The sequence below is a fragment of the Galeopterus variegatus genome, unplaced genomic scaffold (assembly GCF_000696425.1).
Source record: "Galeopterus variegatus unplaced genomic scaffold, G_variegatus-3.0.2 Scaffold387, whole genome shotgun sequence".
In the NCBI taxonomy this organism is placed as follows: domain Eukaryota; kingdom Metazoa; phylum Chordata; class Mammalia; order Dermoptera; family Cynocephalidae; genus Galeopterus; species Galeopterus variegatus.
The window spans coordinates 102482-174570 of NW_007726498.1; the positions used below are offsets into that span (position 1 = coordinate 102482).

At 46.7% G+C, this 72089-nt stretch overlaps 1 protein-coding gene and 1 pseudogene across 1 annotated transcript; both read right to left on the reverse strand.

The window, feature by feature from the left end:
- Positions 1–21428: 21428 nt before the first annotated feature.
- On the reverse strand, positions 21429–55295 carry TRABD2B (TraB domain containing 2B). Its single transcript, XM_008568208.1, has 3 exons — positions 55194–55295; positions 52499–53059; positions 21429–21490 (listed from the first exon to the last, which is right to left on the reverse strand). Exons 1-3 carry the CDS (start codon positions 55293–55295, stop codon positions 21458–21460), a joined length of 696 nt encoding a protein of 231 aa, XP_008566430.1. The 3' UTR covers positions 21429–21457.
- Positions 27868–42796, reverse strand: LOC103586865 (annotated as a pseudogene).
- Positions 55296–72089: the final 16794 nt, after the last annotated feature.

The window sequence follows — 72089 nt, forward strand, 5'->3', positions numbered from 1 at the left end:
CCCAGGATTTTTAATAAGAAGCTTCCTGTCATGAGTGGGAGCCAGCCAAGATCACCAATAAAGGAGCAAGAGTCATGGAGATTGCGCCACCCAGTGTTTACACAAGGGTACCTTCTGTCAAGGTCAATCTTTCTGCCTCCTGCCCTGTTGGTGCCAAGTGTCCTTCAGCAGGGCTCTCACCCTATGCAGGTGATGACAGAAGGCAACATTCCAAACCCAGACACCCCGGGAGAGGAATTAAATGCCCCACACTCAGTGAAGGGTTGGGGGAAGCACGTCTATCATGACTTCCTTGTTCCAAGAGGAAACAGAAACCCCCCAGCTCCCCACCCCAATCCCACAGTGGTCTCCAACAATATTGCCGTTCTCCAGTTCTACTACTCATTATATATTTTGCCAGCCGCAAATGCGACCTAAATTACATATTGTAGCCACCAAACCTCAGACACAGGCCCACAGAACAAGTCTTGAGGGAAATTAGGTAAGGCCAAAGGGAACCCAGGCCTGGAGGAAGCTAGAAAACAAACAGAAAGGAATGTCCAGTCCACTCGCAGGACCCTTCTCTCTTTAGGGTGTTGTATATGTTAGTGGGGTTCAAGGCTGAAGGTACAGAGAGGGCAGGGCAGGTGGCAAAAAGAGCATAGGGCCAAGAAAGAGAGAACTCAGGATTAGAGTCAAACACCTTTGGTTATTTTAGCTCCAGCTCTATCCTTCTATGGATTATGGTCTTCCACAACCTTTTCACCTGCCCGTCTGTTTAGCTGAAAACTATAGTCCCTTCTGTCGCAAACCCTGGTAGATGGGGTGTAGGGGGAGTGGTGGAAGGTACATGTTTCAATCCATCTTCCTTTTGGAACCACTGGGCACTGGGAAAAGACATTTCTCTCTCCTGCTTCAAGAAATAGTGGGTATTCAGTGACTTTAGCTTACCAACAGCTGGGGGATGCCATAGGAATTCCGCTCTCTGGGGTTATGAGGTTGGTTAATGGAACAGAGGGATTTGCATTCAGATCAGCTCAAGCATGGGGCATACAGCATTGGAGACCCGAGGGGTGAGAGGATGCACACAACCTGACAGAGGGGCCTGGCTGAATGCCGAGGGGATGCGTTTCTTCTGGAAGCAGGGATCTGAGATGGCTTCTTGGAAGAAGTGGGGTAAGAGGTTTGCTTTAAAGGGCTCAGAATCCCACAGATAGAAAAGTAAGTGTGTGCACATGAGAGAGAGAGAGACAGGCAGACAGATGCAGCATGTCAGGAGGCAGAAACAGCTTAGGGAAAAATCTGGGACAAAACAGGCCTTTCCAGCCTTAGTTGCCTGTGGTAACAGGGTTGAGGAAGAGAGCAAGGACCACTGAGATCACACTGTGAGGGGCTTGAATTCCCAATGCCCTCAGGATTCTCTAATTACTGTTAATTAATCAGTTCCACTTTGGATAGGGCGTGATGGCAGAAAATGGGATTGGAAGAGCAGGTAGAGATTTTTAAAAGTTTCTGGAGTTGAAGTCCAATAAAAACCAACGTAACAATGAAGAGAAGATACTCAGTGAGTACCCCAGTGCGCACAGACAGGGAGGCAAGGATGGCTGTTGTGGCATAATTTAGAGAAGTTCTATTTTAAAGTTTTGTTATCATGGAATGATAAGAAAAGATTATAAATGATAGTAGCAACAATAAAAATAAAATAAGATAGCAATAAGCAACAATAATGAGAGCTTACAGGTGCGTCCAAGTGCTGTTTGCCAGACACTATGCTCTGTGTTCTGTCTGGATTCTCTCGTTTAATCCTCGCAACAGCCCTATGAAGCAGGGACTACTGTAATCCCCTTTACGGATAAAAGTCACAATGACTCTGAGCAGTTAAGTTACTCCCCCAGTCACCCAGCTGGTGAGAAGCTGGGCTGGGAGTCCAACTCTGATGTTAACCCTGAGACTATTTCAGTGTTATTGTTACAGATAGCAAAACTGATGCTCAGAGAGGACAAGGGACTTACTCAAAGTCACACAGCGAGTCTGTCCCCTCCTTTCCAAGTCATTCATTCAAACATCTACTCACAGCGTCTGAGGCCCCAGGCCCTACCCCAGCACAGGGCTTCGGTAACTGCGTTCTGCACAATGCCACAGCCTCCTCACCAGCATTCCCACCTCCCCCTCTCCTCTCTGCTCCCACACCGCACCTCCATTGGTTCTTCTGACATCTAAGCAAGGTTAAAAACCTTGCAGGGCTTCTGATGCCTGAGGAAAAACTCTGTCATTGAAGGTCCCTCACATTCTGTACCCAACCTAATTTCCAGCCTTTGTCCCACACCATCCCTGATGTGCCCTTTATTCTAGAAACAGCAGGCTTCTCCCTACCCCGATCACCAAACAGTCTCCCCTGGGGAATCTGCTCGCACTGTCTGCTCCTCTGTGTACAACGCTGCCTTTCTTCTTCTCTTCTTCTCTTCTGTGCCCTATCAACTCTGACTCCAAGATGCAACCTTGTCAAACCTTCCCTGACTCCCAAGTCAAGTGATGCTTGCCAGCACCCAGCACCACGCAGGACTCTAGCACAGCAGGATCTCTCTCCTTGTCTCCCTGGCATCTGGGAAATCACCTGTCGACACCATTGGATTGTGAGCATCTCGAAAACAAGCAACTGTGTCTGATGATGGTGATGATAAAAAGGATGATGGCATTTGTTGGGCAGATACTATGGACACTATAAACAGGAACTATTATTACCTCATGTTATGCTTGAGAAAACTGAGGCACAGAAAGGTAGAGGAACCTGCCCAGGTTGGCACACCTTGGAAATGACCAAGCTGGGGCTGGTGCACGGGCCATGTGCCTAACAGCTGTGTCACTGCTGTCTGCCAGAGTTCTTTGTGTGTGGTAGACAGTCACAACACATCTCCTCTAGTGACCTGAAGAGCAGCTTCCTGAGTCCTGTTTTAGTGCTCTGTCCCCATCTGCCAGGCTGGCCTCCAGGGCAGGATGTTGCTGCCCAGTCGTGAAGCATCTCACAAGGTCCAACACAGACAGCAAGACCGGAGCCCAGCTCTTCTGTGCACAGTCAAGGGACAGAGGTGGGATGTGGGAATAAAAATAGACAGGCTTCAGTCAGAGAGAAAATAAAGTGCGCAGTGTAAGAGGGGATCTTGGGGAGCATGGCAGTTCAGGAATTTGGAGGAGGAAAATGCCCATAATGGCATATTTTCCAGCAGTGAAAAACATTAAGACCAACTCTGAAAATGTAGTTCTCACCACAGCTATTCCTGGACTCCAGCCCAGGAGAGCAGTCAGGGCATATGAATGACACTCTCCACCCACACTCACCCACTCCCAGCTGGCTGCTGTCTCTGTCCCAAAACATCTAGTGCTCAGTGCACCTCACCTGTGTAGTCTTCCCAGACCCACCTTTCCTCCCTGCTCACCATGGCCCCTCGGCAGCAGAGAACACTAGGGAAGGTCAGGGCCTCTGAGACTCTCACCTGGCCCACTCCTCATCCTAACTCATAGAGGAGACGGGGCTTATTGAAGGTCCCAGGACCTTGGCAGCAGAGCCAGGATGAAGGCCTAGACCTTCAGGTTAGAAGTCCCCCAGTGCTTCCACCAGGCACACTGTGTCTCCTTACCTTCCCCAACCTACCCAATCCTATCCTAATAAACACACACACATATGTGCACACATGCATGCAAGCACACACAGACACATACAAACATGGAGACACCTGTGTACTCATGCACACATACCCATGTGCATACTGACACACACAAATGCAGCCTGGTGCAGGAAAAACTGAACTACATTAAGAGCAGGAGACCTGAGTTCCAATTCTATGTTGCCATTGACTTGCTTTGTGAACCTGGCCAAATCGTCTCACAGCTCTAGTTCTCCCATTGATAAAGCAGGTTAAGAACCCTCGCCCACCTCCGGGCTGTGTGAGGCTGAAAGGAGAGCAGGCAGGAGCAGATGCTGATGAGCTGTGCTGCCCATCTCCTGAGAGGCCGATGGCCAGGGAGCTCTGAAGTCCAGCTGCTTGGACTTGAGTCCCTTTTCTGCCACATACCATCTGTGTGACCCAGGGTGGGTAACTTTGCCTCCCTGTGCTTCCGTTTCCTCATCTGAGAAGTAGGAATAATTCTAGAACTTACCCACCAGGTTTTAGTGTGAAGATTAAATGAAGTAACAATTGTGAAGTTCTCAGAATAATGTCTGGAATATTATGTGTCCAACAGATGTGAGTCAATAGAACGCCACTGTCAGATTAATACTTATTAACTTTGTTTTGCCTGGTGTAACACAGGAGCTCAATAAATGTTTGCTCAATGAATGAACAAACACTATCGGGGGACAAGGATGGTGCAATCAAATTTACTCCTTCCTAGTACTGGAGAAATGACTTCTGCCCACTTTTGTTCTCAGTTTCCCTGATTCACCAGGGATACTAAGAGCTCATTGTGGTAACCATTTCATAATGTATGCATATATCAAAACACCACACTGTACACATTAAATATATGTCATTTTTATTTATCAATTAGACCTCAATAAGTTGGGGGGGGGAAGAACTCCTGAGATCCCATTCAGGTTGTTACATTCTCCACCTACGGGTGAGCAAAAGCCTCTTGCTCTCTTTGAGAATAACCAGGGCAGTTCCTCGACTCATCAGCCCAGAGCACTTAAGCACTTAAGAGCAGAGCCAGGGCCAGGGCTGGGCGGGGAGGGGTGGGGTGAAGAGGCCGAGCAGGGGGAGGCAGTGTCTCCATAAGCTGTGGTGTTTATACATTTTCAGTGTCCTGCTCCAGAATTTAGCAAGCACCGCTCCAGGAAACTATGTCTTCCTGGCCAAGCAGGGCTCAGGCGCTATGTTGTTCCTCTGCATGAGTCAAATGAGCTGAGGCTGCAGCTATGATGACACTCCCCAGGACAGCTGGGGCCACCCACTTAGTTCCCTCCAGAACAGAAGAAAACCTTCAAGTCCCATGCTTGGATCAGAGTTATGATGACAACAACAACGTTAGTGATAATGATCACCAATACTTACTGCATATGTACTAGGTGCAGGCAGGAGCTACTTTAAGCTCTCTATGCATATTAACTTAGTTGATGCTTACAACAACCTAGGGGGCAGATCCTATCTATTCTACTCATTGTACAGATGAAGGAATAAAAGCAGAGGAGAAGCCATTGGAGACCAAAGGCTAGCAGCGGGCAGAGCTGGGATTTGAAAGAGGCTGGCTACTTGAGAGATTGTGCTTCTTACTTTCCATACTCAAGCAGTCACTGACTCATCATTTCTAAATATTTTAGAGTTATTATTGGATTTTGTTTTCTTTTTTTGAAAGCCTAAATCCAAAGACACTTAGCCCCCAAAAGAGAGTATAGGCTTTAGAGCCAGGAAGAAATGGATTCAAAATCTAATCATTTGGTTGTTCTGAGCCTTTAGGAAAGTTTCTTTCTCTGAGACTTGATTTCTTAATCAAAAAAGCAGGGATAACGTTGGTTACTCCAGAATGGGGTTCTGAAGACTTAATGAGGACATGCACACCCCATCCCCACACAAGGACATGGCACACAGCTAATGTTTAATAAATGTTCGTCTTCCCCCACTTTTGGCAAGAAATTTCACATGTGGGTGAAAGATACCTGCTTCCCCACAGGTAAATTGTAAAATGTAATTAATATCAAGTTATAAAGGCTTTACTGAGCTTCTACTTTCTGTTATTACAAGTCAGTATGATGAACTCTTAGCTTTCATAGAGAAAGGAGGTTAAAAAAAGGCACAAATAATCGCAAACAAAAAGCAAGTGCAAGTTTATTTCCATTGGTCCTAGACCATATTGCAAGATCTTAGTTCTATAAGTCTAAGAACTAAATTGAGTTCTTTATTATAGATGGGGAAACTCAGACCTAGAGAAGGACAGGGTCACATATGAAGCTTCTGGCAGAAACCCCCAGTCTCCTGACTCCAGCCTGGTGTGCTGCCACCATATGAGCCATGCCCATTTGCGCCCTCTGTCTCAGGAAAGAAATAACACAATGTAGAAGATTTCACTGTCTCTCTCTTTTTCAACTACACTTGAGATGCATCAAGGGAAAAAACAAAAAACAAAAACCACAGTATACAACAGAAGGAAACATCTGCTCCAATTGATGAGATAGGCCATCAAATGGAATTTACTGGAAATCAACCATAAACATTTATCATGCACCTACTTCCTGCCAGCCCCTTGCCTGTTGCGTTATACACATTATTCCTTCTAATTCATCCTGACAATAGTCATGTAAGATTTAGTTGCTCAACTAATAATTTCTGCAACCTCATATATGTTATGCATTGTGGTGAGCAATAGATAACGGGGGCCAGGTGCCATTGAGGCAAGCTTTCCAGATCTGAGGCTTGGGGAGGCCTTAGAGGCGGAGGCTACCTAGGGAATAAGAGATGGCACTGCAGGACACAGGAATGCTTGAGCCCAGGAACGGAGGGGCCACAGGACATAGAATTCCTGGAGTGTGTGAGGGGGTGTGGGAGTGAGGGATGGCAGGTAAGTTAGCTCCAGCTGGGTGCTGTGGGAAGAGAGCAACCTTGGCACTCTGTGAGTGTTGGGCACTCTGGGTGGTGGGTCTCAAGAAATACTTGTTGAATGAAGGAATAAATGCATAAACTAAGAGCAATTGGAGGAGGAAGTAAACACCAGTGGGAGACAAGGGATAACCAATGGGAAATCCTTCAGGAAGCAGAAGCCAAGACAGACAGGCACAAGTGATTTACTAGGGGCAACCCTCGTGAAAGGCAAAGAGGAGAAGCAGCCCAAGTAGACAGGGGAAGCATTCAGACTCTGATGCAGGCCCAACATGCTGAAGAGAGAGGGTGAAGAACGGAAGGAGGACAGAGGAGGACAGAGGAGGACAGAGGAGGGAAAGCCACAGACTGAGCCACAGACTGAAGCTCCTCCAAGAAAGTCACAGCTGGCCCAATGAGAAGTTTCAGTGTCAAGACTGCCCATAGCAGAGTTTGGGCAGAAATAGCCAGGCCCTACAAATGCTGTACTTTTTGTCTGGCTGGGGGGCCACCGATTCTCTGCACACTCTGGCAGCAGGTTCTCCATGAAGGGACATGTGAACGGTGCACAGGCAGGGCTACCACCATAGGAGATGGGACAAGCAGGCTGATTCGGGAACACAGAGGGGGGAGTATCCGGCTCTGTCCTGGGAGGACTTCCCAGGAGGGAACATCTCAGGAGAACCTTGGAATAGGGAACTGCCCTCTACCCCACAAGGGCAGTGATGTGGGGACAAGTCTGACTTGCATAGCAATACAAAGTAGTTCAGTGTTTATGCAGCTTAGGGAGAGCTGGGGAAGTGGGGGTTGGGTGGGGAACAGATTGTGGAGGGCTGTGTGGACTATGGGATGGACTGAGACTTCATAGCACAGGCAATGGGGGGGCCTCCGAAAGGAGGGACAGAGTGTGCATTTCTGCTTTGGGTCTCTGTAGCAGCACATGGAGGTGGGTGGAGGGCAGGAATGCAGGGAAGCAACCAGAATGATGAGTCTCCAGAGTAAATCTTGCAGTGGACAGGAATGTAACAGCAGCTCTGAAACTAGTGTCAGAGAAAGAGGCTTCAGGAAGGGTTTTCCCAGATCCAACAAACATTTGAACACCCTTTGCCTATGCCATAGATCTTAAAGCTTCACTAACCTGCTGTCAGAGCTTTTTTTTTAATGAAGACATAACTTACATACAGTAAATGCACTTTTAGTGTATAGTTCTGCGTGTTTTGACTAACACATACAGTCACATAACCACCCAAATTGAGACATTAAAGTTCCAACACCCCAAAGAATCCCCCTGTGTCCCTTTGTAGTAAATCCTATCCCCGTCCCACCCCCTGGCAACCACTAATGTTTTCTGTCTCTGTGCATAGTTTTGCCTTTCCCAGAATGTCATATGAGTCGCACAGAAGGCAGGCTTTTGAGTCTGGCTTCTCACTTAACATAATGCATTTGAAATTCATCAATGTTGTTCCTGCATCAACAGTTCTTTCCTTTTCATTGCTGAGCAGTATTCCATTACATGGATATACCACAGTTTATTTATCAGTTCCCCAGTTTAGGGACATTTGGGTTGATTCCAATTGGGGTGATTACAACTAAAGCCACTACCAACATTTGTGTACATGTTCTTGTGTGAATGTAGGTTTTTATATCCTTTGGGTAAATGCATAAGAGTGAAATTTCTGGGTGTGGCAGTGTATGTTTAACTTTATAAGAAACAGCAAAACTGTCTTCCAGCGTGGTTGCACCTTTTTGCATTCCCCGCAGCAATGAATGAGATCTGTACCTGCTCCATACTCTTGATACTACTTGGTAATATCAGTTTTAAATGCAGCCATCCTAATAAGTATTTAGTAGTATCCCACTGTAATATTAAGTTGCATTTTCATAATGACTAAAGATATTTCTCATCTTTTATGTGCTTATTTACCATCTGTATAGCTTCCTTTGAGAAGCATTCAAATCTTTTGCTCATTTTAAAATTGTATTAATTTTCTTATTATTCAGTTTTGAGCATTGTTTATACATTCTGGAGTTTATCAGATATGTAACTTGCCTCATTCCTGATCTTAGGGGAAGTATGCAATTTTTACCATTCTGTACGATGTTAGTTGCAGTTTGTAAATATTCTTTATCAGATCAATAAAGTTCCTTTCTAGTCCTAGTTTACTGAGAGGTTTTATTATAAATGATGTTGAATTTTGTCAAAGGCTTTTTCTGAATCTATTGAGATGATCATACACATTTTTCTTCTTTACTCTGTTGATAGAGTGAATTACACTGATTGATTTTTTTAACATTAGGCCAGCCTTGCATTCCCAGGATCACACCTACTTGGTCATGATGCATTATCCTTTTACTATTTTGCTGAATTTGAGTGGCTAATATTTTGTTGAGAATTTTTGCATCCATGTTCATGACATGAGGGGTTCTGGTCTATAGTTTTCTAGTCTTGTCCTTATCTGTTTTAGGTATCAGCGTGATGCTGGCCTCATGCACTTGGGAAGTGAGTTAGAAGTGTTCCCTCCTCTACCCTCTCAAAACTATATTTTCTCTTTTCACTGTTCTTTGCAGTCTGTCCCTTCTGGGTTATCAGTTTTGCTAATTCAATTCAATTCAGAGACTAAGTTGTGCTATACACAACAGCCTAAAGAGATGCAAAAAGATAAGTAACACTAGATTTTTCCCATAAGGAAGTCACATCACTTAATAATAGGTACCATTTATTGACTGCCCGGTCTTTTCCATGCATTTTACTAATATTAACACCGAACCCTTACTGTAACCCTCTTATGCCATTTTTAAAGATTTTAAGGATGAGAAAGTTGAGGCTTAGAAGAGCTAAGTAACCTGCCTAAAGACACATAACTCTCACAGGGAAGAGCTGTGGTTGGAGCCCAGGTTCAATGCTTATGTTCTTCCCACCTTATTTTGTCATCTCTGCTAATATTTATGAGCATCTACTAAGTGCCAGCTATTTTAAATGTTTTATTTCTTGTCACTGTTAATCACTGCAACTTTATGAGATATGTGTTACTTTCCCTATTTAACAGTCAGGAAATTAAGATTCAGAAAGGCCAAGGGCCTCGCCCAAGGTCAGTCGATGCTGTTAGACACCAAACACCCAGCAGTGACAGTGGCAGGAGATGAATGTAATGACATAATTAATACATACATCTATAACTCATACACGAAGCAGCTTCACAGAGTGCAGTAACAGAGGGATAAACAGAGGGATGGAAAACAGGGGAGGGATTAATTATGATTTGGGCACTCCTGGAAAATGCATAGGAAAGAAGGAAGCAGCAAGACCAGGAGAGAGGGCTGGAGGACTTGAAGAGTCAACTGAATTAAACATCTTGGTAAACGGCAAAGGGTGGACATGGCCCACAGAGCAGATGAAAGCCAAAAAAAGCAGGGCACAAAGCTGGACTTTCCAGTTTCATGACGCTGATGCTGAGCAGGGCTGACAGGCACTTAAACAGGAGGAGCACACATCTGCAGAACACTTTCCTTCCTAGTACATTATCTTCTCGATCCTCACAACCACCCTGTGAGATCGTCTGTTATCCGCATTTACAGGTGAGGAAACCAAGGCTCAGCTGGACGAACCACACACTGGTGGCTGTACTCAACCTACGAGAAGCCCCAGGCCCAGACCTGGCTCCTAGTCTAGTACTCCTTAGACAGGAGGAAAGCAACAGAGTAGACCGGATATCATGGACGCGAAGTCAAATAAGCATCCCAAAAGACCCTGGGACTTTGGTGACATGGGCTTGTAAAACTGTGGCAACAAACATTGTGAAACTTGGTGGCCATGGACTTTCGAATCTTGAGGTTGAAAGTTCTGAATGCTGATGACATGAGTTCTAAAATCTTGGAGTCAAAGACTATGAAACAGTGGTGATGGGCTCCGGGGTGATGGGGACAAAGACTCCAGCATGTGGGGCCAAGATGCTGTTATCATAAGGGTATTTCCTGGGTGATGACTTGCCAGGGACGTCCTTTAGGGGGAGCAGACAGACCAGCTATTGGCCAAAAAGCAAAATGGCTTTGTAAAAGGTAAAAGGGGTCGAGTCAAACATCAACCTTCCCAATCAGGCCGGACTGTCACCCAGCCAACCTGTGGTGCCTATAGTGCCTGCTGGTAAATACACTTCTCTCAGGCCATTAACTTCTTACCTTCCAAAGGGCCAGAAGACAAGAGTCAAGGGTAGAGTACAGCCTTCAGATTTATACCCCAATGTCTAGACCTCCCTGTCTCTCTCCACCCCTTGCATTTAAAAAACAAAACCACATTTTCATTTTCAGGAGAGTGATGGAGAGGAAAGACAGCTCCAAAACCTCACTCCAAATTCTTTTCTTTGCCCTTGGTTTGTTGGGAAGAGGAAGGAAAACTTCTTACCTCTCCATAAACTTCCAAGACCTTCCCAAGTGACAAAATAAAATGTCTTTTTTCTCTCCTTAATCTTTATATTCCTCCACTGAAATTTCACGATGTTTCCGTCTTGGTTACTCGCACTCCCCGTTTCTCTGCCTCTGAGTCTCTCCTTTTGGTTGGCCCCCTCCCACCTCCAGCCCAGCCTCCCCATCTCCCCTCTCACCTCTAGCGTCTCCCTCCTTCTGTCCGTAAGTCTCCAGCTCCCATAATTTTGCTAAGCCCTTGATGTGTATTTTTTCATTACATCCCTATGGCAAATCTATAAGGCTAATATACTACCATTAATCATATTTTATAAGTGAGAAAACTGGGGTTCAGGGAGGTTAAGTGACTAATATAAGGATATGTGGGTTGTAAATGTCAGAGCTGAATTTAAATAATAATTTTAACACTACTAATACTAATAATAGTAAAAATTGCTAATATATAATAATAAGAGTAATTGTAAAAAATGTTAATATATCACTTACTATGGGCCAGTCACTGTTTTGTTTTCTTACATATTAACTCAATTACTCCTCAAAACAATCCTTGAAGGCAGTACTATCATTATTCTCCTCACTTTACATATGAGGAAACTGAGGCCCAGAGAGCTAAGTACATTGCCCAAGGTCCTACAGGTCTGTTTGACTCTGAAGCCTGGATACCTCACTCCCTGCCCAACACTGCTGGCCTGTCCCATCAGTTTCTCTACTAGCCCGTGGTTCTTCAGATCTGTGTCCCCAAGGTACCAAACACTTTCTAGAGGAAACAATAAAATATTCTGAGAAAAAGTCCCTGAAAATCAAAACACAACATTTCAGATTTTATTTATTCATTCATTCAAAAAATACATATATTTACCAAGCTCCTAGAAGGTGCCAAGTAAGGAGACTCCATTCTAGCAGGGGAGATGGAATATGACAAGCAGGCAAGTAAGTGTTATGACTTCAGGGAGTGACACATGATATAAAGTGAAGAAGGGAGGGAGAGGTGAGGTGTTAAGGAGTCTGGGCCATGGGAGACCAGTTAATGGACACAAATTATAGCTACACAGAAAAATAAGTTCCACTCGTGTACAGTCGACCCAGGAATCTATAATTAACAATGATTTATTGCATGTTATCAAATGCCTAGAAGAGGAGATCAAATATCCACATCACAAAGCAATGACTAAGTGTTGCAAGGATGAATATGCTAATTACTCTGATTAAATCATCACGCATTGTACACATGTATTGAAATATAACTCTGTACCCCAAAGATGTGTACAATCGATATGTTTTTATAAAAAATTAATAATTAAAAACATAAAGAAGTAAATAAGTAGAATGGACCCCTTCTCTGTCAAGGACCAGCTGCATCAGGAGACAAGAGCTCTAGGCACATGTGCTCAAGAAGTGAGTTTGGTGAGCTGAAGAAACAGCAGAGATGGCACGAGACCAGAGTGGCAAAGCGAAGGGAGATGTGTGTGATGAGGCTGGAGAGGCAAACGGAGCAGGTCACGTAGGAGCCGGGGTCCGGCTCCGGACTTGGTTCTGTGTGTGACAAGCAGCTTCTGCCACGCTACAAGGAGAGTGAGAAGATGTGATTGCAGACAAGTGGGCAGGGACACTGAGGTCCCCAAGGAGTCTGCCTCGGCCTCCCTCAACCTCTGCTGATTTATCATCTTTGTCCCCAAGATCTCAGCTACCGACATCTCGCTGTGTGAACTTGGCAAATCGCCCCACCCCTAGAGTTTCCGTTTTTCCACCTGCAAGATGGCAACAGAAACTCTGCCTGGCAGTGGTGGGAGGGGCAGGGGTGGGAGGGGCGCTGGGGCTCACCTGGGACCTGAACCCTTGGCTCTAGCTCCAGGAGAAGGAGGGCTTCACTTATGTGGGCACGGCCTAGCACACAGTAGTCCCTCAATGCATTCTTAAGGACTAAGATCTGAGAATCAATGGGCATGGCAGCCCAAGAAGTCTTGCAGGGCCTAGTAGGCCAGGTTGGGCAGATGGGCCAAGGCTTCCGGCGTCTCCTCTCCCTTCCTTCCCAGCAGCCAAGCCGAGCGGGCGGCAGCAGGCCCACTGGACCAAGGGCAGACAGGCGGCTGGCAGGAGGGGGTGAGCCGTCGGGCACAGGGAGAAAGGAGGGCATTGTCTGCCAAAACCCAACCAAGGGACCAGGGCCACAATGCAGGGGATTCTTTTGGGAGAAACAGACATGCCTTTCTTTCTACCAACTGCTGCTAACAGCCCACCGGATTTGATTCTCTCCCATTTCACCCCAAACAAATGATAAATAAATAAACCTTGGTGAGCTCAGAGTGCTAGAGCCAGGACCCTGGGCCCAGAACAGCCTGGATGCTGTCCTCCCAGGGCCAGAGGGGCTCCTGTGCCAGGTGGGCCTGCCTGTATTCCTGCTGCCAGGCATGTAGACCAGTCTGCAGAGGGGGGTGGGTCTGGGCCACGTGGCCCAAGGAAGTCCCTCCATATGTGGGAGGAGAGTTGGCCGGCCGTGCTGTCCTCAACCCGAGAGAACACGTGGTGGTGAGGGTGGGGTAGCGCGTCAGAGGGGAAGCCTGGCCTGCCTGCAGGAGAGCAGGCTGAGCAGTCCCCAGAGGGCCAGCGTCTCCTGACCCCTGCCTTCATCCAGAGGCTTTCCCTGGAGTGATCTCACTGGCACCATCTGCACTGTGCTCCCAAATGCTCTATGAGGTGACAATAGCGGTGCATCCTTCTCCCCACCTTATGAAATAGGCAGTGAGTCCCAGAAGTGGCATGCCTTGCTGAAGGCTACAGAGTGAGGTAATCACAGAATGCCAGAGATCTTCTGCAATGTCCTTGTTTTCCAGGTGGGTCACACCAAGGCATGGAGCAGTAAAAGATGGAACCTGATACCATAGGAGCTGGGTCTTCTGAAGGTTAATCACTCAGCATCCTCAGTGCCCTGACTAGAAAGTGGTCACTGCTATTGCAGTACCTTCTCCTGACTTAAGGACTCCTCCCTGGTGCTCACTGCAGCTGGGAGAAGTGATCTACAGCCTCCTTGGAAGGAGCCAGACTTTGTGTCATGTGCCACTGTCAGGTGCCTGCAGTCTAAGCGCCCCGCCCCGCCATGCCTATTCCCATCTCCCCTGACCTCTTTGCTCCTGTTGGGCTCCCACCCTGCTTTCCTTCCTGCTGTCAAAGCCCCAGGTACATCTCCTGCAAGAAGCCTGCCCTGCTTCCTCCTGCCCCTGTTAATCTAGCCCTCCTTATAGCTCTGCTGCCAGTCCTGACTGACAACTGGGCTCCACTGAAACCCTGTGCAAAGACCTTTGGGGGTCCAAAGACATCTGGCTGCTCCAGGCCTCTGGTCTCATCCACTGGCTGCTGTTCCTCATATTTAGGATGCTCTTTCTCCTCTTCTCCTTAAGTCAGCTCCTCCCCCTCTAGACGTCCTTCCCTGACACCCAAGGACCTCGAGCACACTGCTGTATCTCAGCATCCTGCCCCCACTCCTGGACTCTCATGTGCATGCCTGTCTCTCCCACGGGACCGAAACCCCAGGGCTCTTGTGATCCATGCTCTCCTCCACTTGGTATTTGCTGAGCACCAGAAGAGGAAACTAATCATTCCCACTCTTATGGAACTGCTCTCCCACATGACCTGCCTCCTGGGGGACAGTGGGACCTCCCCTACAGCAGGTCCAGTCTCTTTCTCTTCTGGGTCTTCTCAACGGTTCGCTCCCACAAGAAGGCCTGGGTCTCCTCTCACTTGTTCTCCCCTGATGGCCTCACTCTGCTGTGACATTAGAGGGACACTCTGCTTGATCCACACTTCCAGTCCCAGGTTCCAGCTCAGTCCATGGCCAACTCAGCAATCTCCTGCTATCATTTGGGGTTGGGGAAACATTCACTTTGTTTTAAATTTCTTAGCTCCTAACAGTGCATGATTGAAAAATGCCACAGAGGACCACCCAACCAGCCCAGAAAAATGGGGCAAGAGGAGCCAGGCACGCAGGACTTGTCCCAGTTCTTCCAGCCCCGAGGAAGAACTGACAGCTTTTTGAGAGAGAAATCAGGACACATTTGAAAATTGAAACACACTCAAAATTGAACACATACGTAAGTGCACAAGCCTAATTCCTTCCTTGGAACTTTGGAGAGACACTTTCATAGCTTTTCATGACATCACGTCAAATATTTCCAGGCATCCAAGACAGAGTTTGGCCCTAAACACTATGTATTCAAGTCACACAGTCCTTTGCTCTTAGAATCACAGGAAGCTCCCCTCACCCTATACCTTCCTGAAAGCTCTCTCCTGCCCCTTCTCAGGTAAGAGAAAATCTCTCCTACTTACAGAAGCTCCAGGACAAGGGGATTGGCCAGGCATCAGATGTCCACTGCTGCTCTGGACTTAGGACAGAATTGGTCTTAGTGACATACAAGAGACATACAACCAGGCAACCTGTAACTGAACAGCTCTGGGACCCTGAGCTAGTCACCTCACTGAGTCTACCTATGTTGCTAAACAAAATGAAGATAATGAACTGTACATGAGCCAGAATCCCAAGGTTGCTATGTGGATTAATGAATTGAGTGCTGAGCTTTATGCTTGGCTCTAGGAAATACTTAGAAAATGTGAGTTTCTTCTTCCCTTCCCTAGCCTGGGAGTTGGGGCTGAGTTGGGGCTGAATCTGCCCAGGGCTCCTGCCTCTCACTCCAGTGCTCTTTCCAATAAATAGCTCAGCCTCCCTCACAGGTGTTCAAATTTCTTCACAGACTCGGATAACATGAGTTCCATGCTCCCACTGAGAGGCCGTCAGTTTCTCTTCTTTCAACAGTTCTCATTTTCATTCAAATAAGCATTTCCTGAAGGCGTATTATGTGCCCAGGTACAGGAAAAGTTCAAGTCAGAGCTTCGAAGGATTGCAGAGACAGGACATGCCAAGTTACAAGGAGAGACCAGAGAGGGTCACGCAGAGTCAAATCCTGGTGTAGGTGGCCAGCAGGTGACAGGCAACTTGGAGATGAGTGAGGGATGCCAGCAGCTGGTACTATGGGGCACACCCTCCCAATTGGACCTCCTTCCCTACCACCTTCCACTTTGACTGCCATTTCAGAGGCCACAGCTGCACATCTGGGGCTTTTTCACGCCTGTTTGCTCCATCTCTCTTCTCCTGGAAACACGCTCTTCAATCAGCTGATACCCATTCAGGGGTCCTATCTGCACTGAGTGCTATCCAGGGCTGTGGCACCACAGAGAGACATCAGACCTGCAAAGCTCATAGTCTGGCAGGGAGACCCATAATAAAGCAGGCAATTGCAGTACAGTCTGATAAGTACAAGGGAGGGGGTAGGGGAGAGGCTGTGGGCAGATAGAAGGGAATAACTAAAATGCTGCTTGGGGCAGGGAGCTGCTGAAAGTCTCCCAGGGGAGATAAAATTTGAGCTGACACTTGAATAAGGTTATGGGGTTGAGCTGTGATGTATGTGTGTGAATATGCTGGGATCATGGATTCTATCAGAGGAGCCAGCCTGGGCAAAGTTGCAGAAGCTCTCGGAGGTTGGGCACAGCAGGAAGCTGCATTCTCTTACGTCTCTGGCCACTGTGACCCCTGCCTTCTGAGGCTGCTACATCTCTCCCTCCTATTGGCCCCAAGAATCGCTGTTGTCCCAACTTCTGTCACTGGTCTTCCTCCACACCCATGGCTTCAGCTCTGCCCAAAGGCCTCCCGAGCCTTCATCTCCAGCCCAGATTTCACTCCTGAGGGCCCAACTGCCTGACAGCATGTCCATTCGGGCCCTTCATATCCACCCAAGTCCTGCGGAATGGACATGGGATTTATTTCTACCTGCATCTGGCCAGCCTTCCCAAACAGGCCCCCACCCCCAGACTCACATGTCCTCTGTGGCTCATCAACTGCTGAGCCCTAGGGCTATTTCCGTCATGATGTTTATCGTCTCTCTCCTTTCCTCAACGTCCCTACCACCTCCAACTAGGCCTTTGCACTTTCCAGGCTATTGATTACAGCTATTAAGAAAATGCTCCAACTGTTCCTAGTCATCCCTTCTCCCAGTCCTTTTCTCCCTCTACCACCTCTCCAGAATCCTGCCTTTCCATATGATTTGATCATCTATAGTATAGACCTAGAGAACATTATAGACTCTATGCCATCATCTGATTCATTATCCTAATAGTCAACAATAACTATAACTGTCTGCTCAAAACATGGCCAGGGGCTCCTGGCCACTAGCTGGGTCTTTAGTGTTCCCCTGCCCTCGCCTTGCTCTTCTGCTAGATCCCAGGCTTCTACTCCACAAGCACAGGCTATCACTTTGTTTCAGGCACACAGCTTGACTCATATTTCTGGGTCTCACAGTGCCCAAGCCTACCTGAATCTTCACTCAGTTCCCTCCCTCTGCCCAGATGCCTCAGCCCTGGTCACCCAAGTCTTGACCACCCTCCCAGTCCCCATCTCAACTCTAAGGCCTTCATGAAGTCCCTCCTACCGCAGCTCATTCGCTTCTGATGTCCAGGCCCCCACCTACCTTCTATTCAGGATATAGGTCACTGTTGACTGTACTTGTATGTTCCTTAAGCCAAGCCCACCAGGCGAGGAGCCCACTGACCTGCAATCCCAGGAGCAGACTTGATGGCCTGGCTGCCATAGACCTGATTTGAATTATACCTGCAAAGAACTCTGGGCAGCAAGTATCTACTAGGCCTCCGTTTCCCTGCTAGGCACTTAGATCAATCCCTGAAGTCTGGCCTAGCTAGTTGGCTCCCAGCCACCCTAGCTAATCTTATCAGTTTCCTGGATGCTGTTTGCTAAACTCCCCACCATTCAGCAAGAGAGAGATAGAGAGAGCACGAGTGTGTTGGAGTCAGGGATGTTTGTTGCTCAGAACCAGAACCAGGAGGAAGCTGCTGCCCGCCCAATTTCACCTGTGTCCTCCTGCCCCTGTCACTGTGGAAACGCTCCCTCCAGATAAGACCCGAGGGCCACAGAGAACTACAGCTTCAGAAACCCAACTCATATTGGCCATGGCCCACCAAACAAGAAATTTCCAACTGCAGCTCTCCCTTCTTCCATGCCTTCACCCATCTAGAAACGGAGCTGTTCTACAGTTTGCCTTGTCCCTCAGATCCTGACACCTGCCCCTCCTGCTTTATAATAATAGCATGCATATATATATATGAGATAATACCATGTGCTGACGCTGCTCTACACACTTTACATATATTGATTGACACATTTAGGCTTCACAGCAACCCTTTGAAGTAGGTAGTACTATATCCCCACTTTACAGACCAGGAAACTGAGGCATTGGGACAAGTAGTGAAACTAGCACAGGAACCCAAGCAATCAGCTTCAGAGTGTGTGCTCTTTACCTCTCTGTTCCTCCCCATATCCCACTCCACGATCCCTGGAACAGTCTGACCCCTCCCAAAGGACAAACCACACATCCAGAACAGGGCTGCATCCACTCTGAGGAAGGTGTATCCACTTCTGTGTCACACAAAGGTGCCATGCGGGCAGCCTGCTGCCCAGCTGTGAAACGAAGTAAGCCTGGCTGATTTACCTCTGAGTTGGAATTTTTTTTTTTCCTTTTTGTCTATTTTCGTGACCAGTAACGGGATCGCAACCCTCGGTGTCGTGCCCACATCGCACTCAACCAGTGAGCGGACCGGTCTCTATATGGGATCCGAACCCTCGGCGGGATCGCCAGCGCACTCCCAAGTGCCACACTCTACTGAGTGCGCCACCAGGCTGGCCCTCTGAGTTGGAATTTAATCTCTGTAAGTCTGGTATCCATTCATTCTTTCATTCATTAAATATTGATTTTATGCCTGCCATCCTTAGATACTAACTATGTCTGTCCGAAGGCAGTGAGCATAAACTGACTTAAACACATGTAAGCATTTATCTGATGGGTCTTCTCCTAAACAGGGGTTGACAGTTTCCTGAGAACAGGGACAGTCTCACAAATAGACCTCTAGCAATGTGCATCTACTGGGTGTTTAAGACATGCTTGCGGAAGACAGTGACAACTGGCAGGTGACATTTGGATGAGGCTTGGACATCCTCTACCACCTCCACCCCCCAGGTCACAGGTGTCACACAGAGAGACCAGAAAGACTGGGGACCAGAACCCATCCCTCCTGACTTGCAGGCCAGAGCATTTTCCCACTGCCTGAAGTTGCCTCTTAGGAACCGAAGCACTTCAGAGAAAAAGGATAAGCAATTTCTTCAAACAAAGGTATGAAGAAACGTGAGAGCAACTTCAATTAATCCCGAATGTGGGAAGAATTCTGAAGGTCAGAGGAATGGAAAAGGTAAGTCAAGAAAAAAGTTGGCATTCAGCAGTGGAGATAGCTGAGCTGATGAACGGCCTTTGAACACTTGGGTTATTTCTTTATTTGCTTCCAGTTCTTGTGTGATTGTTAATTCCAGCTAAAACTTCCCAGTGCCTTGCTCACATGTGTGGTACATTATGTACTCATCTGGCAGCAAGACTGACACCTCCCCTGGCAACTGCCCTAGGAAGTTTCAAACACACTTACGTGTTTGTGTCCCAACAACAACACAGAAAGGAAACAAAAAGAACACCCGGAGTGTGCTACACTGACTCTCTGGCAGGACTGCGAGTTAACAACGTCTTCTCTGCAAGAGGAGCTCCACAAACGTGAGCAAGTGAGCCTGGGCTCACTAACTGGGAGTTAGTCCGAAGGCTGGACTAACTGGGACACTTGGTGAAGCAAAAGAGCAACCCAGGCCGTGGTAACCCTGGGGCTGCAACCTGAGGTCCCCTTTGCAGAAATGAAGATAATTCGTTCTGGAGATTTTCCTCTCCACATTCTCTCTGCTTAAATAAACCCTGGTGAAAAGAACTCCTGCTCTGATTATCCATGGAAAGGTTCCCTGGAATGTTGGACCAAGTCTCTGGAATGTATAGATTTAATGAGCCAATTTGGAAATTAACGCAGATGAAAAGGGAGTGTTAAGGTCACATTACACACAGAATCACTACCTGAGTCAAGTGCAGGGGTCTGGGAGGTCCCTTAGAGCTTCCCGCAAGTGCACTTAGCATGATCTAAACCCAAAACCTTGGCCCATCTGCAGTTTTATTTTATTTTATTTTATTTTTTTGTCTTTTTTCATGTCCTGCAATGGATCGCAACCCTCAGTGTCACGCCCGTACCGGACCAGGACCGGCAACGGGATCGCAAACCTCGGTGTTGCGCCTGCACCTCGCTCAGCCAGTGAGCGGGAACCGGTCTGTATGTGGGATCCGAACCCTCGGCGGGAGCGCCGCCGTGCTCTCAAGCGGCGCACTGTAGCAGTGTGCCACCGGGCCAGCCCCCATCTGCAGTTTTAGGTGTGGAGGGGTCCGCAAGATCACCCATAGACTCGTTAAGGACAGGACACAATCTTCACTAAGAATTCTGAAATGTTGAAAACATGGTTTCCAAATTTTTTACTGAGGAAAGATCTCCCCACTCTTAGTCTATTGAGTATCGTGTTTTGAGATATTTTCCCTGCTAAACAAACGTCATCCCTGCCTCAAATGATTTTGTCAAAATACCAGTCCAGGCTTCTGATCAGGAAAGAGATAATCGAGTTTGAGCCATGCATATTGATATATTTACAGAGTACGAAATTTAAATTGGAGTTACCTTTGTGCTTTTGCTTCCAATGGTTTTTTGTTTTAATATTGAACAGCCTTGGCAAATTCATAAAGACAGAAAGTAGATAGGAGGTTACCAGGGTCTGGGAGGAGGGGAGGGTGGGAGTTATTGTTTAATGGTTACAGACTCTGTTTAGAGTGATGAGAAATTTTGGAATTAGTGGTGACAGATGTGCAACATTATAAATATAATTGATGCCATTGAATTGTACACTTAAAAGTGGATAATACGGCAAATTTTTGTTACACATATTTTACCAAAATTTAATAATGTAATATACCAAAACCATTGAACTGTACACTTTAAATAGGTAAATCGTATAGTGCATGAACTATATCTCAATAACTGGTTTACAAAAAGAAAAAGCAGTATTGAATGGCCTTGGGATTTTAACTATTACCTTCCTCCACGGCTTGGGAGCTTAGGGGCCCAGGATGGGATCAGTCACTTCGTCCAGCTTCTTTTCTCTCTCTTGTGCTGCAGATGAGGCGGTAGAAGATGGGGGTGGGGGCGGTGGAGAGCGTGGGGTGTGTGTGTGTGTGGGGGGTGAACAATGCACCCATCAGCTGTTGCACAGCCAGGAGCCTCCTGAAATACCTGCCCAAGGGAGTGCTGCCCCCCACCCCAGGCAGACACCATTTCTCCTCATCCCAGGTTTTACTAACTCTTTAGAGCCCTTTTCCCTCCACTGAGGGCACTGAGCCATCTGACTCAATCTTCAAAGAAAAAGTCTTTTTGTTCAGAGACGTATTCAGGGACTTTAAGCACTGCACATGATTCTTCCTCAATAGCCTTTGATTTTTCTTCCAGGGCTTGATCAAGTAGGTTCAACTCAAGCATCAAGACCAGGTTGCGGTTTCAATCCAACATGCCTGGGGAAGGGGAAATATCCTATCAGATGGGAAGTTGGAAGAAGTGTCAATGAGAGCAGAAGCAGAACTTTGCTGGGAACTTGGGGTTGCATCTTGTATTACAAAGGGATGGGGTGTCTGGCAAAGACCAGGACCAAGTTACAGATTCGGACTTGCAATTAGGCACCCCCTCCCTGAAAAAAGTCCCCTCTGGGGTCAGAGATGCTAGTGAACTCCTGTAGACGAAGTCAGGGCAGCAGAAGGGCAGGCCAGATGCCCTCTGGCTCACCTTGGCAACATCGGACATCTGACTGCTCTCACCTCATCCTTTGCCCTGAGGATGGCTACCCGGTCCCCAACCCTCACCTAACCCCAACAAATACTGGGGGCTCTGTTTCTGCTAGGTCTCTGACAAGGTGCCATCTTGTCATCACACCTCCTTCCACTTCAGTACACGGCAGAATGTGGCTACACCTCCTTTCTGGCACAATGTGATCTGGGGTTGTCTTCAGTCTACTTTGAGTCCCTCCCACTTCTTTTTTTTTTGTCTTTTGTCTTTTTCTGTGTCCGGCAACGGATCGCAACCCTCAGTGTTGCCCCCGTACCGGACCGGGGACCGGCAACGGGATCGCAAACCTCAGCGTTGCACCCGCGCCTCGCTCAGCCAGTGAGCGGGAACCGGTCTGTATGTGGGATCCGAACCCTCGGGCGGGAGCGTCGCCGCGCTTCCCAAGCAGCGCACTTATCCAGTGCGCCACCGGGCCAGCCCAGTCCCTCCCACTTCTAACCACTCAGGAGTCAAGGTCATGAAAAGATAGGATACTCAAAAAAGGTTTTTGGAAATTTGAGGCTACTCCTGAACCATGAAGAACAGAGCAGGGAAGGAAGAATTCCCCCCTCCCCTTCGTATCCCATCAAGAACATTTTGCAGCAGACACTCCTCACTGTTTATATGGAGGGAAAGAACCTAAATAAACAAAAAGCCCCAGCCGCACTCGGCATCATGGCCACATCAAGCCATACATGTCACTTGAAGAACTGTTTGGTACTGTTTACAGAGAGGCCTATTAAATACTTTTGAACATCAGCACAGGGTCTGAGGGTTTGAGTCCCACGGAGTGACTCGGGCATAAACAGCTGAGAGGCGGCAGAGCTGCGTGTTATGACATCTGGAAGCACCAGGGCAGAGGGGCTGTGGCCAGGCCATGGGAATCCCAGCGGCAGCTCCCCAACGCTGACCCACGCAGCCCTAAGCCTCTGACGTGCCTTCTGGAAGGCGGCCAGGCAGCACTTTGTCAGTATTTACAGCCTTACAGCTGGGCTTCTGACTTGCCTGGCTGTCAGCTGACACCAAAGGAAATGTCACCCATTTCTTATAAGATGAAGATCTCACCTTAGGAGGTGAGAAGGAACATAGCTTCACTCTGCTTTCAATGAAAACGACAAAAGGAGGTGCTTACTAGACTGCCTGGTGAATACCTGAAAGAAACCTAGGTAATTCAGACCCACCTAGGAAGAGTGCTGCTAACCTCAACTGCATGAGTGCAGTGGATGTATAGATTTATGTTTGGGTAACCTAGCTTTGGCCCAGTCTCAACTTTTAAAATCAATCAGGTCAACCCTTCAACTATAAAGTTTAGTGTACTTGGATTATACTTTAATAAAGTTGAAAAAAATCTTAACAATTAAAAAACCAGGTCAATTGATAGACATTTGAATCTCCTAAACCATGTTCTTGGATGAATAGTACCTGACCTCTGCTGACACAGCTCCTGTGACAGGAACTCACAGCCCCCAAAGCAGCTGTTCCAAGACTGGACTTCTATTAGCAAATGCTTCCTTTACTGAGCTGAAATCAGCCTCCTGGAAGCTTCTATCCACTAATCAAGGCCATAAAGAACATGTTGGATCCCAGTGATCACAGAGAGCCCTTTGGAAGCTGAATTAACTGAATTACCAGCACCACCCCCTGGGTCATTAGTGTATGCGAATAAACACAAACACACACACACAGGCATGCGCGTACACACAGATACTTCATTTATCCAGAAGTCTGGTATCTAGCAAGTTCCCGTATCCATAACAAATGTTCCAACCACAAAATTAACACCATAACTGAATTCATGCACTTGACTCCTAGAACAGTACGTCGGCATCTTCATCTGAAGTTATCAAGTTTTGGTTTGGATTTGCTTTTAATAAGTCTGGTTCTGGCTTCCTAGCTCACAAAAAATTAAAAGCTGCCAATAAGTTGCAAAGGAAGCTGGCTCCACTAAGAAGTCAGCCTGGGGGCCGGCCCGGTGGCGCACTGCTACAGTGCGCCGCTTGAGAGTGTGGCGGCGCTCCCACCAAGGGGTCGGATCCCATATACAGACCGGTTCCCGCTCACTGGCTGAGCGAGGTGCGGGTGCAACACTGAGGGTTGCGATCCCATTGCTGGTCCCGGTCTGGTACAGGAGCGACACTGAGGGTTGCGATCCGTTGCCGGACACAAAAAAAGACAAAAAAAGGGAAAAAAAAAAAAAAAGAAGTCAGCCTGACTGTGTTGGGGGAGACAGACAAATGGTCAGAAAGACTGTCAGGAACTAGAGAATTAGTAGCAGCAGCCTAGAGTCATCCAGAGAAGAGGCAACACTACTACACACCTCATCATGTGATGTCCAGGGCAATCAGAGATGACCCTGAGTCTCCAAGAAAAAGGAGGACCACTCAAAGAGTCAAGAGTCGGCTGTTATATGGAACAAACATACTTTCAAAAGCTTTCCATCCAGTGTGGTTATGTCAGCAAACATCATGATACCTAAGGGTTATGATTTTATTACCTAGGTAGTTCATTTTTGGTGGAAGAGCTTGCTCTAAACTGATGCTGCCTAAATGAGGTGTCACTGTGTATTATCTCACAGCGTACAGCATGGTTTTTCAGGGACAAATCATACTAATGATTGTGATGCACAGCACAGTGACAGGCATGTGGTGGCACCACCCTGATTGACTGATTCTCATGGTAAATGGGACTAGGCAAGAAAGTATCAGCTGCTAGAAACACTTACATCACCTGCTTTCATAGAGATAAGAATTGTTGAAATTAGCATATTAATATTTATTCAAAATAAGCAACACCCCTGCCTTGTGATAACTAATCATTCGTGACCCAGCTGCACATTTCTCCATGAATATGTATTTTATATTCTAATTTGCTCAGCAAATCCTTTTCCTAAAGAGCCCAAGAAGGTAAACTGCAGGTTGTTCCTATGACAATAGTTGCAGTTTTACTCTTTCCACAACCTGAGTCCTCAAGCCCCCAAGCCAGCTGCCAGAAGACCAGGACCTTGGGCACGAGCATCCATGAAGGGACAATAACTCTCAGCTGTCTGGGCAGTTGGAGGAAGTACAGCTCATGCCACAACAATGGTTAATCCAAAGTCATTCATGTTGGGTTCAGGAATATAGGACCACACCCAGGTGTGCACAGGTGCACACACACACACACATACACACACACACTCTCCAAGACAACATACCCCTCGGAATCACATCAATCGCTCAGCATTTTATGAACTTCCAGGGTGGAAGCCCCAGCATCAGTTGGGGGTCACAGACTGCTCTGACTATATCAGACAGGTCTAGCTCCGGAGGTGGGGGAGTGGCACTTCAGATCCTCACTACCCTGTACTACTATTTTCATAGCACACGTTACCTTCCAACATATTGTTTTATTTATTTATTATGTTTGTTGTTTGCTGCCTGTCTGTCCCCACTAGAATACAAGCTGTGTGAGGGTCCTGAACATTGTTTTGTTTTGAAGTTGTGCATTAGCAGTACCCAGCACACTCCTCTACACAGAGCAGGTGCTCAGTTATAATTTGTTGAATGAAAGATAAATGAATGGGTGGCTAATCCTGTAGCCTAAAGAAAGATATCAGCCTCGGCAAGCAGTGGGCACACGTGCCACCTGCGGTTTCTCCTGTGCCCATCATTAATTTATCACAGCCCTGTGTCCCAGTAAGTTCAACGGAGCCTCAGAATCATTCTCAACCCAAGATTTCAGGCAGCCACTACCATGAGCTCTGCTCACCATTCCTGGCCCAGGTTATCCCTACCATGGAAGTTGGAAGGTTTTGCTTGCTTGCTTGTTCTTTTTCTTTCTCACGTGGGTCCACAGGCAGGGATTTCATGTCTTCTCACGTGGGCCAGTGCAAATCAATGCTCACTGTGTCTGTTCAGATAAGCAGGGACTCTGGGGTGCAGCCCACATCAGGCAGGGCCTGGACTTGGGGCTTGATCTTCATCTCAACCAGCCTTGGGTATTTTTATTATTTATTATATTATTATTTTTGTTTATAGCAACTTTATTCATAATCGCCCCAAACTGGAAACAACCCAAATAACCTTCAACAGATGAATGTAAACAAACTATGGTACATACAAACAAGATGAATTTCAAAGACATGCTGAGTGAAAGAAGGCAATCTCCAGGTTATACCTTGTATCAGTCTACTTAAGTGACATTCTGGAAAAGGCAAATCTATAGAGACAGAGAATAGATGAGTGTTTGCCAGAGGCTGGGGTGGAGTGAAGGTCTGACAACAAAGGGGAAGCATGAGGGGATCTTTTGGGTGATGGAACTGCTCTGTGTCCTGACTGGTGGTGGATATATGAATCTACATGTGTGTTAAAACACATAGAACTGCACATCCAAAAAAGTTAATTTTATGGTATGTTAATTTAGAATTTTAAAAAATGAAAAAAAAAAAACCCAAATAAAGTTCTGTTTAAAAATGTCTTCAAAAGAAATTTTCCACCTGAATTTCTGCTTGAAAAGCTGCTTCATGGGGCTCTGCCATACCAGCCCTGGTGTTCTGTAGAACAGTCTAGAACAGTGATTTCTCTTCTTCTCCCCCAGCTCCCTCAAATTGTACCCCTGGGCACTCCCTTTGTGAAAGTGAGGTGCAGGTAGGTTTGGAGAGAAAGGACATTTGGCCTCCACTGGGCTCCAGACCCACAGCTCGACGTCAAGCAAAGCAGGTGTGCTTTTCTTTGTCTCATATGTTGTTTGTCTGAAAACCTCTGGATTAAAATAGCTGGTCTTGAGCCAGATCCCCAGGTACCGAGGGGGTCTGAATCCTAGATTCCATGGCCTGCTGGTGGAGCACGTTCATCTGTCCCTTCAACTTGTGTCCCCGTGGATCCCAGTAGTCAGCCAAACTGGGGCACTGGCTCTAACAGTGAGTGATTCTAAACAAGGCCTTTTGGGGGAAACTGGAATTGCGCTCCTTGCTTCAGAACCCCTAGGTTAAACACACTGGGAACTCTGAAAAAGGCTTCTAAGTCTAGGCCTCCTCTGAGGCAGGGTCTGAAAGGACTGAAACCATATGCATAGAAGGGGAAATGCCATTATGAGGATGACTGTGCTGACCTGGGAACAGCAGGGCCAAAAAATCTATCCTTTGTGACAAGAGCTGTTGTTTACACGAAGCACACACCATGTGCCAGGCACTGTACTAAGAAATCATCGAATCTTAATGACAATTCTGTGAGAAAAGGGCTGTCACTGTTTCAACAGATGAGGACACTGAGGCTCCCAGAGACCCCAGGTCACACAGAGATGAGGTAACAAGACTGGGTCCTGGCCCAAGACAAGGCCTGATGTCAGGCCTCCTTTCCTAACGTGCCCTGGAGAAGGGGACCAAGGCCACTTTTCAGCAAAGGTTGGTGGGTGATTGCTGAGGGCTCTTTGAGACCTTGCCATGTACACTAGCACCCCCCCAAAAAAAAGCTTAAAAAATTGTTTTATACAATGGAATGCTCTTTGAAAACTATCTTACGCATAAGTCCAACGTAGAAAATAACAGTTGGGCCACTGTGGTGAAGGTGGAAACAGGGGTAGCCTGGGGTCCCCTGGGCTCCTGGAGTACCACCTGAAGGCCATTTGTACAGTAGGTTGGCACTTACTGTGAAAAGCACAGGTGGTGCCATCATGCTTAAGGCTCTGGCTTTGCATGTGAAAGAAGGAAGTGGGATTGTGGGAGACTCATTCCTTGTTTATTAGTCAGTCTGGGGGTGGGCTGCAGGATTGCAGGCCTACCATGTGCACTGGGCACAGGGCTCTTTCTTCCAAGTACTACCTGCCTCCCCCTATGCTCTGGCCAGCAGCCACGGCCTGCCACTCACAGGGTAGAAAACCTATCTTCCTTCTCTTACAACTAGTGACTTTAATCCTTAAAGATATGGATTATAGGTTAAAAGCTGCAGCAACCCTTTCTTTTTTCTTGCCCTTATAAAAAGCATCATCTGTTTTTTTCTGTATCAACAAAAGCAGAATGTTCAAGTTCAGACCTTGGTTTAGGATCAACAACAGATCTGTACCTCTAACCCCAATGCAGGGGCTGGCAGATGGCTCACAGTGGAATCATCAAACGGACCTCCTTCTCATAGATGTCAGGGATCACTCCCATTGGGAAGCTGACCATGTGCACAATGTTCTTGCCAAACAGCTGGAACTCGCAGTGGATGAGCTGCTCCCAAAAGCCACTGTTGGGCCGGATGATGGGTCCACACGACTTGGTCCCTGTGTGGCGTCCTGAAGGGACATGGTGTGGTACTTTGTGGTAGGCAAGGCACAGGGCAGCTGAGCAGCTCAGGCTGGGGCGCAGTGCAGCGTGCGGACCTGCTTCATCTCCTCAGTGTGGATGTGGTTGATAATAGGACCAAAGAAGTTGTACGGCCACGAGATGGGTGCGCCGACCACAGGCACCTACACGTCCTGGATAAGGTGTTCACCACCTCCACCGAGCAGCTCAGCCATGGTGATCTGGTGGCTGGACAGCAGGAGCTTGCTGGCAGCCACTCTGTTGCTGATCTGCGAGAGGCCGCTGACCAAGGGCGGCCGGAAGTGAACCGGGCAGGCACGCGGGGTGCTGTCTTCCGGGCAGTGGGTCGCAGTCAGCGAAGTGTGAGGGCTGCACCTTTTTGCAAGGCTGCGACTGTGGAAAACTCTCTCCCGCAGGAGGGTGGGCAGGTTCACTCAGGAAGCAGCCACGCCATGAAGCCTCGGGCGAGGGTCTCTGGGAGAGTGAAGACCCGGGGCCACGATCCCTGCCGGCCCAAAGCTTTGGTTTCCAAGCAATGGAGGAATGGCCGGCTGTGCCTGGTCTTCAGAGAAGTCCAGGCCTTGGCTCCGCACCCTGGTGCAGCCCTGCCTGGGCTCACCTGGTTACCCACCGCCTTGGGTCCTTTTTTAAAAACTGGCATTCTCTAAGAGTTCTCACTCAGCCTCTCTCCCACATGCCATCTCCCAGAATCTCCCAGGATCTTCACACCTTGCAGGGGGGATCAGATCACCTTTCACAAGGCACAAGTCAAATAGTGACCTGCTCAAGGTCACACAGCAGCAAGGGGCAGAGCTGGGAATTGAACCTGGGTCTTTCAGTGGCCATTTCACAGATGAGTAAACAAGCTGGGAGAGGCCCATGATGTGCCAAAAGCCATATGTTAGGAACTTATGAACCATGGGACTACGTGCTGCTCCAGGCAAGGGACTGTCTCTCAGTCATCCCCACACCCAGCCCAGGGCCTGGCCCAGAGCAGATGAATGAATGAAGGATGGATGCAAAGCCTAAACAGATTGACAACCTGGTGTTAGCAACTGGGCCTAAAAGGAAAAATCAAATATTTTCAGATTTCATAAACCTAGTGGTCTCTGCAAAGTCAGAGTTGGGGTTCCCTCGAGGACACTCCTCCCCAGTACCCGACTTCCACTTCTCTGACTGTTCCTCACTCTCCATTCCAGCCTTACTTCCTTGTTGGCCTTACCCCTTTTCCAGAATGTATGGGAAAGGATCCTATGGGTCTCTCCTCAGGCTCTGTCCAGCCCCAACCCCAAATTCAAGCACTTATTCATTTTAAGAGCTCAGTAAACACTGGCAAATGAATGAATGAATGGTAAACAGGTGAATTATCAGAGACTGTCATCCATTTATTCATTCAGCAAATATTTATGAAGTACCTACTCTATAGGATGCAGGGTGCTAGGCTCTGGGATACGGTGGGGAGCAAAAAACTAGCAGCTTTCCAACAGGTCTTCTGGACTTTAGTCCTCTATCCATTTTAGCTATTTTGCTCTTATTTTCAAATTTACCTTTCTGTAAACTGGATTTAGATCTCATCCCTCCTGTACTCAACAACTTTCAAGGCTTCCACTGCCTATCAGAAAATGGCCGAATTCCTTGACATTTAGGACCGTCTAAGATCTATCTAGCTGAAACCTACACTCCCAGCCTCATCTCCTGTCCCTCACTTCCTCTTTCCCTCTATTATATATTTTATGGTCTAGCCCCTGCCTGAGATGCCCTTCTCATCTCAATTGGTCAGCTATTGCTATGTTACAAACCAACCCAAGGCTCTGTGGCTTAAAGCAATAATTATTTATTGTCACTGGCATGAGTCAGCTGGGCTGGGCCCTCCACTGAGGGCTGAGCTCAGGTCTGCTGTGCTCACTCTGGGACCCAGGCTGAATGGGCAACAGCAACACAGGGGAATCTCTTCTCATTGTGATGGCAGAGGCACAGGAGGGTGAGCCCAACGAAGCAGGCCCGCCTGAGGCTCACTTCACATCTGCTAACTTCTCATTGGCTAAAGCAAGTCACACGACAGAGCCCAAAGTCAAGGAGCCAGTACACTTCGCCCACCATGAAGCCAAAGCAAGTCACATGGTCAAACCCTACATCACTGGAGGCTTGGGGAAGAGGGAGGTAGGGTGTGAATATTGTTGTGAGTAATAATCTAATCTAACACACTCTCTCTGCCTAATGAAATTGTGTAGTAAGGTGGAAGTCAGGCTTGGAAATGGAAGGCCTGGTTCTGAAGCATGGCTATTCACTCTACTTTCTGAGAGGCCCAGACACAGTATAATCCCCCAATACATCCTCCATTCAATACATACACACCAAGAATCTGCTGTGTGTAGGAACACAATGCCAGACTCTGAGCCAGACTGGTGAACAAAACTGACATGTCCCTGCTCTCCTGATGGTACAAATGAAGCTCTTGAGCCTGAGTGTCAGCTCTCTCATCCACAAAGGGGAGAAACGACCTCACAATACACGAGAAAGCCCGTGGGAAGCTGGCTGTGAGTACAAGTAAAAGTGGAGAAAGGCTTATCTCCTTGGAAGTGATCTCTCACCAATCTGAATCCTTAAAACAATTAGTTACCATGTTGTTAAAGGCTCACCCAGTCAATGAGAATTTATCGAAGTCTACCCTGCACCTGGAAGACAGGTGTTTTCTTCCTGCCTTCCCAGACAGCACCCAGCCCAGTGCCATGCCCATGATAGGTGCTCGTTATATGCCAACCTGGGCTCCAGAACCTCAATCCCTTTCCTCACTCTTTCCTGGAAACAGCCTCAAACACTGAGGTTTCCACCAAAGTCTTCCCATTCACCCAGAAAGAAAAATGTAGTTAATCAAAGCAATCTGGCCTTTTCTTTCCATTCCCACCACTCCTCCCACCCCCACCCCAGAGCGAAACCTCCCTAAGTGATGAAATGTTATAATAAGGATTTGGCATATTTACCTTGTCAAAGATTGTGCTTTTGTGGTATCTCACAGAGCACACACAGATTAAAAAGCCAACAGCGAGATGGACTATCTGCAGAGGCCAATGAGGAAAGAAAACAAGAAAACCAAAACCTCAAGATAAGTCAATAACCTCTAATCACACACAGACTAACTAACTGGGCCTTTCTGGCAAAAATAATGCAAATTAAGAGTTATAAAAATTATTGCTATTATTAGCTGCATCATTATTATTATAATAAATTAAATACTGGCCAGAAATTCAAAAGTCTTTCCTCAGGGTCTGGTTTCTTCCGGTTTTCTTGTGCACTGTTACATCCGGCGGTGGTTCCCCACTGCCCATGGGAGCCAGTGGATTCCTCATCCAGGCACCGGAGGCCCTCCAGGAAATGGTAACCACCCGCTTGTCCATCACTCACTCACCCAACAACTAGTTTTTCAGCACTGCTATGGACTGAATGTCTGCATCCCCCAATTCATCTGTTGAAATCCTCACCCCCAATGTGATGGTATTAGGAGGTAGGGTCTCTGGGCAGTAATTAGGTCATGAGTGGGGAGCCCTTGTGAATGGGATTAGTGCCCTTATAAAAGAGACCACAGAGAGCTAACTGGCCCTTCCTGCCACGTGAGGATACAACGAGAAGTCGGCAGCCTACAACCTGGTAGAAGACCCTCACAAGAACCCAACCATGCTGGCACCCTGATGTCAGACTTCCAGCCTCCAGACTGTGAGAAATAATTTTTGTTATTTATAAGCCACGCAGTCTGCGGTATTTTGTTACAGCAGCCCAAACTAAGATAAGCACCTATTTTGATGCCCATGCTGGTCAATGGGTCATAATTTTACCTCTCCAACTCTTTCTCTCTCTAATTCCCTAACAGAGATCCTGGTCATGGCCCAATCCCTTTGGTGTCCTTCAAATTTATAGTTCTGTTTCCATCTCCTCCAGCAAGTCTTCCCTGATGCCTCCAGGTGTCTCTGAGGACACGTGCTTTCTCTCCTGTGGGTGACTGTACATGTATGGCTGTGCATACCTTGCTGGACATGCTACACACACGCTTATCTGTCCCTTCACCTCGTGTATGCCTGTGTCTACCCACCTACACAGGGATCATGGTTCATGCCTCATAGCTGGTGTTTAGTAAGTACTTGTTGACAGACTTTACTGTGGACATAATTCAACATAAACCTTAGTAGCAGTTGGGACAGGAAAAAATAAGTTGCTATGAGGTGGACACTAGGAGAAGCTAGAAGGTGTACTGCTCAGTGCCTGGCACATAGGGTCTAAGCCAGCAGGGCCATCCCAGCAGCCAGGCCGCTAGGTAACTGGTATGCTCTTTACATTCAGATCGCCTGCCAAGGACAGTTGACGTTTGCATCTCCTACTTCTATAGTGTGGACTACTGAGGAAAAAAGTGGTGTTTGAATCGACACACTGAACACTATTCTAATCCTTCCAGGTACGTGATGCAACTCAAAGGTACTGCTAACAACGTTACCAACAAAAAGGATTTTGGTGGAGCTTCTCTAATAAACCACACAGTATCTGTACTTTTACCTTCTAAACTTGCTCCTCTTCCGGCCTCCCCTAATTTCAGTTAATGGCACCACCACAGAGCAAATTATCAAAGCCATGCCAGTTTCAGGATCTATCCACAAACCTATCAAGTGTGCTGTCAGCTCCACTTGCAAAACAGAGTCAAACCCACCCCCCTGCTCCTCCAGGTCCAAACCACCATCAGGCCTGGACTATTCCAACAGCATCCACGCAGGTCTCCCAGCTTCCTTCAGTCTCACCCCCAGGAAAGCCCATTCTGCACACCACAGCCAAGTGACCTTTTAATATAAAAAGGTAAATTAGATCTCCCCCTGCTTCAAACCAATGGCTTCCACTGTTGGAATAAAATCCAAACACTTTCCTGTTATCTGTAGGCCCAGTGAGCTGTCACTGCACCTCCACTCTGCTCCATCTCCTGACACTGTCCTGCACACACGGCTCCAGTCACATCCTTTCCGTCCCTTAAACAGGCCTTAAGACCTTGGCATTTGCTGTTCCTTCCGCATGGGAGGTGCTTTTTCCAGGTGTTCACGGCTGGCTCCTCCTCAACTCTCTGGATTTACCTCTAAAGGCACTTGCTCCCCAAAGCCCAGGGAACAAAGCAGGGGATCCCCTCCCACCCCACCACCCAGCACCCTTGTCTCTCTCTAGCCTAATGCTCTTTGTTTTTCTTTATACTCTTCATCGCACCCAAAATTTTTTATTTTTTTTTAAATGCATTGTTAAACCCTCACTAGAATGAAAATTGATATAGGAAAAGGATTTTTTCTGTTTTGTTCACCACTATATCTTCAGCATCTGTAACAGTGCCCACAAAGTGAGCATTTGAAACACATTTGTAAATAAGGAGCACACCTACCCACTCATAGGTATGCACTGCTGAGTGGCTTCCTTCCAAAGTGTAGAGTATGAAAAGATGGGGGAAAAAGAGTAATTTTATAGTGGAGAAACCTGACAAACACTGCCTCATCCAGGTGATCCAGGCTGTACTAGTCCGTTTGTGTGGCTATAACAGAATTACCTGAGACTGGGTAATTTATAAAGAACAGAGGTTTATTTGGCTTATGATTCTGGGACAGCAGTATCTGGCACGGGCCTCAGGCTGCTTCTACTCATGGCGGAAAGTGGCAGGCAACTGGCAGGTACAAGCAGATCACATGACGAGAGGAACAAAGAGAGAGAGAGAGGAGGTGCCAGGGTCTATTAAACCACCAGCTCTCACAGGAACTAATAGAGCGAGAACTCACTCATTAATCCCCCCTCTTCCAGGGAGAGCATTAATCCATTTATGAGGGATCCGCCCCCATGAGTCAATCAGTTTCCAACACTGTCACATTGGAGATCAAATTTCCACATGAGTTTTGGAGGGGACAACACATCCAAACTCCATCACGGGTTAATGTCAACAGTGATGAGTCACATGGATAGTATGTACCCTTGATAGGATGTGATGAGGATGGCACTTTACCTCTGTGTCTTCCTCCTCAAACATATAACTCCAGTCCAATCACAAGAAAAACAGTAGACAAATCCCAACTGAGGGACAAATACCTGACCAGCACTCCTCAGAACTGTCAAGGTCATCTCAGACTGTTCAGGAAAGTCTGAGAAACTGTCACAGCAAAGAGAAGAGACTCTAAGGAGAGATGACAATTAAATGTGATGTGGTACTCTGGATGGGATTCTGAAACAGAAAAAGGACATTAGGGAAGAACTGAGGAAATATGAAAAGCTTACAGGCTTTATAATAATGTATCAATACGGGTTCATTAACTGTGACAAATGTACCATGTTAATGTAAGATGCTAATAATAGGGAAAAGTGGGTGCGGGGAGCTCTCTGTACTGTCTTCTCAATAATTCTGTAAATCAAAAACTCTTCTAAACTAAAAAGCTTACTTAACAAACACATTTGTTAGGTGAATGAATGTGCAGTAATAAATGCTGCACACATATTTTCATGTCTTTTTGTAAGAATTTACTAAGCCCAGACTGCAGCAGGATGCTAGAAAACAGACTAATTCCTGAAGTCTCTTACGCATTGTCTGGGTCATACTTTTTGCATCATTACTTTGTTAACAACACGTTTGAAACACTAACTCAACTACCAGTGGTTCTAAATGAGGAGCATTTGGGTCAATGATAAAAATGACAAATCCCACCCAATTGAGGGCGTGAATCACATTTTCCCACTGCTCTCATGTACATCCAGCCACAAGCACTGCTGAGGGCCTACTGGGTGCCCAAGCCTGGGTTCCCTTAAACAGCCAGCTCCTGTCCTAGATGGGCAAACACCAAGCTGGTCAAACACATGACTCTCTTCCAATGGGTCAAATGGTGCAGAACAGACCACAAATGGCACGGATGTTAAGAGAAGACTGATAGTGGAAGCTGGGGCTGTCAAGGAAGTCTTCCTGCAGGAAGGGCCAGGCTGGACCTGAAATAGGACATAGGATTTGGAGAGACAAGAGGGAGGAAAAAGAGAGGGCACCCCAAGGTTGCCCACAGAGTCCAGAACCAATTGCAGAGAGTGGTCTGATTAGAGCTGCAGGGTCCCTAGAGGGACAATGGAAGAGGAAGTTGGTAAAATTGACCTGGGGCCAGACCAGAAAAGGCCTGACAGATCTTTAAGTGCCCCTGCTCATTCTTACTGTTCATATGCTACTTGCGTTCTTCTCCCATCTCTCCTACCCATCTATAAACCTTCTAGGGGCAAGATCCTTGTCTGCCTCTTCTCTGCCTGCTCTATAGGGTCCTGCACCTGGTAATGGCCCAAAGAAATATCTGCTGAATGAATAAAAGAGGGAATTAATCTAAGAAGCCGAGACTTTACCTCTTACACAACAGGGAAGTCTGCAAGGTTTGCAGAAAAATCCAGTCAAAAAGACAATTCCTCCACTATCTTATCAATCCCTTCTGCTGCTTTGTTTCCCTTCAGCATTTACCCCTCCCTGACTTCTAACCAATCATTTATGTATTTGTTTCTTGTCTGTCACCTCTCAGTCATTCAACAAACATTAACTAATTACCTACTATGTGCCCAGAGTGTTCTAAGTGCTAAAGATATAGACAACATAGACAAAAATCTCTGCTCTCATGGAGTTGACATTCTAGGGATGGGATGAAGAGCAATAGTCAGTTAAACATACAGAATGCTACTGGTGGCAAGTGCTATGGAAGAAAAAGGCAGGGAAGCAGGAGAGTAAATACAAGGACGTGATTTGAAATTTTAAATAGGGTGGTCTGAGGAAACTGCCTTTGAGCACCTGAAGGAGGTAGGACAGGAATTTTTTTCCTTTTTGTTCACTGGTACATGCCTAGTACCGGGAGCAGTACCCGGCGTGTAGCAGGCACAAAAGAATGAATGAATGAGGGTGTTGGGAAGGTTAATCCATTTTTTAATTAAACTTTTTATTTTGAGGTAATTGCAGATTCAAACGTAGTTTGAATATAAGAAATATAAGAAATATAAGAAATAATACCCTTCACCCAGTTTCCCCAATGATAACATCTTACATAACTATAGCACAATATCAAACCAGGATATTAACGTTGATACAATCCACTGATGTGATTCAGGTTTCACCAGTTTTACATGCACTCATTTATGCACATGGATACATGGTGTATTTTTCTATGCAATTTTAAGGGTTAATCCATTTTTAATGTGCAAAATAGGAGGCCACTTAAAGAGTCCAGGACTGACAGAAAGTGGGGTGAAGCAAACCACCACTCGCTGAGCAGGCTGGACATTTTCACATGCTTGAGCTCCATCTACCCTTGCAACCATCCTAAAAAGGCAGGTATTCTCATCCCCACTTCACATATGTGAAAACTGAGGTACTCAGAGAAGGAACTTGTTGGAAGTTACACAGTTGGCAGGCAGAGAAACCAGAACCTCAAACCTATGACTGTCTAGCTCCCACTCTGGGGCTCTTTCCTGAACACAAGAATGGCCCAGATGAAAAAAAACAAAACAAAACAACAACAACAACAACAAAAACTACAGAGGAATCAGGGACCAAGAAGTAGACAAGAGACACTGGAGGAGAGAGGAAACAATGGAGGAGTTGATAAGGATGCCTCTGGGACTCTGAGTTAGGGAGAACAGAAGTGTCATTCACAGGAAAAGGAAATGGAAAGCTGGAGAGTTCTAAGGAAGAAGAGAAGGAAGATGTCCCAGTTCAGCCCTGATTTCATGTGTGATCTTGGGTAAGGTGATTTATACTCTGGGCTTCACGTTCCTCATCGGTACAGGGGTGGGAAGGGCCACTCCATCCCATTTACCACTGCTGTGATCTGAATGTTTATGTCCCCCCAAAATTCATATGTGGAAACCTCATGCCCAATGTGATAAGTGTGATGGCATTAGGAGGTTGGGTTTTGAGGAAGTGATCGGGTCATGAAGGTGAAGCCCTCATGAATGGGATTACTGCCCTATTAAGGGACTGAAAAGACCGAAGTTCTCCCCTTCTACCATGTGAGTACACAGGGAGAAGGTGTCATCTGTGAACCAGAACGCCAATCCTCATCAGACATTAATTTGCCTTGATCTTGGATTTCTCAGCCTCCATAACTGAGAGAAATAAATTTATGGTGTAAATGCCATAAACTATCCAGTTTATGGTATTTTCTTATAGCAGCACAAATGGACTAAAACAACTACCCAGGATTGCTCTAAGGCCAAGGAGAGATGAAGAGATAGCCCTCTGCAAAGCAAAGGCACCAGACCAACTGCCAAAACCAGAGACAAGGCAACCCAACCCACCAGCCCAGACTGCCTGAGGTCTCCCAACTAGAATGACTGGCTGGCTTTCCCAAAGATGAAAATGCAGAATTTAGGTCAGCACACACAGAGAATTTCGCTTTGTTTACAAGAGACAGAGAATGTGTGTTCCTATTAAATGCCTTTGAATCCCAGCGATGATGAGAGACCCAGGGCTGTTTATGGCTTTGGATATTTACTTTTCCCATATACAAATCAGTTCGGGTGCCGTCAGAGCTGACGCCACCTCACACTGCGGCCCTCTGACGTCCTGGCTTCTCCCTGGTGCCCCACACATGGTTTGCATTTATTGGTTTTAACAGCTTTCATTTATATTGTGTGAGGATCACGAAATGACCAGCAAACAGAAGCTCTGATCCGTGCCCTGGAAAAAACACAGAAGCGTGAGGAAGGAGGTTGTGGGGGAGGGCTGGCAAGATTCCTCCAGTCCAAGGAGAAGCAGCTCCTACCCACAGGGTGGCCCAGTCAAAGCCTCTAGGAACCCTTTGGGAATGAAGGATCAATGGATACCACGGCCCCACCCGGAAATGGTCAGAGCACAAGGGCGAGAAGGCTCTCGGTGGTCACAGCCACCCAAAGGCAAAACACTCATGTGCCACAGTGGGAAAAGCAGGTGGCTGCCTATATGTTTGACCTCCTGGAACCAAACATCTGCAAATCTGGGAACAATGGGGCTGGGGTAGTGGTGACTGGGGACTTTCTGTTTTCCACCAGGATACTCAGGCGATGATGTGTAGATATGGCCGATAATTTTACAGCTACACTCGGAATCTCTGAGTGTGTACTTGGAGCCAGGCCCTAGGGAAACCCAGATTCATTAGTTGAGGTTCCTGCCCTCAAAGAACTTCAGTCTAATGGAGGAGACAGACACATAAACACATAAATGACAACAAAATTAAAAATGCCATTTCTCAGCGAGGTCAGAGCCAGCTTAGAAAGTGGGGCTTTGCAGCAGCAGGGTTGCAGTTTATGGTTCACCAAACACTCTCATACGCATCAAGGGGGCTCAGTGAAGGTAGTGGGGAGGGCCCCACCCTGGCTCGTGCTGCTGGACTCCCAACCCAGTGACTCTTCCATCCCCCACTTCTGCTCAGTAAGCGTTCAGGAATCATCTGTCTCACCCATCCCCACTTTGAACAGGTGGAATTCCTCAAATGTGCCATCAAATAGATGACACGAAATGCAAAGGGACATGTTATCCTACAGCAACTATGTTTAAAATGGTGGTCAGGGTCTCACGCTCTCTTACAAAAAGCCCTGTAACATATAACTATGCTGGTCTCACTCAGCTGCCAGGCCACTTTTACAATCTAGTTTCTGAGAGAAAACATCCCCCTTCCCCTGAATTCCTGTCCCGGAAGCTGGTGGCCCTTCTCCCCTGGCTCAGCAATGGGAGCACCCTGGATCAGACGAGGGAGAATACCGTTCTAAGGCAGCTCCTTTCTCAAGTCCAGGGACTTGAAAATGACCTGGGGTCCAGTTTGACCAATGAATGAATGAGTGAACCAATTATTAACTACTGTAGTATTGCAGATCACAGGAGTGGGGGACAATGGCATCCCAATGCACACTGGATCAAGCCCAAACTTTTTAACATGGCTATGAGGCCTCCATGAAATGGCCCCTGTGTGCCTCTTTTCCCCATTCCCTAGTCTCCCCATGACTCCCACTAGTGTTCTCCATGAGTGAGTAAATACAGTCTCTCAGTGTGGATCAATACCACAGCCAGCACCCCCCACACCCCCACACATGGTGCTTCTGCTGAACTAGGTAACACCCGTTTGTCCTTCGATACTGAGCTCAGGTGGTAGTCCATTAAAGCCAAACCAGGTGTTCATAAGGAGGGGAGGCCTGTCTGTTGTATTCAGTGGAGCATCTGCAACAGCAAAGAGAACTCCTGGACAGCACGGACGTAGGCTCATGCATGTTAGTAGCATCCAGAGGACTACAGATGACCTGTGACCCTGTAAAGCCCCAGTTGCCATGAGTGTGGGGGCTCAGGGTCAGTGCTCAACAGTGACATTGTGAATCAAGTAACAGACAGGTGGGAACTGACATCCTGCCCAGCTACTATGGCAACCTGAACAGGGATTCCTCAGGACTGGGGACTGGGGATGGCCCTCTGTCGTATTTCTCCACTCCTGTACCCACACCAGAGAGCTCTGCAGAGAAGCATCCAGCCACCCAGACTGGTGCTGTTATAACGGCAGCCTCCACGTCTGTGGGGCCCTCTGCCTGCCCTGCCATCCTTGCACCCTCCAAGGCCAGCTTCTGCTCTCAGTGCCCCCACAAACCCTCTTGTCACCCCCTCCTCACCCTAGCTCCTGGAAAACTGAATACCGCACTCCTCAGAGCTGCAGCCTTCCTCAGGAGGGAAGCTCAGAAGTCTCTCAACCCCGTGCCCCTGTCACCTCCCAACCTCCTACCTTTCATCCCTCCAGTCTCAGAAAAAGAGCGGACTCTCCTACTCTTAGATTCCAGTTCGTCCACTTTCTCTGGGTCACATCCCCTCTCCTCATGAGATGCAGAGAGGTTGAGAACACAGGCTCTGCAGCCAGACTTTCTGGGTTTAAACTCCAGATGCTCCACTCATTGGCTCTGTGACCCTAGGCAAGTGAGTTACCTCACTGTGCCTGTTTCATTACCTGTGAAATGAGGCTGACTCTACCTGAAGGATTGCTTTGAGGATTATGCGGGGCTCAAAATCATTCTTGGCACTCTGCTGTGAGGCACCTCTCTTTGGGGTCTCTTCAGCCCCTCCTTTCTCTACCAGTCCCAAATGAACAAATAAATTCAATTCATTAAGTAATTACAGGGTATTTCTCTTTGGGAGAAAGAGAAGAGGAAAAACACATGTGCACCTGTTACCACTAAGAGCATAGAGCCCTTGAGGGCCTATAAAGTCCTTCCCAGGCTTTATCCTACTCGATTCTCCCAATCACTTAGAGTTGCTGCTATTAACATCTAACCTGTCTGAGCAGTGGAAAAAAAGGATGCTTAGAAAGGGAAGAGCCCCAAATCACGGATCATAACCCAGGGCAGAGCTGGTCCCCACTCCAGGGAAAGTGGGAGACCACGGGGAAGCAGAGCCAGGACGAATGTGGCCAGACATTACACATGCAGATGGTCAGAAAAAAATGACCATGCTCCGGGTGGTCGGACCACACAGTTCCAAACAGGTCAACCACCCACTCATCCCTGCTCTGGATGAGGCTCAGTGCATAAGAGACTAAGAGAACAAGAACCATCTTTTGTATGGGGTAGGCTTCACTGCAAGACACAGAGATTGTGAAAATGGACCAGTAATAACAAGTAAAATGACCACTACTTAAACCACCACAGTGAACATTCATTACCTCTTACTGCGGGGATCGAGCATTCAGCTATGTGATTTCCATGCATCGTCTCATTTACACCTCACAACCACCCCAGGGTGTAAATACTCTTGTGAGCACCATTTTTTCAGATGTGGAAACAGATGCTCAGCCATGCAGCCAAAGTGGAGCAGCTGGAATTCCAACTCCAGTCCAGTTTCTCTCTCAGGGTATCAAAAGATGTAAGTTGAAATCCCAGCTCCATCATTTTGCTCAAAGTACTTAGCCTCAATTTCCTCCAAATGAGGAAAATAATACTTTTCAGGATTGTTTTAGGAATTTAGTATGATAACCCTGAGGCCTAGCACATAATAGGCACTGAATAATAACAGCTCTCTTGAGGGCTGGATAGGAAAGGGAAAGAATAAAGGCAATGGAGGGAGGCCGGAAGATACCATCCACACCTCCCCATCCTGGCACTTGTGCTTAACAGTTTCCTTCCTCCCAGAATGGCCCTTTCCACTCCCATTTCCAGGGACCCAAATCCTGTTCAACCTCTCTCAAAGGTCTCTCTCAAAGCCACCTCCATCAAGAAGCCTGGACCCTCCACCAGCACCCTTCACCCAAAACTATACTGATGGAAGCAGAATAATATAAAGTTATCTGCAAGACCATCAGCAGGTCTTGGCATGGGGGTTTTATGGTGCTAGGTCAACTAAACATCCCAGTCAAGGTCAAGCACGATGACCAAGCATTGTTATCATCCAGGTCCCAAAGTGCCTCAGTTTACCAATGCCATGACCAATCCACAGCTCTTCAAGCTGCATCTCAGCCCCAATTCGGGGCCTGGTGCTCAAAAATGTCCAAAATCCAGTGGATGCTACAGCCACCCGGCTGGACATGGGGGAGGGGAGGCCTGGGAGTGCAATTATTTCGCACTGAGTGACCAGAAGTAAATTCAGACCCCTTTCTCAGCTCAGTGACAACACTAGCAAAACAAACAAACAAACAAATTTTTAAAAAAGGAGGAGCCAGGAAACCATCTAGCTCCCTTCTAGGTGTCCTCGAGGGCGCAGGGACTGGAGCAGAGGAAACAGGGAAGCGCATGTGAAAAGCCTCTAGAAATTGCAAAACGCCATGCAAATGGTTGGAATTATCATTGTTAATTAGGCTTTTGTCTCTTCTCAAGCTCAAGGCCAAGCAGCTCAAGAAAGGGAAACCGTGTGAACTAAGGCTAAAAGATGAGCCCCAGAGATTTCCAAGAGGCTTTCTCCGTCTGGATCTTCCTTTCTAAAAGGGGCTTTCAAGTTGGACCGAAGGCTTAAATTATTAATGGCCTCGAAGGTGCATTTAAGTCCCTAGGAGATAACACTGGCCAGGAATATATCTACGTATCTATATAATATATTTATCTTAATAGGGAGAAAGGAGGTAAATCCTTTAAACAGAAGATGAAGGGGGAAAAAGGCCTACCCTTTTATTTTTGCACAGCGGCTCCTCCCGCACCCCGCCACCGCCTGCCCCGCGGAAACGCGAACACAGCTCGCTCAGAGGTGGCCTGCAGGGTCCCGGCTGTGTCGCCGTCGCCGCCACCTGGCCAAGGGGTGGGCGGAGACATGCGCGCTGCGGCCCACACGTCGCAGATCGTTTAGGAAACGTGCACTTGCGCTCACGGAAGCCGGGCCAGAGCGGCGAACGCCGGACCACGCAGCCCCGACCGAGCACGGAACGCTCAGAGCGCTGCTCCGCGCCGGGGCCTCCCCGGACATCCCGATGGGCACGGCCGCGCGCGCTGCCTGGTCTCCGGCCACGGTGCACGCCGAGAGGGGCCAGGCTGAACTGCGGACGGCCCCAGATGCGCCACTCGCGCCCCGGCCTCCACTCAGGCACCGCCAGTCTCCGAGGCCTAGAACCCCGCAGCCTTTTGCCTAACTTTTTACTCCTCCCTATCTCGGCTTCACCTGGGCTTCCTCCAGCAGGGCTTCCTGGACCGTCGCAGGGCTGCAGGAGCTGTGCCTCTTCTGTGCTCCCACAACACGCCACATAACCCGCGGCCGCCTCCAGCCTCCCCCATCCCTCTGCTTGGGCACCAGCATTGCTCGTGCTCACTTTTCTACCCCCAGCACCTATCCCGTGCCTGGCACACGGGAGCAACTGAAAACATTTCTTGAGTGCAATGTGTGATGTTCAAATCAGGATAATTAGTATATTCATCATTACGCAGTGAAATCGATTTTCGTGGCCCTTTACCAATTCCTCCGTTGCCCCCCCCGTTTCTCACCCCGCTCCACCGCAACCTCAGTTCTGTTCCCTTAAAAAGTTCAACATATTGTTGCGATTGTTCCAATTTAAAAAAATAAATAAATAAAAAATAAAAACATTTCTTGAAAATAATATAATGATCATTTAAAAATGCAATAATAACTGAGCTACTCTTTGCTGAGTACTCATGTCTGGCACTGTACTACAGTGCTTTACACTAATCACTTAATCCTCACGGAAACCCCATGAAGTTGATAAGTGAGGAAACTGAGGCAGATACAGGTTATGTAACTAGCATAAGGTTATTTACACTCGTAATAAGGGCACTGGTTCTGGGCACTGAAGGGAGTACTGGACCATCCTGAGCCAATGCCTGGAGGCTTTCCAGTGGAGGGGACTCCTGAGCTAAGTCTGCACCATGATGTGTAAGTTTATTTAAAGACTGATTTTTGGATCTAAAAGTAGACTCAGGCCAGGATATTCCTCTGAATAAAGGAGATGGGGCAGGATCGTTAATGCAGAAAACACAAGCTCATAAGTTAAGAGCAAGTGAGAAGTACATTTTAAGGCTTCCTGCCCTTCCTGACCCGATGGGAAGAAAGGGAGAATCCCAAGAATAAAAGGTTTCTGGGTCTCAGCACTCAGGGCAGGGGAATCTGTGTACTGCCTGCAGGGGAGGGGGATGGTGGGCAAGAAAGCACCTTGCCTAAACCAGTCAGGGGAGGAACACAGGACCCACCAGCAGGTGCAAATGCAGAGACTACACATGTCCTAAGGCCTAGTCTGATGACCTCCTGGCTCTTTTTGGGGTAGCCAGGCACTTAGTGTGGCCCAAGTATAACTTACCCACCAGTCTTTTCAAAACATAGTGCTAAAAACACTTAAATTCAAATTACATGGTCAGGTGGCATCAGCCCACAGGAGACAGTCCAATCTGGTGAACATGTCTTTCTATAAAGTGGCATTTGTTTGAAGAGCCCAGGCTTTTAACACAGACGGCCCTCAGAAGCCCTGCCCAATTCAGAGGAGTAAGTGTTAGCCAGACAGTAAAACCTGGGATGGCACTCTCAGGTAGAGGGAACAGCACAGGCAAACGTGTGGAGACCTGACCGAGGACTGTAGGCAAGAGGGAGGGAGGGAGGAACCGTACAACTCTGCATCACTGCAGCCCCAAAGCCAAGACAGCAAGTGGAGGATAAAATTAGGCATTTTAAAATGAAAATGAGTGAAGGGATGGAGTGAGCCTGGAAGGGCTCACGTGAACTCTGGGTAGTGAAGAGGAGAATAAAAGAGGCCAAGGCACAGATGAAGAAGAGAAAACAACAAACTTTCTCAGGTTGGAGCATGACAGATCCAACAAGGACCTGAGGGTGTTACAAAGTCCTGACCAAGCGAGCCAGCAACAGTCCTGACAGTACTGAATGTGTCTCAGGTGGAAGGTCTAAGAGGTTTCTGTTAATACAGATGCCAAGATATCATCCCTTTTTAGCATCCAGAGCTGCCAACACCCCAACCACAGAATACACCACAAAGCCCCAACTTCAGAATTGGACCACATTCAGCCTAATTTTGTAATCAATTGTGAGCACATTTTAAGCTAGGTTTGAATCAGGAAATAAAAGATAGTCTAAGTAATAATTATAAAGTAGAATATATAAGTGCTGAAAGAATGTCATAAAATGCCATAAAGAATTCCATAAAGGGAAAAAATATATGTGGCTGGGTCATTAAGGAAAGCTTTGCACCAAGTCTTTCAAAGCAGATCAGACCTGGAGCATTCAAGGAAGACTTCCTGGAGGAGGCGTAGCTTTGAGCTGGGCCTTGAAGATCTCAGGATTCAGAAGTAAAAGAGAAAAGGAGGAAATTCCTTGAGAGGGAGGGGGGCCTAGCACAAGCAACAGCGTTTCCAAACTTGGAACAACAGTTTTGTGTTCCAGCGGATGTACTGCACACATTTAAAAGCCTGCGGATCCTGGAGTTGCTGCTCGGCGAGACAGCTTGGCAGCCGCTGAGCAGAACTGAAGGCTGGGCCACCGGCTGCCTGTGGATTAAGTGGGCGGACAGAGAGCCAGTGATGGGAGATAAAAGGGAGTGAAGTGGATAATACTTAGAAGCAAACTTGAGGGGAAAAGAACGTCAGCAGCCCGGCTGGCAGGCTGCGGCGCTCGCCGCATTCTTCAGTTTCCTCCCTAGAAAATCTGCATTACCAGGAGACCTCTTCCTGGCTCTGAGAGATGTCCAAATGGGAACTATTAACAAAGGCATGCTCCCATTTTTATCTCCATCAGAAAGTGCTTTACTGGTCAGGCTTTCTCTCCTTGGCCTGGGATTGGAGGGCGGGTTGGGGGAAGGAGATCAGACAATGTGTTTGCGGATGGGGCTTCTTGGAATTCTTGAGAACTGGCCTCTTCCAACTCTAAAATTTTAGAAGTCTGTGTCTATGAGCTGAAAATTCTTCAAAGCTGAGAGGCTAGGATTTCATGACATGAAGATTCTTTGAATCCAAAAATGTCTCTAAGTCTAATGTTCTAAGATTTCACCATTCTTAGATTCTTTGAGCCTCAAAGTTTAGGCTTATGGTCGAGATTCTCTGAGCCTGGAAGTCTTCTCTCATGAACTTCTGATTCTAAGGCTAGACAATTTCATGACACCTTGATCACCTCTGGCTTTAGAGCTTCACTGTCCTTTAACCGAGGTGCCTAAGCCATCCTGTGCTCCTGCTTCTGAGTTTGTTTTTCCTCCTACATTCAGAGAATATGTTCAATGTTAAGGTCTGAATTAACCGGGTCCTAGGGAGGGGACGGACAGAGCCTGCTGTGCCAGCAGGGGCTCTTCACAAACAGCCATCTGGACACAGACAGGATCCGAGTACACACACACCTAGGAATCCATGCTACGGGGTCACTTCCACACCATGTGCCAGACATTTGCTGATCAACTCCCAACCAGAGGGTTCAGTGTAAAGACACATGCATGGGGCAGGCTGTGGAAGCACAGGGTGAAGGTGGGGCCAGAAGAAGCCTGTTTCCTTCCCAGTCTAGGTTCTGGACTTACATGGGACAGACTAGGCCAGCCTGTTTAATCCAACACTGACTGAGGTGCTCTCACTCTGTGGATGACTTCCAGGGAGCTGAGGGCTCATCATGGTCTGAGGTCCTCTGGGTGGCCCATTTGCCTTGGGGGAGGTGTTTGTTCCCTTCACTCTGAGGAAGGCACATGGATCTGACAGGAGGATATAAGGTAGGGTCTAATGCTGTGAACTTGAGGACTGCCACACAGGCTGAGAGAGGGCCAGAAGACTTAAGAATGGCTGTTCTTGCAGGACGGGAAGTTAGAGAATGGTTCTGAAAAACTGGAGTATATTACAGGAAGAGAAAGGAAGAACGAGGTCTCCATATGAAACGTGAGAACCAGAACACAAGAGAGATTGATATTCAGGTGCCCAGTGCCTCAGTTTCCACAGCTGTAAAACATGACGAATAATGGCTACCTCTCAGGGTATAAAGCAATGTGCACTCTCAGGTAATGAACATTCTGTTGACAAAAATTATGCCCCTCCCAGGTCTCTGTTCCCAGGTCCTGCACTGGCACAACATAATAACATGCACTGGTTGAATGAGTGGGGAGGCAAGTGAGGGAGAGAAGCCATCATGAAGGACAGGATGCAAGACTGGGCAGGTGGCCAGCAGACTATGCCGTGACAAGTCAGGGCTCTCTCTGCTCTGTAGACTGGCGGCAGGCTCACCCCCCAGAACCAACAGGCTTTCAGACAAGGAGGCATCAGCAGCAGCCCTCCAAAGGCAAGCCTGCCAGCTCCTCCCAACTACTGATAACTCAGGCTCAAAACCTCAGGGTAGGGTGGCCCAGGCCCTCTAAGGTATGGAGGCCAAACATGAGCATCATAGAAGTCAGAACTGGGCCTACACTGGAAATTGTCTAGCCCAATGCTCTCATGGGACAGAGGGGACAACTCAAGCCCAGAGAGGAAAGAGGATTAGCCCAGTCACAGGCAAGGTAGTAATGGAGTTAGGATTAGAGTCTGCTTTGAATGTGAATTACCCATGCTATAATCTGAACGTGTGCATTCCTCCAAAATTCATATGTTGGAACCAACCCCCAAGGTGATGACATTAAGAGGTGGGGCCTTTGGGAGGTGATTATGTCATGAGGGTACAGCCCTCATAAATGGGATTAGAGCCCTTATAAAAGAGGCCTGAGGGAACTTGTTTGCCCTTTCTGCCATGTGAGGACACATGGAAGGAGCCATATAAGAGGAACAGGTCCTCACCAGACATTGAATCTGCTGTCACCTTGATCTTGGACTTCCCTGCCTCCAGAACTGTGAACAATAAATTTCTGTTGTTTATAAATTGCTCAGCATAAGTAGTTTGTCATAGCAGCACCAACTGACTAAGATAACCCACATGATGATTTTGACATTTTGTGTCTTCGTAGGAAGGCATGGAGCTACTGAAGTTCAAGAAAGGGGATCTTCACTATGGCTTATGTAATCTTTCTTCATACATTTCATTCATTTAATAGTGCTAGATGGTGGAAGGGAATTAGGAATGGGCATATCATGGTTTCTGACCATTTGATCATTCATTCATTCATTCTCCAAATACAGTCATCCTTTGGTATCCATGGGAGGTTGGTTTCAAGACCTCTCACAGATACCAAAATCTGCAGATGCTCAAATCCCTGATATAATGGCATAGTATTTGCATATAACCTATGCACATACTCTCATATACTTTAAATCATCTTTAGAGTACTTATAATACCTGATACAGTTTAAATACTATGTAAATAGTTGTTACACTGTATTACACAAAGAATAATGACAAGAAAAAAGTCTGTACACTTTGAGTACAGATGCAACTTTTCAAAATATTTTTGATCCGTGGTTGGTTGAATCCACAGATGTGGAACCCATGGATACAGAGGGCTGACTATATTTGTAGGGCACTTGCTAATACCTGCTTGGCCCCCAGGACGTAGATACAGAAGCTCTGACTATAAACCAAGGAGACTTTCTTTATTTGACTGTGCAGGCTTAGCCTGTATTAGGGGGACCTTCCTCACAATGGTCCCCTGGAAAGCTGGGGATGCATTCCAGGGAGGCAGCTGGTACCCAGAATGTATGTGGGAACTCCTATTTTAGAATCACCTTCAGATCCAATTTATAAGCCAGGGAGAAAATCAGTTTCAGCACTTTTCAATTATCTCTCTCTTTGTCTATTTTATTTTTTTTAAAGAAAAAAATGATGATCTCCCCCACTCCAGCACACACACACACACACACACACACACACACACACACTCTCTCTCTCTCTCTCTCCACCAGATAATGCCATCTGACTATTAAAAACAAAAATCAGTTCATCTCTCAGATGCCTGAAAAGCATGGGCTTTGGCAATGGACACACCTGAGTTTGAATCCTGAGTCCATGTGGCCTTTCTGTGTAATCATACCCAAATGACTTAACCTTTTCAAGTCTCAATTTATTATCTTTAAAAGAGATATGATAATAAACCTTGTAGTATCTCTGTGAGGATTAGAGATAATGTACTTTCAAGGTCCACTGCAGCATCCCGTATAGAGACAAAGCTCAGAAAATGATTTTGTGGTTTTTAACTCCCCAGTGAGGAGCTTTCAGAGTTTTGCAAACCTTCAGACACCTTTGGCAGGCATGCTCCAGTGTTCAGGCCCTACACACATTGGATGGTAATGCCAGCATGTTTGTTAAAACACAGCAAAGTACAGAACGGCAGGGTCCTTGTTGTCTTGTTATACCTTGGGGAACCATAGAATCTAGAGGTCTTCTCATCCAGTACCTCCACCATACAGGGGGTGTGGTGGGGGAGGACTGAGGCTCCCAGAGGGAGAAGTAGTGGCAGTCAGTACCAGTCGCTGGAGGTGGCAGGCAGAGCTGATAGAAATCTGCAGGTCCCAAGATTGTCATAAGATCTGGACTCAAGGCTCAGGCATTCCCCAGGCCCCCAGGGGCAGGGGCTCACCACCACCTCCTAATACTTCAGCTTTACTTTGTTCAGCAAAGGATGGACAGTGGATATGGCTGCCAGGAGAAGGACATGGCTGCTTCTCATGCAGCTTTCCTCTTCCCTTGCTCTGGAGCCGGCCTAGACTCTGCCAAGCACAAAACCAACGTTTAAGTTATTATTATACCCTCTCAACAACCTCCCACAGGTAATATCTTCTCGTGCACAAAACCAGCTCAACTTTGAAAGGCTGGTATGGTAACTACTGCCCATTGGACAGATGGGGACACAAAGTCTAGCCCCAAATTAGATACAAGTCATTGGTTTTAGTCTCAGGGCTAGGACTGAAACCAGGACATGAGGAAAATCTTTAAAGGACCTGCCTTCACCGCTCCCACTCCAGCCTCATAGCCAAAGGAAATAATTTCTCTACAAGTCTAAGTTCTCTAAGAAATAAATTTTTAAGGCTTGAAGTCCTAAGGGGCAGACAGAAACAGAAGAAAGAACTAAAGGAAGAAGTACAGGGGGATACCAAATACCTAGGCGGGAGAAAGTCTAGAGGAACAGCGTGGGGCGGGTGGCAAGAAGAACATGTGCTTCATGTAGAGTCAGGCAGACTGGTTCTGTTCCTTATTAGCCATGTGACCTTGGACAAGTCATTCACCTTTCTGGGTGCCCACCTTAGAAAGCCATAGGGTTGTTGTGAGAATTCAATGAAATGGAAAAGCACGTGGAGGCTTGGAACCTCCTGCAGGGTGTCTAGCACATGCAATTGATTAGAAGCATCTTATGGAATATCAGGGCTGGAAGGGGCTTGAAAGATGACCTAATCCTGGTGTCTCATTTCACAGACAGAGAAAAAAGGGCCCAGAGAGAGGAACTGACTCGTCCAAGGTCACGCAGCAAAGTCATGGTGGTGCTGGGTCTAGCACCCTCAGTTTATCTTGAAATCAAAGACCAATGCCTACAATAGACCCAATCTTCTAAGCTGTGCAAGGGGAGGAGAAGCTTTTTTAGTGGTTTCTCCAGTCCACGGAGCCCTAAAAGTTAAGATTTCTTTTTCCACTTAAACAAAAATGTGGTACGTCTACCCTACCCCCAGAAAAAAAATACATAAAAAATTTTAAAAACACCAAAATTAAAACTAAAATCCCAGGCCTTAACAAAAAGGCACTCTTTTAAGCCTCGTTTTTCCCGCTTTCCTCTTACACTACACCCCCCCCACCACCACCGAGTATTTTGCAGTAACAGTAATGCTGCAAGGAAAGAAAAAATAAAAATCTGATGCACTTAACAGATATTTCGGTATAATAATGCATCACAGATGTTCATATCAAACTGTGCACGCGCACATGCAATTTTACTGAGAAGGCTGTTGCATTTCTGACTGTGGATTTTGGGATCCCTAATGACCCCATCTGCCCAGGCTCTGGAATCTCACCCTTCCCAGTTAGCCCAAGGCTGCCCAAGGGGGTGGAGAAGAGATTTCATCACGTCCCTCCAAAATGATAACAGGACGAACTGACAAAGTCGGACACTCTGGCAGGTGGTGAAGGGTGTGTAGATTAGGGAACCAAGAGGAAACCTGTTTTCTTTTGTTTGGGACTTGCTTTCTGCAGCCCTTTCGAGAGGCTGGACCCAAGAACGATTTAAAGAGCGGGTCCATACTGGTGATGGGGTGGGCGCGTTTGTGAAACAGAGATTGGAGACTGTCTGATCTACAAACATAGGCTTTGGAGACTGTCAGCAGGCTCCTTGCTGGCCGATGAATGGCTCTCAGGAACTTTTCCTAAAACATAACCTCTCACACTTTCCAGCAAATGTTTTCAACCTACCAAAGCCATCATTTGGTTTGAACAGCAGTGTTTCCAGACTCTGAAGGAAGATAGCTTTGTTGATTTAAGAGCGAGAGACTAAAGCCAGGGGCTGTTTAACCAGAGACTTCATGTGCTCCCTTCAGCCCTTGTCGGATTCCTCTGTGGTTGGTACAAAGAGGATGTTGAGAGTGATGGTGGATCATCCACCTCCTCCCCAACCTAAAAAAGATATCGAGGCCAGACATGAGGCTTCTGAACACAGAGGCCTCCCACAAACCTGCCTCCAAAATGAGATGGGCGGTGAGTGCCCAGGGGCCTGACACAGATAATATCAGCTTCAGAGGCTGGCAAGGGAAAAGGCACTTCAGAGGGAGAAAGCCGCTATGTTCAGAGGAATCAGCACTGGGCTAGAGAATACACAGGATTTTCCCCCGTGGAGAAGGAGTCAGGCGTAGTCAGAACCCTGCAGGGCGTGACTAACTGCCCCAATATTCCTGCCACCAGGGCCCTCTGGGTAAGGACTCCACAATTATGGGAGAGCCAGCAGGAGAACCGACAAACCCGCCTTTCATTTGGCCGGCAAATCAATCTGGCTTCTTACCTCCCTGGGGACAATATTGCATTTCCCCTGGAAAAACAAAGGCCAGAGATCTCAGAAAGGGGATCAGTTTCTACTGCTGTTTCCCTGGTCAAGCGCTTGCAACATCTTGGTAGCAGCAAGCAGGTCTGATTCCAGTGGTAGAATTTCTGGCTGGGCCAATTTACGGGGCTGTCTCCTTAATGAGGAGAATGTCTTGGGGCCACTCTTCATTCAGGGAATCCCAAGACCGGTCTTGGGTCCTCCTTGCAGGAGCCACCAGCCCTGACTCAGATGACAGCCTGGTTCTCAAGGCACAGATGTGAACTCATTGTTCCCGGGGCCTCAGAGCTGAGTTTGGGGCCAGTGAGTTGCGAGTGACCTCTGCCCATGGAGACTGGGCTTTTAATGACATTTTGCTGGATCAGGTCTCTGGCAGCCAGAGACTTTAAACCTCTTAAGTCCCTTTCTTATCCCTGCCCCCACTCCTGAGGTTCAAAAATCAGAACACACTTCTCTGAAATTATTAACCCCAAAACTCTCTTTGCTGACTTTCTCCAGCTTTAGGGAGGCGGTCCGAGGGTCGCCTAGAGCTTTGCAAAGGAAAAGCCTGGCAGTGCCTTAACCTCAACAGCAAACCAGTGGCCATAGAGATGCCAGCTGCCACAGCACCTCCCTGTCAGGCCGGTCTCAGGAGCCATGTCTTCCTCTGTGCTTTCTCCATACATACACACTGCTGCAGGTACGTCACACAACAGCCTCCTGTGCTCCAGACACCAGGGCCTAGGGAAGGCCTGATGCAAACTAGCAACTCCCTCTTTTTGTTTCTGATCACACTGATGCTCCCAGGGAAATTCTTTCTGCTCAGGCAAGCACGGCAGGTGGGGAGTGTATATCCCGAACAGGTAACGCCACTGAAACGCAAGCAAACACCCGAACTCTTACCACAAATTCTGGCACACATTGGTTTCCCCTCTTCCCACCAAAACAGCCAGAGTACTGCCCCGCAGCCTGAAAGCACTTCTCCCCTTGGGGAAAGAAGCCAGGGCTGTCTGCCTGCAGGAGGACAAAGTAGACCAGAGAAGGGGGCCGAGGCTCCCTGGGGCTGTTGGCTGTGGGCCAGGGCCCTGCGTGCCTACCTGGGAGAAGTTGAGCCCGTTGAGCGGATGGCACTGCTCCTCCACGCGTTCCACGGCCCCTGTGCTCTTCTTCATCTTCTCGGCTTGCTGGGCCAAGTAGAGGTCGAGCACGGGCACACCGCGGGAGCGCACGTCGGTCTCCGTGAGCGAGTTCACCATGAGCATCACCCACACGGGCCTCTTGCGCTCCCAGTTGCCGGCGATGGCGTTGAACAGGTAATCGGCGTAGAGCCCCTTGCCACGCTGAGCCGGTGTCATCCATGACGGCATCATCAGCTTCACGTAGTCCAGGTGGCGCTTCAGGCGCCAGTAGAGCTCGCGCGGCAGCACGTCCTGCAGGTTCTCCCCGTGCGGCAGCAGCTGGCAGCTGGCCAACGCCGAGATGGTATAGGGGTCTGTCAGGTCCAGCTCGAAGTAGACGCGGGCGCTGGCCTGGAAGGCCGCCTTGGAGTTATCTGGGATGAAGTCCCAGACGCGGGTGTAGGGGACATGAATGGTGCCAAACAGGTAGGCTGGGGGGTCGCGCCGAATAGTCCACAGGAAGGAGTTCAGCTCCCTCTGCTGCAGGGGGAGAGGAGAGGCAAGGTAGTGAGGCTGAAGGCAACAGAGTGGAGCCAGGGGTGGTACAGAGGGGTGGCAGGAGTCACAGAGGGGGTGAGGAGGCGATTAGGGGTGGGGGTGGGGATAGGAAAGCAGAGATGGGGCAGTGGTAAACGGCAAGGCTTTGGAAGCTGAAAGACCCATACAAGCCTGGGTTTGCCCTGTCTTAGATATGTGATCTTCAGTGAATCATTTCGCTTCCCACAGACTCAGTTTTCACATCTGTAAAATGGGGATGACAGCAGTTACCTCAGGGGTTGTTGGGAGGATTAAAAGACACAATATATGTATGTCAAACTCTCGGAGCTGTACCAGGCACAGAGGAAGTCCGCAAGGATGGGAAGCTCTCATTACGATGAGCTTTTGCTGTGAGTGCCAAGGCCTGCCACAGCACCTGAGAGTACTCATGCTTGGCCAAGCCAGACCTTCACCAGGGGTGTTTCATGTGGAGGGTGGGGAGAAGGGGACCAAGAGTCCTGCTCTGGCAAGAAGGGAGGAAGTCATATAACTTTTAAATCCAACCATTAGAAGATACATGCCAAGAGCACTTTGAAAGCAGAACGCCTATTAAAAATAGCACACCTATTTAAACAGCTACTTCCCATTCATCAGGATGACTACACTTTTCTTTTCGGAGGGCAGGTCTAGCATGTCAGCTACTTTGCTCGACCAGCTGAGACCTTACATGACAAAGTGCTTTAAAGCCTTGCAAGGCCAAGTCAAGTCTCAGTCTCTGGTTTGGGAAGGAGAGGATTCCATAGTGTTAGTCCCAGAAATGCACATGTTCTGGGTGCTTTCCAGGCTTCTCCCTTCAAAATGTATCCCTGGTCTCCAACCCCAATTCTCTGTCATTTTCTATGACCTAAGTTCTTGTGTGTGTGTGTGTGTGTGTGTGTGTGTGTGTGTGTGTGTGTGTGTGTGTGCAGGGGTGAAGGAGGAGCACACAGACAGGGGTCATTTCTCCCAATCAGATTAGGGCCAGGGGGTATGGGGAGTGAGAAGGGGATTATCATTTCTCTCTGGCAAAGCCATTTTCCATCCAGAAAATCCCCAGAGTGCCAACTGACTACTTGCAAGCTTTAGATCAACTCATACCATTTTTCTGCCTGATTCTGGCACAAATGAAAAATATGTGTTGGGCTGGGTAGGTGTGGGGAACAGTACCTCATTTTACTAACAACCAAAAATTGTAAATCCCAGCATAGTGGAGACAGACTGAGCCAACAAGCTCCCTGTTTCTGCACAAGGGAGGCCGCTGGAGGTGCACCTTGCCCAAGGTCAACTAATACTCTCTTAACAGTACAGCACAAGAGGACCCAACAACACCGATTCTGCTCTCCAGGTCTCCAATTCAGTGTTATTATCAATGCGTTAATTTATACTTAGAGGGAAGAATACTGAAGGAAATCAGGAGATTCCTTGTTTTGGAAGGAAAATTAGAAGAACCAGTAATTACTCGATCCCTAAGAAAATATTAGCCCAGCATGTCCTGGCATTTCCTTTTCCACTCCTCTGGAATCTTCCCCCTTTTCACGAACTAGGGGTCCTTGGGAGAGTAGGTGCTGGGACTTGAGCTGCAGAGAGAGAGAGAAGTGGGAACCAGCACTAGGGAGAAAGTTTGCCTTAGGTCAGAGTGGGAGGGCGGGAGGGCGAGGGAAGCCTGGGCGGGGGCCCAGTGCGTGAATGAGGGAGCGAAAGTGGTGGATGGAAGTCGGAGAAGGGCCAAGCACGGTAGAAAGAGAGTCAGAAGTGGGCAGGGAGACCAGAAGGCTAAAGACAAGATAAAAGTCAGAAAGACGAGAATCAGAGAGGGGCACGAGAGAGGAAACGTCCAGGCAGGACCGAAAGTCAAGCGGAGAGCCGGGAGCGTCAGCGTGCGGAGAAGGGACCGGAGACAGGGAGCGCCCATCTCGCTCCCGGCTCGGAGCCGGAGCCAGGGCGCGCAGAAGCGAGGGCAGCGCCCGAGGCCGTGCCCGGCGGACGGAGGTGGAGCGGATGGGCTGAGGCGGGTGCGGAAGGCAGGACCCAAACCATCGTCCCCACAGGCTGGAGTGCCCGGGCGGGCGGGAGAGTGGCCGGGCAGGCGCTCGCTCACCGATCCGGGCGGCCGGCACTGTCCTCCGTCCGGGGGCTGCGGGCGGGCGCGGGCGCCGGCGAGGAGGGCGGCGAGCAGCAGCCCCGCCAGGGCGGCGCGCATCCTGCCGGGGCTCGCGGGGCGCGGGGGACCCTCCTGGGCGGCGCCCCGTCAGCGGGGCGGGGAGCCCCCAGCTGGGCACGGAGCTTCCTTTGGAGCGCGGGGCTCCAGCCGCAGGATGCTTGGAGCCCTCTGGGGCGTGGCTGGATGTCCCTGCCGGACCTGGGGGTCCCTCAGGGGCGGAGCTCCGTCTGTAGGAAGAGGGGGACCCTCTGGGGCGGGGCCCCTCGCCAGGGCACGCAGCCCCGTGGGCCGAGCCCCGGTGTTCTGAGAGCGCACGGGGGTCCCGGAGCTGCGTCGGGATCCAGGGGCGCGCGGAATTCCTGGGTCAGGACGGAGATACCGGGGTGCGCGGGGGTCCCGGGCTTATGCTAGGCACCCGGGGCGCGCAAGGGTCCCAGGGGTGCGCGGCGGGGGGCCGGGGCCGCGCCGGGCCGGGCCGGGCCGCAGGGAATCGGGGCGAGCTCCGCTCCCGGGCGCGGCGAGGCGGGGTCTGATGGGCATGGCAGGCGCTCGCTCGCTCCCCGCTCGCTCCCTCGCTCGCTCCGTCACACTCGCGCGGAGGGAGGCGAAGCCTGCAGCGGCCACTTCCCAACTTTCCAAACTTCCCAGCGCAACTTTTTCCTCTCCTCCCCTGCCCGCGCCTCCGCCTCCCGCACCCCTCCCCTTCCCCTCGCCAGCGCCACACCGGGCCGTAGCTTCCGCGCGCGGCCGCCAGAGGGCGCCCGGGCCGAGGCCCCGCTCTGCCAACCTCCGCTGGCTCAGGGTGGACGCGGACTGGGCGGGCAGCGACAAATTCGGGGACGTGGACCAGCCTCGCCCAACGCATCTGCCCTGCGAGTCCTGGCAGGAGTGAACAGCGAGAGGGGCAGGAGTTGTGGAGGCACTCCTAGACCGGCTGGGAAAGCAGCAATCACGCGAAATCCAGCGAAGCTGATACTTACGACCTTATATCATGCCACCGTACCTAACACTGGCGTGCGCTTAGTAGCTACTCTGCAGACACCAGCTGGAAAACAAACAAACAAACAAAAAAAAAAAAAACAGTCCAGAAAACAATCAAGCTCAAAATTTCTTGGAACCTTTTATTTAGGCAAATTTTCCCATCTATTATCTTGGGCCCATGCAGGATACTTGTGCCTAGCTCTGGAAGAGTAAGGATTCATATCCCAGTTTCTTAGATCATAGGAATTAAAAGAGGTCTTGAAACTAACCTCTTTTTGTTTCTGAGAGGCAAGTGAGACTCAGAGAAGGCGAGGGGCTAGATCCAAACTTCCGAACCATTTCCAGCAAATGGGAAAACTGAGTCATAGGTACCACTGCTTAGGTCTGTTAAACGAGAGTTCACTGACTCTTCCTATCCTAGTAACATATGCTGAAAAATCAATTAGATGATGTTGTCAGGAGCCCACAGCCTAGAGAGGGAGACAGGCAGGGAGAGATAAGCCTCTACAGATGGTGAGTGCCAGGAAGGACAGAAGCACAAGGAAATGGGAGCAGAGAGGAAGGGCTCCTAACTCATCCCAGAGGCCCATGGAAGACCCCTGGGAGTTGGTCCTGAAAGATAAGTCAGAGGTAGCTGAGTGAAGGAGGTGCACAGGTCTTCCAGATGGAAGAAAAGCAGGTGCCAAGGGGTAGAGGTGCAAGAGCCAGGTGCCTGCAGGGGACTGCAAGCAGTTAGGCATGGCTGGAGCAAAAGCAAGTGGCAGAAGCTGAAGTTGTGGCTTATCACCAGACTTGGGTGTCTGTTCTTTGTATGTCCCAGGTGATGGGAAGTCACTGCAAGATTTGAAGTTGAGGGTCACTGGAGCAGATCTGTGCTTGTAGGGGGCATGGATTTGAGGGGACAAGTTGAAGGGAGGGGGCCTGGTGGGGAGACAGGCCATGAGTGGGGAGCCAGGGCCCCAGCCCAGGTCTCCTGACTCCCAGCCCAGTTCTCTCCTCGCAGCTCCCACTCATGCCTCCAGGCACCAGATTGAGCACCTGGGGAATGACCATGGTAGAAGGTTGAGTGAGGAAGACCATCTGGGGTGGAGGGGCAGAAAGGCTCCCTAGAGCACAAAATTTGGGGAGGAACACAAGAAGAAAAGGAAGGGGACACCAGAAACTGGCAGGAACACATGATTTTTTGTAGGTCAAAAAATAATGACTGTCAGCATTTTCATATAGTTCAACCTACTAGGTATCCACAGCACCCTCAGCCTTTTAGCCACACACACACCTGATGACAGACACTGAGCAGGCCAGAGCACCCAGACAGCACACGGGCACAGGGTAGCTCCATGTTTCCCATACACCAAGCTCTGAGAGCTACAGCTATGACAAAAGAGAAGTCCTTTAAAGAGCTTCCACTCCCTGCGGCTTGAAAACTCCCAACAAAGACACCACTCCTCTGGATAAAAATGAGGGGAAGTGAGAATTTATTTGCACTGGAGGGGGGATCCTGGTGTTCACTGAAGAATTAGAAGACACAGCCAGATAGTGGATAAGAAAAAGCCTGATCTAGTTAAAAGCAATGGTGCATGTGAATATGTGTTTGTGATTTTTTAAATCTTCCTCTCCTCTGTTTCAAATAAAAGTTCCTTGGTATCTTTTCCCCGAAAATTGTAAAACTTTTGTTGGCTAATTGTCATGAGTGCCAGCCGTGACCTCCTCTTCCATGACCCCACACAATGGCTGGGACCAGGGGCAGAACAATTGGCTTCTCAGCGCCTCTCTTTCTCCAGCCAGCTCCCTGTGCTCCTCACTGTTTTTCTATGAGTCAATATGTGCAACATGTTTTAGAAGCTTTGCAAGTATTGTTACTGATATTGTTAATCAGAGGTAAGAGCAAATAGGTTTTCCATTCCTGGATATGTACCCAAAAGAATTGAAAACATACATCCACACAAAATCTTGTACACAAATGTTGACAGCAGCATTATTCATAGTAGCCAACAGGTGGAAACTACCCAAATGCCCATCACCTGATGAATGGATAAATAAAATGTGGAATATCAAGACATCATGCTGTACACTTTAAATATATACAATATAAAAATGTAATATATTCATATGATGGAATATTATTTGGCTGTAAAAAGGAATGAAATACTTACCGATACATGCTATGACAGGGTCAATCTTGAAACATCATGTTAAATAAAAGAAGCCAGTCATGAAAGGACAAATATCATATGATTACATTTATATGGGATGTCCAGATAGGCAAATATACAACGTCAGGAAGTAGTTTAGTGATTTTCTGGGAACGTGGAGATTAGGAGACCATAGCTGAAGGATACTGGGATTCTTTCCAGAGTCATGAAAATATTCTAAAATGGTGATAGTTGCACAACTCTAATAATCATTGAATTGGTCACTTAAAATGAGTGAATTGTATGGCAAGTGAATTATGTCTCCATGAAGCTGTTACAAAATATATATATATATATATATATACATATATATATATATATATATGTTTGGGGCCCCAGGGGAGAGTGCTCCCCAAGAACAAGGGTCTCTGTTTTTGAACAATTTTTCCTCCCATCTGGTGTAGTGAGAGAAGCCCTGGATGATTATAAGTCCTCGGTCCCAGAGACTTAGGCTGCTTCTGCTACCTTCTCACTGGGTAGCTCTGGGTAGTTCAGTTGTCCTCTCTGAACCTAAGCATGAGCTGCAGTTCTACATCATCAGAATGAACAAGCTCATGCAGCAGATAACCTTAAGGGCCTCTGTACCCAACACTAGAGTTCCGAGTTCCATGGCCATAGCCTGCTGGCCCTTCAGGTGGGTTGGGAAAGGGTACAGGGCTCAAGAGGGAAGTGGTGGACTCAGAGTCCTGCCTCCTCTCCCCTGGGGCACATCTGGTCCACTTTTCTTTTATTGCATTCTAATTAAGTTGTTCAGTCAGATTGGTACCAGGAATCTGTAGGCTGTGACAGCCAGGGCAGGAGCAGAAGCCTTGTAGCGTAACTAAACCAACAAATCCTGCCTCCTGGGCAGTTCCCGGAGCCCAGGTATATTAGTTCGTATCTATTACTTACAACAGAATACCTGAAACTTGGTAATTTATAAAGAAACAAAGTTTATTTCTTACAGTTTGATGGCTGGGAAGTCCACAGTCCAGGGGGTACATCTGGTGAGGGCCTTCTTCTTGGTGGTGACTCTCTATAGCGAAGCAGGGTGTCACATGGCAAAAGGGTGAGACAAGCAAGAGAGAGCTAACCTTCTAATGCATTCTCCTTATAAAGCAATTAGAACCATACCCATGACAACCCATTAAACCATCAACCCATTACTCCATGAATGGATCAAGTCAACCTTAAGAGAGGGGAGATCAGCAAAGGTCTTTGCCAAAAGGTGATGTCTGAGTTTATCTTTAAGGATAAGCAGGAGTTGGACAGGGAGGATGAAGAAAGGAAGGTCTTTTCAGGCAATGGGAACAGCGATTGCAAAGGTATGGGAGTGTAAGTGCTTGGCACATTTAGGCAACTGTAAACAATGGTGGGGGAGGGCTAGTGTGCCGAAGAACTACGGGGGAGGGTCAGAAATAAGAATGCACCAGGAAGGACTATGCATGATCTTAGAAAGGGCCCTTCATCCTGCCAGTCAGAGGAGATAATCATGTTAGCTTGCTCTGTGTAAATTGTGGGTGCTGGCTGAGGATGCTTAGCATGTCAGGTTCCAGATGAGATGTGTGTGCAGCCAGATACGTGCAGCCCTCAGCAATATAACAGCATGTGTGTGTGTGTGTGTGTGTGTGTGTGTGTGTGTGTCTGTCTGTCTGTGTATAAAAGAGCGTTGACTCTGTTAACTCACACATGTTTATTGGGTCCCTGTATGTAGTGTAGGGTCCTAGGCAGGAAGGAATAATAGTCCCGCTCTCTGGTAACTTGCCATTTTTGAACAAGACAAAAAATATGTAGGTGGTGAGTTAAAATGCATTTAAGTGAATAATTCTGCAATAAACTTGGGAGTGTAAATATTTCTTTGAGATACTGATTTCATTTCCTTTGAGTATATATCCAGCAGTGGGATTGCTGGATCACATGGTAGTTCTATTTTTAATTTTTTGAGGAACCTCCATACTATTTTCTGTAATGGCTATACCAACTTACATTCCCACAGTATATAAGGATTGGTCGAAAGTATAAACTTTCAGTTGTAAGGCAAACAAGTTCTGGGGATTTAATGTGCAGCATGAGTGGTGATGGGTGTGTTAATTTGGTTGTAATAATCATTACACAATGCATACATATATTAAATTATCATGTTTTAAACTTTGAACATACATGATCTTTATTTGTCAATTAAATATTTTTCAAATAAAAATACGATTTAAAAGTGGCATAAGTAATGTATGAAAGGGCAGGTGACTGAGGCAGGATTGTAAAATTCCAGGCAAAGCCAGTGAGAGCTGAAAGGTCAGGGCATCTTCCTAGAGGATGCGGCATTTGAATTAAGCTGCAGAGTAAAAGTGGGATTTAAACACATGAAAAGAGCCTTGCTTGCACCCCAGATAGGGGAATGATGAAAGTGAAGGGGCCGAAGTGTGGCAGTGAAAAGAACATTCTGCCTGGAGAAGAAAGGGTAACACTGGGAGAGTGAGCTGGAGCGGGGGCTGGGCTGGGTGGTAGGGGGGTCAGTTTAGAAAGTGAAGGAGGAAAAGGAGCCGGGGGCTATTGCAGACCAGTCCTGTGCCACACCCTTTATTTAAACGTTGTGAGACAGACATTTTTACCCCCACTAAGTCACACAGCTGATAATTAGAAGGACTGAGCTGTCTAGTTCTTTCCACTAAAGCACTAGCTTCCTTCAAGACATGAATGGGAAGGTAGCCTAGGCCAGACTGGGTGTGGCTTGTGAACACACACACACAAACACACACAATCACTGGGGGGGGGCACGTTCATACCACATTATAGCAGTTCCTGGGCTGTATCTCCCAGTGTATTTAGGACAGTGGAATGGTTGACATTTAGGAGACTTTTGCCTTTCACTTTAGCCCAAGCTGTGTGAGGCTTTGCTCCTCTCTTTAGGATTCAATAGAAGTATGGAAAGGGAAAAAGGAAATGTGATGCTTGAAACAAAATACCCCATTGAGGTGACCACTAAATAGCACTTAGACCCCAAGTATACACACAGCTGCTTTATGTAATGAAGGCTGTGGACCATGTTCCTGGATATAAAATAACAAACCACATATAAAGTTTTACATTGCTGTGTAATTAGCACGGATCTGTGAGTGTGCAAGCTGGTCAGGGTGAGGGAAGGGGGGCTTGGGCATTGGGCACAGGGAGCTGGGAGGAAAGAGCATGCACCATGCGTCGTGGAGCCCAGAACACAGGCATTTGCATCCCTGGTTCACCACTTTGTAGTCTCTTGACCTCAGCAAGTTATTTAAACTCTGTAAACTTCCACTTTTGTATCTGTCAAAGGGAATAGTCGTACATGTCTTATAGCAGACGTTTTGCCCGCCTCCCTGTCCCCAGGGACATTAGACACCGTCTAAGGATATTTTTGGCTGTCATAACTGGAAAGGTGCTACTGGCATCTAGTGAGTGGAGACCAGGATGCTGCTAAATATCTTACAATGTACAGAAGAGCCCCCCTCCCTACAACAAAGAATTATTCTACCCAAAATGCCAATCCTGCCAAGACTGAGAAAGCTTGCCTTATAGGGTTGCTATGTGAATATATAATCATCATTAGCTTTTATTGAAAATTTACTCTATGCCAGGTACTGTTCTATCACTTTATTTAAATGTGTTAACTCTTAAGTGAGTAAATTTATGAGGGAGGTACTACCACTATCCTTAGATGAGGAAACTGAAGCACAGGAGAAAACGTGCCCAAAGTCACACACCTAGCGAGTGGAACAGCCAGGGTTTGAACCAAGGCAATGTGGCTCCAGAGCCTGTCACATGCTAGCCTGAGCTCATGCACAACAAGTGCCTGCTTCAGTGTCTGGCATGTGGTGGTGATGGTGGCTTCTGTAAAGAGAGCGAGAGGGTTCACTCATTCATTAATGCAACACATAGGCATTGAAAGCCTCATCAGTGCCTGATCTAAAGAACTGGTGAGCAAGATAGTCAGCGTCCTTGCTCATACACGGCTTACTTTCTAGTTGATAAAGAAAAATAATAAACAAGTAAATCGATAAAAATGGAGATAGTATAAGTGGTAAAGAATATTTGGAGAATGATGAGAAGGAGTCTGCCATGAGAAGATGGGGAAGAGTGTTCTCAGCAGGGGGAAGAGCCTGGGCACAGGCCATGAGGCAGGGAGCCACCTTGGCCTGCTCAGGAAATGCAAGTCCAAAGAAGCCAGACCAAGGTCGTGAGGGTGAAAATTCCAAGAGATAACATTAGAGAAATAGGAGGGGCCAGGTAAAGTCAGATTTTGTAGGTCACGGTAAGGAGTTTGAATTCTAGCTTTACTTAGAAGCCATGGGAGTGTTTGAAAAGAAGAGTAACATGGTTTAGTTTACATTTTTAGAAGAACATTCAGACTTTGGAGGATGGTGAGGTGGCACATGGGAATTTAGTGAACCCAGTAAAGACACTAGGGCAGTAGTCAGGTGGGGGTGATGGTGTCTCGGCCCAATGTGGCTATGGTGGAATTGGAGGAAAGTAGGCAGACTTGGTTCATGTGGAGCGAGAGCCAGTAGTGACCATTTTAGGACAGAAACGATGGGGAGGACTGAGGAAGGAGCAGTGTTCTGAGGGCATGGAAGAGAGGTACCGAGAGTCCAGTTATAGGTCATGTTAAGCATGAGCTGCCTACTAGGATCCAAGTGGAGGTGTTGAGGAAGTGGCTTAGGAATGAGTCTGGGGCCCAGGGCTGGAAGGATAAACTTAGGATTCATTGCACAGAGATGATATTTAAAGCCAAGGGCCTATTAGAGGAAGTAGATAGATAGTTGGATAGATAGATAGATAGAATTGTAGAAGGCCTAGTTATAAGCCCAAGACTTGCTCATTTCAAGTTTGAAAGAGAAGTATCCATCAAAAGAGACAGAATCAGGAGAAAAACCAGGAGAGAGAGAAGAGTCAAGTCATCCCATAAAATAAAGCAGGGAAGTGACCATTAGATTTGGTCACAGGGAGGTTGACATAAGACATTTCAGTGGGCTGGGGGATGAAGGCTCTAGTGAGATAAGTTGAAGATAAAGAGGGAGGGGAGGAAGTAGAAAACAGTCATCATGGACAGCTCTATAGAAAGAAATGGAGTAGCATAAGAACGCGGGGTCAATGGAGAGACTTTGAAAGACACGAGTCATGTGGTATGCTTGTAGGCTGATGTGAAGGATCTAGCAGACAGGGAGGAACTTCTGATCCCAGAGAGAGAGGGGGTTCACTAGAGAAGTCCCTGACAAGTACTAGATGAAGCAAGAGGCTTGAGATTCAGAGACAGTAGAGGGGCTAATCCTTGTGAGGACACTTCATCAGTTACTGCAGGAGGGCAGCAAGCTTGAGAATGATGTGAGCAGTCAGGTGGGTAGATAAAGCTGCTCTGAAATAATCATTTCCACGTTCTCAGAGAGACAGATCGGAGCCCTGAGCTGGGCCATCAGTCAGCCCCTAGTCCTGACCATTGATACAGATCGAGCCTTAATCCTGCCCCATAGACTGAATGTCTAATTTCATCCAACCACCTTCCTTTGCTGATAAGGGAGACCCTGGGAAAGAGTGCGAATGACTCAGCATAGCCCAACTCTGCAGTCGAGAAGGAAAGTCAAAGCACAGTGAGGCTCAGCAGCACCTGGGTGGGTCCACAGATGAGGGCTGCCTTCAAATCAGTATCAAGAAGGGAGTTCCCAGGACATGTCAGGGGAGGGGCGGGTAAGAGTTGAACCATTTGTGGGGACTGTCATCATAGGAGAAAGTCAAGAACAGGAGGCCATAGAAATGGACCAGAAGTTGGGATTCTTTAGAATGAAAGGCCCAGGCCAAGGTAGGAACGGAGAAATTACTGAGGCTGGCAGTAAGGACACACAAGCAGAGCTGAATGAAGTATAAGTGGGTTGGGCGAGGTCACTGGTGGTTCAACTAAATTTAGGAATGCTGAGTGCTCTTCAGGTTTTTTCCTTTTTAATGGACCCTTTGATGTGCAATGTGGTCTGTGCAAGTAGACTTATACATTTATACGGTGATCAAGAGTTTATAACAGTATATGTTGTATAAAAAAGTCTTCACAGCTTCCTGACTTACTCCATCCAGACCTCTATTTCCTCAAGTGTAAAGTGAGAACAATAGCAATGTGTAGTTCACAGGTTTGTTGCAGGGATCAAATGGAACGAGGGATGTGAAAGCACTTTGTGTATTGTAAAGGGCTGTGAATATTGCTTTTGTGGTCATTACTAACAATACTAAGAAGAAGCCTCAGAAGTATCTCCTATCCTAGGATAAACACTTTCATGCTCTTCTAGAAATTTATGAAAGGGCACGTGTCATCTGCAACATGGATGCTTATGGAAGAAGTCATGAGTGATCTGTGTCACGGTGGCATGGGGGCACTCTGCTGAGGAGGTGTGTGGGTGGTGGAATCCAGCCACCAAGCCATTTGTCATGCTGCATGACCTGGCAAGGGGCTGCATCTGTGTCTGATTCCACCAGGCACTGTACAGGATAGCTGTGGCTTTGGTGGCACCCACCAGCATGCTTCCTTAAATGTATAGTTTTGCTTGATCTTTAATTGCCAAATCCAGTAGCGGGAAACCAGGTGATGTTTCATCCTGAGTTATGGGCATTTTCATCATGACTTTCCAATCTGTGTCTCCAGCCTGGTCTCTCCTCTACTTGAATGCCCAACTCATTATGTCCAAAATCACACCTCCATTTTTCTCAGTTCAGAGTTTGGGCTGAATCCTCCACTCCCATTTCATGTTTGAAGCCCGTTTTCATCAATCTTACAATCAGTTGTCTGGACACTGCTTACGATGTTTAGTTACGGGAAGCTCACTACCTCCTGAGGCGGCCAATTTCACTTGCAAACAACTCCTAACGTAGAAACTTCCACCTGCCTACCTGTAGCTTGTATCCACTGGTCCCTGGTTCCTGCCCTCAGAACCACAGGGAGCAAATCTATTTTTCTTCATGGCAGTTATTCATAGGTTTGGGTACAAGGATCAAGTTGCCCCATGTCTTATGGCTCTTTCTTCCATTCTTCATATAAAATGTTTTGCTTCTTTTCTCTCTCCTGATCATCCTTTTAAAAATTCCTTGTGTCTAGAAATAGTACCAACATTTTACAGTTTTTTCATTCATTGGCTCACTAACTCATTTATCCAGTGTTCAATTTCCCAGAGCTCCAAGGCTAAAGAGATGGAGCCATTTGTCCAGGAACTCACAGCTGCTAAGCTTTTCTCTGATCCTAGATCTGTGTTATTTCACTATACCACAGCTGCCTTCATGTAGAAGCAATGGCTGTGGAATCCAGGCAAACTCTAAAGTGGCAGAAGCTTCACTGACTGTCTAATTTAGTTGAGTTGGTTTTTAAAGTTTTGGTTTGGTTTTTGTTTTGCCTTTGAGCTTTTTTAAGAAAAAGCTATCCACAGTGTTTAACATTCTCATCTCTTTCTCCCCATCTCAGATCAGCAGCTCAGAGTCTAAACCTATTCAAGGTCAACTATTTTCTCACAGTTCTAGATCTGTTTTCCTTAAGACTTTTCAGTAATGCTGCAGCTGGAATAATCACCATTTCTAGCTATAGCATAACAGCATTGGCCCAGGACTAAGGAAACAGGAGTCCTTAACAGAGTGAATTCGAAGGATTGTCACATACACAGAAAAAGTGTATGGTTAGTCTGAAGCTTCATGAGGGTAGAGACCGTGTCATGGGTTTTCATTTGACGTTGTGTTGGCTCACATTCATAACAGCTGATACTACTAGGTGCTATGACTAATTGGTAATATACCGGAGTACTTATTATGTGCCGGGCATTTAACAATGGATGAGCGTTCCAGTTGTTCACCTCCTCACCAATACTCACCAGTTGTGACTACAGCTTCCTAGTGAGAGTGAAGTGGTATCTCATTGTGGTTTTAATTTGCATTTGTCTAATGAATAATGACATTGAGCATCTTTTCATATGCTTATTGGCCATTCTTATATTGCCTTTGGTGAAGCCTTTGTTTAAATCTTTTGCTTATTTATATTGGGATGTTTGTTTTTTTACTATAGAGTTGTCATAGTTCTTTATATATTTTGTACACAAGTTCTTTGTCAAATATAGTTTTGTAAATATGTTCTCCCAGTACATGCCTTCTATTTTTATTTTCTTAGCAGTGTCTTTTGAACAGCAAATATTGTAATTTAGAAGAAACCCAATATATCAATTTTTTTTTCTTTTATAATTTGTGTTTTTTGAGTCCTATTTAAGAAATCTTGGCCTAACCCAAGGTCACTAAGATTTTTCTCTCCTTTGTTTTATTCTAGTAGTTTTATAGTTTTCAGTTCCACACTTACGTCTGTGGTCCATTTTTAGGTGGATTTTGTATGAGTTGTGAGATAAGGATCAAGTAGGGGGGCCATGGAGGGGGGTGATGCTGCTTCTCCCCTCCCCACTTCTCTTCCTCCTCTTCTTCTTTTTGCAAATGTGTACTCTTTCCATATAGAATTGCCATGGCACTTTTATCAAACATCAATTGAGCTTTTCTGTGTGGGTCTGTTTTGGACTCTGTTTTGTTCCATTGATGCACATGTCTATTTTTACAGCAACACCACTCTTTATTACTACAGCTTTACACTTAGGCATGAAATCAATCAAGCAGTTAAGTCTCCAAGTTTGTTTTCCATTCTAAAATTTATATGGCTATTAAGTCATTTGTGTTTTCATACAAATTTTAGAATCAGCCTGTCAACTTCTGTAAAAAAAAGTCTGCTGGGATTTTCATTAAAATCACAATGAGTTTCTAGATCAGTTGGGAGAATTTACATCTTAATAATATTGTCTTATAAACCATAAGCATGGTTTATCTCTCCTTAGGTTTTTTTTTTTTAATGTCTCTCAGCAATATTTTGAAGTATTCAGTGTATATCTGCATATCCTTTGCAAAATTTTCCCCAAAGTATTTCATGATTTTTGATGCTCTTATATATAGCATTTAAAAATTTTCAATTTATAACTCTTCCCTGAAAGTTTATAAAATACAATTGAATTTTGTATGTTATTCCTGTTTCCTACAACCTTGCATTTTCTCCATCTATTAAAATGATCAAATGGATCTGTAAAAACATCCCCTCTCTCGTTCTTATTGCTGGTAATATGAAACTTGATCTTCTCAAATAACCAGCTTTGGGTTTATTGCTGATGTTCTTAATCATTTTTCTGTTTTCTTGTTTTCTGTCCTTATTTTTGTGATTTTCTTCCTCTTCTGCTTACTTTGGTTTTAGTTTTCCTTTCCTCTTTTCATGTTTTAAAATGTAAACTGAGGTCATTGATTTTAAACCTTAATATCTACTATAAACATTTAATTCTATATATTTTTCTTTATCTTTATTTCATAAATTTTGATGTTATTTCATTTTTGTTCGATTAAAAATATTTTGTAATTTCCTGTGTAATTTCTTTTTTGACCCATGTGTTATTTGGAAGTGTGTTGTTTAATTTTCAAGTTATTGGGTATTTTTCCAGATAAATATCTTTCTGTTATTTGTTTCTAATTTAATTCTCTTGTAGTCAGAGAACACACTTTATACAATTTCAATCCTTTGAAATTTATTGAGACTTGCCTTATGACATAAAATAAGATTTATCTTAATAGAGGTTCTGTGGACCCTTGAAAAGAATGTTTATCTGTTTTTGTTTGGAGTAATGTTCTACAAATGTCAATTACATCAAGTTGATTATGTTTTTCAAATCCTCTAAATTTTTACACATTTTTTTGTCTACTTCTTCTATCAGTTATTGAGAGAGGAGTGTGAAGTCTCCAAGTGTAATTTTGGAGTTGTCTGTTTTTCTCTTTCACTTCTATCAGTTTTTGTTTCACGTACTTAGAAACTCTGTTATTAGGTGCATATACATTTTAGTCATGTCATCTTGTTTATTGATCCTGTTGTCATTATGAAATGACCTTTTTTATCCATGGTAATATTTCTTGCTCTGAAGTCTATTTTGTTTGATATTAATAAATCTACTCCCACTTTCTTAGGATTAGTGTTAACATGATATCTTTTTCCGTACTTTGCTTGTAACCTACTTGTGTCTTTATATTTAAAGTGGATTTCTTGTAGGCACCATGTAATTGGGTTTGCTTTTTTGTTCCAATTTGACCATTTTTTCTGTTTCATGTGATTAAGGATCTGGTTGAGTTTACATCTGCCATTTCGCTGTCTGTTTTCTATTTGTTCCATTTGTTCCCATCTTCTTTTGGATTAATTATTTTTTATGATTCCGTTTTATTTCTTTTATTACCTTATTAGCTTTCCTCCTTTTCTTCCTCTCCTTCTCCCCATCCTTCATTTTTTTTTTCCTTCTCTGCCTTCCACTTGCCCTTATACATCTCATTCTCCTTTCCTTTTAAAATAAATTGTTGCTTTATGGTCTTCAATATACATGCCCAGGTTAACGGTAGAAGTCAGTTATTCTGTCTGTCTATCTATCCATCCTTTCTTTATTCTTTTTTTAAAATTCTTCATTTCCTTTTTCTTTTCCATCATATAGGCAACAATTACAGTATGTTTAACATATATTTTTGTTTATGTTCTTGCAAATATATATTACTATTTTGTGTGCATGTATTTTTATTTTATTTTTTAATTTTTTTAAAAGATGACTGGTAGGGCCGGCCCGGTGGCACACTGGAGAGTGCGCCGCTTGGGAGCGTGGTGGCGCTCCTGCCGAGGGTTCGGATCCCATGTGGAGATCGGTTCCCGCTCACTGGCTGAGCGCGGTGCGGGCGCAACACCAAGGGTTGCGATCCCGTTTCTGGTCCCCGGTACGGGCGCGACACTGAGGGTTGCGATCCCGTTACCGGTCAGTAAAAAAGACAAAAAAGGAAAAAAAAAAAAAAAAAAGATGACTGGTAAGGGGATCTCAACCCTTGGCTTGGTGTTGTCAGCACCACACACAGCCAGTGAGCAAACCGGCCATTCCTATATAGGATCCAAACCCATGGCCTTGGTGTTATCAGCACCACACTCTCCTGAGTGAGCCACGGGCCGGCCCTACATGTATTTTTAATCTATACAAATAATATTGTGTAATTTATCTGATTCTTTTCTTACTTTTTGCACCAAAGAGTATACTCTTATAATCAATTCATATTTCTTTTGACTGCTGCATAATACTCCATGGTAGCATCTCATACACTTTACCTGTCTACTGTCTGAATGATAATCTTCTGGGTTGTCTCCAACTCCCTGATTCCACAAATAATTCTCTTATAAACCTAAGTTAGCTTTTGGAGGAATGCATATCCAGGAGCTCCATAGCTGAATTATAGAGTATGCACATACTTAATTTGAGTAAGTGATAGGGAACATTCTCCAGAATAACTCTGCCACTCAATAATTCTGCCAGCCTGAGAGTTTCTATATCTCTATACCCCTGCAAATCTTGTTGCTATCCAGCTTTCTAATTTTTATTGGTGTAAATTCCATGAGGTGGTATCTCATTGTGGTTTAAATTGTATTTCTCTGACTACTAAAACTCTTGAGCAACTTTTCCTACACTTTTTCTCTTTTCAGGTGTCCTCTTCTGAAAACTGCCTATGAGTACATATCCTTTGCTCACTTTTCTCATGAATTTTCTTTTTCTTATTGATTTGCAGTTCTTGAGTTTTCTAGGCATTAATCCCTTGTCAGTTTTAGACATTGTGAATATCTTCTATTTTATTTTTTATTTATTTTTTCTCCATAGTGCTCTTCATTGAACAGAAACCATTTTTTCTAAATAGTGGGGTGAAATTCTTCTTTTTTCTTTATCATTTGTGCTTTTAATATTTTTTTTTTTGTCTTTTTCGTGACCAGTAAGGGGATCGCAACCCTTGGTGTGGTGTCACCCACACCGCGCTCAGCCAGTGAGCGCACTGGCCATTCCTATATAGGATACGAACCCGCGGTGGGAGCGTCACTGCGCTCCCAGCGCTGCACTCTCCCGAGTGCGCCACGGGCTCGGCCCATGTGTGAGAAATTTTTACCCATATCTAAGTCATAAAGATATACTTCTACATGTTGTATTAACTTTAAATTTCTATTCTTCTGTTAACTGTATTACTCTATTAACTTTACATTTTTTGTCTTTCACATTTGTGCTTTTAATCCACATAATACCATCTTTGTATATGCTTTTAAGTAAGGGATTCAATTTTCCTCTTCTACACATGAGCTAGTTTTTTTCTTTTCTTTATTGTAACATAGTTGATTGTACTATCTATGGGGTACAGAGTTGAATATCAATACCTGTGTGCAATATGAGATGTTCAAATTGAGCTAGTTTTTCTAATATAACATACTTAACAATCTGTCTATAGGAAATTGATTTGTCATATTACTTATACTGTATGTTGAGTTTTTTTTATATACGTACCTGCGAGGCTCCTAGCAGCAAACAGAATGTAAGCCCAAACGTGGTAACTGAAGACAACTTAATGAAGGACAACCCAGTTAAGAACAGCAAAATGCGTAGACGGGGCACTCAGTAGGAACAACGGGAAAGATCTTATCCCCTACCCTCCAGACCCCACCAGGTACGAACGGGCAAGAGCAGTGGGGCTGTCAAAGCCCAGAGAAAGCTGTAGCTGGTGTTCCAGTCTTTGGAAGATGAATGCAACCTGGGCCTACCTGCAGTCTGGCAGAGAGGGAGCTAGTGTGTAGCTACCCTCTATCCCCTTTTCCCTTCAACCTCCAGGGACTCACAGGGCTGGTGGGTATGGTTAATGCAATGCATGACTCTCAGAGCAAGATGGAGTAGAGGTGGAGAAAGGATTTGGAGGGGCAGACAGAAGATCCAGTGCAATGCATTGAGAGTGGGAGGGTGGGTGTCTCTGGGCTCTCTTCTGTAGCAATGGCATCTATCTGTTATTGAGACAGTGTTACAGTGTGTTTATTACCATGATTTTGCAGCAAATCAATATCTGGAAGGGTGAGTTCTCCCCTCTTCTTTTTTCTTTTATGGAGTTTAAAGTTTTTTAGGTTAACTGTATTTGTGTTCCTCCATGTATATTTTAGAGTTAAGTGTATCAAGTTCTCAAAAAATCAGCTAGAATTTTGATTGGCCTTGTGTTAAACATGTATGTTGATTTCAGAGAAGGGATGTATTCTTAATATTAAGTCAGCCTGTTCATGAGCAGATATGAACTTACATCATCTTTTTCTATGCCCTATGTTAGTGTCATATTCTTATACATGGAGGTCTGTCATCGGTCTGCTGTGTTGTTGGTTAAGTTAATTCCTAGATACTTCCTATGTTGTGGCTACTGTGAATGGGGCAAATATTTAGGGAGTGCCTTCTACATGCATGCCTTGTGTTGGGTGCTAGGGATACAGTAGTGAGCATGACATGGTCTCCGGTCTCACAGAGCTGACACTGTAGAGATAGATGTCACACATGAACAGACAAACATATGCCCACACATCATGATGAATGCTCTGAAGCAAAGGCCCAACTTTCCACTCCAGCCCTCTGCCATCCCTGTGTCATTTCTCAGTGTTTTGTGTCACTCCTTTTACCAAAATCCCTGCCAGATGTCAGGAGACAGGATTTCCAGTTCCAGGTCAGACTCTTATCTGGCCAGTTTGTTCATCTTTAAAATGAAGGGTTCCTTGCTGGTGCAGACCAAACAGAGGGCTCTGGAGAAGATCAACCTG

What these genes read in the sequence shown, in the direction of transcription:
- TRABD2B (XM_008568208.1), bottom strand. Translation starts at nt 55,295, where the DNA reads ATGCGCGCCGCCCTGGCGGGGCTGCTGCTCGCCGCCCTCCTCGCCGGC. An exon ending in AGTGCCGGCCGCCCGGATCG is followed by an intron (nt 53,060 to 55,193) that starts GTGAGCGAGCGC and finishes CTCCCCCTGCAG; the next exon opens with CAGAGGGAGCTGAACTCCTT. An exon ending in ACGGGCTCAACTTCTCCCAG is followed by an intron (nt 21,491 to 52,498) that starts GTAGGCACGCAG and finishes CCCCTTCCCCAG; the next exon opens with GCATGTTGGATTGAAACCGC.